The sequence below is a fragment of the Nyctibius grandis genome, chromosome 7 (genome assembly GCF_013368605.1).
Source record: "Nyctibius grandis isolate bNycGra1 chromosome 7, bNycGra1.pri, whole genome shotgun sequence".
NCBI classification, from domain to species: domain Eukaryota; kingdom Metazoa; phylum Chordata; class Aves; order Nyctibiiformes; family Nyctibiidae; genus Nyctibius; species Nyctibius grandis.
The window spans coordinates 55,380,160-55,432,813 of NC_090664.1; the positions used below are offsets into that span (position 1 = coordinate 55,380,160).

At 41.0% G+C, this 52,654-nt stretch overlaps 1 protein-coding gene across 1 annotated transcript; it reads left to right on the plus strand.

Annotated features, from left to right (window-relative positions):
* The first annotated feature begins 2,611 nt into the window (after positions 1–2,611).
* On the plus strand, positions 2,612–23,787 carry AQP1 (aquaporin 1 (Colton blood group)). The gene is made up of 4 exons (XM_068404615.1): positions 2,612–3,076; positions 19,732–19,896; positions 20,309–20,389; positions 21,939–23,787. The coding sequence occupies exons 1-4, from the start codon at positions 2,687–2,689 to the stop codon at positions 22,116–22,118; spliced, it is 816 nt and encodes a 271-aa protein (XP_068260716.1). The 5' UTR covers positions 2,612–2,686; the 3' UTR covers positions 22,119–23,787.
* The last annotated feature ends 28,867 nt before the right edge of the window (positions 23,788–52,654 follow it).

Here is a 52,654-nt window from a genome sequence, read left to right on the forward strand (position 1 = left end):
ACATCTCTTTTAAATGTGCATTTTCCCTGTTTATATGTAATAGTTTTTCTTTAATTTATTTCAGCTGATTTTTATTTTTTTTTCTCTCTGCATGATAATTTTATTGATTTATTGCCTTCTGGTGGCATCTAGTTCCAAAATATGAAATGAGAGGTGTGTAGTAGTGATGAAGAGGCAAATGGACAGTCCCAGGATGAAAATATAAGTGTATTAACTAACTCTCAAGGGGAGTGACCAACCTTCTGCTCTCAAGGCACATTTAATTCACTTGTTGTTCACATATGCCAAGGCTATTCCACTGGTCAGACTAAAGGTCTTGCTTGCCTGGTACCCTGTCTCTGGCACAGGCCAGTCAGGGATACCTATGGGAGACTGTAGAAATCGAGGAACCATTTTGCAATACTTTTCCAGCCTATTTTCCCTTTGAGGGATTCCTTCTTACTTTATCAGTACTGGTACAGAGGTTGTTTGGTCATCCAGATCCTAATTGTAGGAAGAAGTGAGTAAAGAGGGAATTTCCTGTGGGCACAGCTAAATATCTAAGCAACTCCATCCCACAGGTGCCAATTTGGGACACATGGAAACTCTTGTAAGCTATTCATAGAGCTCTGCTTTCCCTAGTTCCCTGAGGTGTGTGTGTGCCCTGTGTTTTGGGCATCTCCTTGGTAGGACCAGAGAAGCTGGGCACTTACGATCTTCAAGTCTCAAAGACTGTTTGCAGTAAATAAAAAGTTTCACTGAACAGAGTACAACTAGCATCGACTGTATCTTATATTAAAATTGCACCATGTACCATGTTTGGCTAAATTTGATTTTTGATTTGTCTGTCACATGGTTCCTCATTGAAGCCTCACTCTAACTAGAAGAGTAAACCCAATAATTAATTTGTTCCCATTTCTTTTCTTTTTCCTTTTTTTCACTGGTACAATTTGTTGTGTAAGTGTATTATAAAACAGAAGGAAATAAAATTGGTTATACAGAAAATCAAGAACATCTGATGTCTAGAAAGAGTAAGAACTTGGGGATGACAGGCTGCAGACATCTGGATTTTTATTTAAACTGTCTTCAGCTTTGTATTTAAATTATCTTTTGAAAGCCGAATATATTTTAAAAATCCTTCTTGACGGTGTAATGCTATCCAGGAGTGTAATGGATTTTATCTTTGTACTGAAATATTGTCCAAGTGAAAAAACCTTGAATTAATTTAAGCACAATTTAGAAGTTGACACCAGTGCATTAAAGTAAAAAGAGGGAGAAAAAAAGAGGAGGCAGAGAAGTATGCTGATTTTAAACACCCTTCTTTCAAGGCTTGTGCCTGGGGAGTTACTTTCTGACTCTGGATCACATTTTGCATAGTTTGAAGTCAGAGTTGACTGATTTAAAGATGAAGGTATTACCAGACATTAAAGCACACAGAGATCTGATAACACAGGGGTTAATCTGAGGCATGTATGCAAATCCTGTTGTGATAAAACCAGAGACAGTTAGACCTTTTGCTCCAAAAGACATTCTGGCACTTGCTGGAACATTCATTTTGTCTGCAAAATCAAGCATGTAATTTCCCTTCTCCCTCGCTCTCCCCTTCTGTCTCCGTCTCCGGCCAGTCCTGTGGCTCAGCACCAGCAGCCAGTCTCCCTGGTGACAGCCAGGACAGCTGACCTTCAGCAGGGCGGTGTGAGATACAATTTCACTGCAGGACGTGGGCTAGGAAGCCCCCAAATTGGCTTTTTTCCTGCTGGTCAGAAGGAGTGTGGGAGAGCAAGCCTGGGGAAACCCTGAGACACCTCCGTGCTTGAAAGAAAAAAAGTGAAGAAATGAAGTAAATCAAAAAAAAAAATAAATAAACCCCCCAGCCCCCCCAAATCATCTGCCCCTTAGTGTCCAAATTGCATCCATGTAAAGTTTCCAGCTTCCTCGCAGTGTTATGTCAGATTTACACAGTGGTCACAGAGGTTAGAACTGATCCCTACTATTCATCAGCTCACACGAGCTCGTGTGAGCCTGTGTAAATACGTGTGTTTGTCCGTACAGCCGTCAGGCTCAGCATCAGAAACAAATCCAAGTCTCCACAGAGCCAGCAGAAGAGACAATTCTACCTGTTTTCAGATGAAACAGAGGCACTTAAGTCTCTAGAGTGTGGATTTAGTCGTCAGTTTTATTTACTACTTTCGGATGTCATCTGCCACTGGTGAAGCTAAGCATGAATAACTTACCAGCCAGCACCAAATAACTTTGCTTTTTGTTTCAGTCCAGCTCAAGACAGAAATCCCGTAAAAGCTTTCGCTCCAATCCGTGTGCTGAATGATGATACAGGAGTTAAAGAAGTGAGGGTAAAATTCCTGAGGCTCTCCTAAAGACTTTTCAAAGGATTTTAAAAAAGCCTCTTAAAAACGGCAGCAGAGATCGAACGCTGTTAAGGGAGTGGAAAAAAAAAAAAAGGAAGAAAAAACTTTGGCAGGCATACAGTGTCTTACATCAATCTAGCAGTCAGCATCTATGTAGATGTTCTTTCCTCCTTTTGTGCAACACCCCTTCCCTCCTACAGACCACCCAAAGCCCTATAAATAATCCAAGGACTGTATTTTTTCTCCAGATTTCTCTACAGACCTCAAAGGAAAAATATCAGGCAAAGGAAGGGAGAGAGGGAGAAGGGACAGTGAGGAGGGGAGAGAGAGAGAGAAGAAAGATGGCTAGTGAATTCAAAAAGAAAATGTTCTGGAGGGCAGTGGTGGCTGAGTTCCTTGCCATGAGCCTTTTTATTTTTATCAGCATTGGCTCGGCTCTGGGTTTTAGTTTCCCAGTGGTGGGCAACAAAACATCAACAAGGTCTCAGGACAACGTGAAGGTTTCGCTGGCTTTTGGGTTATCCATCGCTACCATGGCACAAAGCGTGGGCCACATCAGCGGTGCACACCTGAACCCAGCTGTGACCCTGGGCCTCCTGCTGAGCTGCCAGATCAGCATCTTCAAGGCGCTCATGTACATCATTGCCCAGTGCCTGGGGGCAGTGGTGGCCACAGCTATTCTGTCAGGAGTCACCTCCTCTCTCCCAAACAACCTCCTGGGGCTCAACGCGGTAAGTAGAAACTTTTAATTCCTCCTTTTTTTTTTTTTTGAGTAGAAATGTAACACCTGTAATCTACTAAAGTTGTGGCGGGGGGGGGGGAAAGGGGGGTGGTGGTGGTGGTGATGGTGACCTCAGGCAGCTAACTGCTTATTGTAGCAAGGGATCCAGTCCTGACTGATACCAGGATGCATCTATGTCATAAGGATGGTCCTTCCTCCCCACCCCCATTGCAGACCTTTAGGACATTATGGTGATGATGAGTTTTGCTTATGTTCAGTTTTGTACACCCAAGTTGCTGAAAGGTGCCTTTTGACACCAAATTAACATTGAAATCACTGGCAGTTGCATGATCCCTTTCGTGGTTCTGAAGCTCTCAGGTAACATGCTGATTAATGTGCATACACAGACGTTTTTGCTTCTGTGATTGTGACTCTTTTTCAATACCTAATTAATGGTTTGTGTAACCTGATGATGACTGCAGTGAAAACCTATGGGAACAGCGAGAGAGATGTGTAGCAAGAGAATCTCTGTCACCAAAGGCGTGAGCATTACCTGTTGCATTAGGCAGAGTGCTCAGATCCTGCCTCACACAGAATCCCAGCTGCATTTTCTGTGTGTTTCTCCTTTTGCTGTGCAAAAATGGAAAAAAGCCCCTATGAATTCTCAGGTGTAGACTGGAGAAAGATGTGAGGCAGCTACATTTAACAGGGGTGCAGGTTTCAGCCCTCTCCCAGCCAGATGCTTACAGCTATTGACCATCATGCTGCATAAAAACTGCCTGGCCACAACTCCTCCTCCTCAATATGTTGTCATTTTACTATTGTTGTACTATACCAGGAGAAAAGGATAGATACACTCTTAAACCTGAAATCATCCCACTGTCAGTGGCAGTGCTACAGCTATTACAGTACACAGGGCACTATAAATGGAAATTGCCTTCTAGTCACTTATTTCACCTGATTCTGTTAAGAACAATTATTTTACATCTTTTCTATAGCCCCTTTCTTACAGAATATTCCTGACTGCAGTTTGAAACTTGAGCTAATTTGAAATCTTATGCCTATTTGAAGTCACAGAGATATTTTGGACTTAAAGCTGAAAATGCAACACCCTTTCAGAAATCGTTTAGGCAAAAGGAGAAGAAAGGATCCAAAAATTTAAATTAACAAGTAATATGTGTTTTGCATGCTGTGGCATTACAGTTAATTCAGTAAATGAGGCAGTTTTTGAAAACATAATAAAATCTGATATTAAGAAGGTGTTTCCTGAGCAGCTTAGTATCATCCACCCTTATGTTACTCTGTGGGTTGGTTGCTTACCTCCCTCGAGCCTGGTGCCCGCAGGTATTCCATCATGCCACCGTTTCGGAAATTTTGATGGGTTAATCCAAAATATTTTGGGGAAGAAGAGTGAATCATTTTATTAACTCCAGAAGGCTCTGGCTGTGTGTGTGATATGTGATCTTTTCCTCTGAAACCACTGGCAAAGGGAACTGCTCAACCGCATGGGACAGGGTATCCGCCCAAGTGGTTTCCTCGAGAGGTCCAACTGCCATTAAACATGGGAGGTCTGGTTTCAGTAGCACTTACATTTGGTCTTCCCCTTTTGTTTGCCACAAAATGCTGGTGGCTGGCTCCTTCCTCTATCCAAAAGCCCTGAAACTGTCCATTTGTAAAGGGAGGGGGTAGATAATCACCCCAAACTCTTTTTGCTCCTCAGTCAGTAACACTCCAAGCTACAAAGATATAATTCAGAGCTCTGCACAAGGGCATCTCAGAAGAGAAGAGCCTATGGGGACAGAAGAAAAGATCAGGAAAGATCAGGAAAAATCAGTGGAGTCACTGATTTTGGTAAGCTTAGGAGACTACTACGTGAATCTCAAAAATTGAATCTTAGGGTAGAAGCCTTGTTCCCCCCTCCAGGAACACCTCTGGAATACAATCAAATATATTGTTTTCAAGACCATAAAATACACAATAGGCAAAACCAGATAGTGTAAGTCTCCATCATGCCAATTTTACAAATCTGGCAACTCTTTCTGTGTATTAATTAATGTATAAAATGGTTCCTAAACACTGTAAAAACCCCTGGTCTCAGTGCTTGCCATTGCAAAATACTCAAAATTTTCATTTTTTATTTTCTCTTTCACATCCAGTTATAAATGTTCTGGCTAGAGGAGCAGTGAGGAGACCTCCCAAGGGATGAGGAAGGCAGCAGCTGTTCTTCTCCCTTGCAAGAAAGAACTAGCGGGGAAAGCAAATCCATTCATTTCCCACTGACAAGCTGGGACTGTCTGGGGAGGGGAGGTGAGGGCTGAGGGGGGAACTGGGTCTGAGCCCAGCACAGGGGAGAACGGCAGAACGGCTGTCCTTGTGCAGAGCCGATCACAATGCGGCATATCCTGAAACCACAGCCCAGCACCAAGAGCACGCTGCCTCCTTCAGCAAATAGACGATAAGGAGAAACCACAGAAGTTGCTTTTATGTCATGTTCTTTAACCTGAGAACAAGGAGGGAAGGGACAGAGCTGGCATCCCTGCCAGCTGCTTTGTCTTCCTGCCCTTTCTGTGGAAAATGAGGTATAGATTCACTATTGAGAAAAGAACAGAAAGAAAGGGAGTGCTGTTTGCTTGACAAGGTTGGGAAGAGGGCTTGGATGTGCATGACTGTGTCCTCTGTTCTGACCCTCTCGTGCTCTTGGAGGGATGTCTTTTACAGGAAAAATGTGGTGGAAGCAGTTTAATTTAGTCAGTGGCCGTACAGTGTCCCCAGTGGATACTGGGTGGGATTGAACTTAGATTTATCCTGCCCAGCTGTAGGTCCTTCACTGATGGGCCAAGTGAGGAACCCATTTTCCTAGGTTCCTCTCTAGTCCACAGAGAAGGAGAGACAAAGAGAGGTACTTCATCCCTTAGATCCTTTGAATTGTCCTCCAAAGACAGCAAGTACTTCCTTGGCATGATGAGGCTCCAGGCTTGGGAATCTCTGTTAAGTACCCAAAATAAAGGGGGATGAATCTGTGCCTCTCTCATTGCCCAAAGGGAAAAAGGGAAACACAAGCAAATGAAGTACAAAAAACAGTCCTGGAAGGTGCAAGGTTGAAGAGAAGGAAGGGAGAATGAAAAAGCAGGATGCTCCTTTAACATGTTCGCTATTAAGGTCTGTCAGTCACATATGAAGAGTTTGATCCAAACTTTACTGAAGTCAGTGGAAATATTTTTAGTTACTTTGGCTGGTTCCAAATAAGACATTCTGGACAATATTCAGAGAGGTATTTAGATTACTGAATCCTTTTAAGACACTTAACTTCCCATATATCTTAGTAGTGGTGTGGGTGCCAAAGTAAAAACTCCGAGAACAGTAAAAGCTGAGAGTATGCAGTGTGTTTGTTGTTCTAAAAATTCAAATATTTTTCCTTACATCATCTTGTATCTTTTTTTGGCAATTGGATCACTACATATTACAGATTTCCATTAGGTAAAACCATAAGAATAGAGAATACCTAATCCAAAATGCACTCATCTGCCAGCATAGCTGGCTGTTGTCTAGTGAGGACAGATCTGTAGTTTGGGTAATGGAAGAAACTATTCATCATGGGCAGTTAATGACCAACAAAGAGCTCCAGCAGGAAAGGCGGGTGAGAGGTGACTTCTGTACTGTAAGGCAACACAATATTTGCCGTTCAGCAATGATTACCTTGAGAATTTTTATCAAGCTTTTATAAACATGCTGAGAAAAGATCTTTAGCTCAGGGTTTTTTTAATATTTTTTTTTTTGTGAAAATAATAAAAGTTTGTGAGAATGCAGACACTGCTTTACAATTTCATTATTTCTGTATTTTGGCATACTGATTAGAGTGCCAGGAAATGTGAACCCTAAGTCTCGGGGTTATAATTTGAAAACTATTTGAAAACTCTACCTTGAAGTTTATAAAAAAAAATTTTTTTAAAGTTACAAATGGATCAAAAACTGTAGGCAAGGAAAACAGACCTGAATGTTGTGTTGCTCAGGGTAGATAAAAAGAAAAGAAAAACAACCAAGAATAACAAATAGAAGGACCTGATGTTAAAAAACACTCAGTGGACTGATAAATGTTGTTTGTGTAACTGAAGAACTTTCTGGAAAAGCCAGAAGAGAGCTGTAGTCAGTGGATTCAGAGGTCTGGAGCATTTTCTTAAGACAGGCTGTGTCCCCAAAATGGATCAGCTGTGGGAGAAGAATTGGTGCACATAAAGGTGCAATGCCCTTTGGTGATAAACACCCAGTGGCCAACTCCAAATTCTTTCTCAAAGACGAGGAGAAAGGAATCCTTTGCTGTCCTTGTTTCTTCTTCCCAAGGCAGTATCTGCTACTTTGAGACACCTTCCACCCTCTCCAACGTCACACTGAAGAATGAGTCCCCTTTCCATAAGTTATCCCACTTAGCTGGATCATGGTCCAGCAGCACCAGAGAAGCTTTGAACCCCTGTGTTGGAGCTAGGTTTTTGTTTCTCTGCTGCACACATGTCTCCCAGCTTCAGCCTTATTCTGCTACTTGGGAAAGCTGAAGGCTGGACAATCTCTTGTCTCCATGAGACTGGAGCATAGGATGGGGCATACGATGTGTGGATACTTAACCTCTGCAGTTGTATCATCTTATCTGTAGGACACCAATGCTGGTGATATGTCTCCCAACAAATTTCCAAGGCACAAAGACCTCTAGTGCAAACATGAAATTGTCCCTGCACCAGGAGTTCCCTTTCATAAAGTTGAGACCTGCAACACCTTTTAATGGTGCGTGTGGCTCAGTACTGATGTTTTTATCCTGATATGTCTCACCGAATACTTCCCATCCTTTAGAAAGTTGCCTCAGAGTGGATCATGGACAGGAATCACAAGACTCCCCTCATTTGGTCCAAACCAGTGCACCAGTGGTGGCTCTCTGACCATGGGGAGCGGGAGTTGCTTGGTTGGCCTTGATGACTCAGTGTTTATCTTGTGATTTCCCTCTCTGTGCCTGCAAGCTATGAGTCTGCTCTCCTCCAACCTCAAATTAAACAAAGTCGGGTTGAGTTGGAAGAACTTCCAAAATAAACTGAGAGCTTGACAGTGTAAGTGGACAATTGAGTAAGTGGTGCTGCTTTTCCTCTGAGTCAGTATGGAAAATTGCTGTTCCAGAGGTGCCGCTGGATGGACGAGACATGCAGCTGAGTTCCTGACCTCTAGCGCTTGCTGAAAATCCTTGGATGCCTTTTCTCAACGCAGTTTATATACTGCACTTTTCTCAAGTTTGAATACAGTCAGCTGCATTCTCCTTGTCACTGCCCTCTGCCCTCCCTGTTCTCAGTCCAATGTAGGCTTCTTCTGCCGACCTTGCCTGTGCTGGGACATCTGCGTGCTTAAGCACTCGAGCTTTTACAAGGGACCAGAAATCGCTGCATTTTTAGAGTGAGCAAAATGGTTCCTGTACATGAGATTAGTCCATGATTTTTATTTCTTAACAAAGAGTGCCACAACAATAGCTCATTATTCAATTTCAATCTTGCAGCAGCGGTCTTTTATGCCATGCCAGCATTGTATTGAATTGCACCAAGCCGGGGAGGTGGAACACAGGAAAGGCACCTGCTCAAAACTGGCCATAGTCTTGGCTGTTTTCTAAGGTGTTCACACAGTGGCAGCAGAAACATCTGGGCTGAGATGTAAACCTGATGGTTATCGCCCATCCTCCAGAACATTTGGGGATAACAGGGCTTGTAGCTCTAACCCTTATCTCAGGTCTCAGAAGTTATTTCTTATTTCCATTTCTATGAAGATTTGCTTAGTGCTTCTGCTCCATAATCATATAGCCACACCCTGAGCCTTTGATGGAGAGCACTCAAGCGTGCAGCAGCGTGGCCATTTCTGGCACAAGACAAGGCCCTCAGTGATCACCCAGCTGTGGGCCAGTCTTTTGGTGCTACAACAGAGTGGTTCAAGTGGGTTTTATACCATGAACTGGGTTCACATCCAGAGGATCCAAGGATGACTGGTGCATCGTCTGACAAATGCTCTGCAAGCCTCAGGTTAAAGGTCCTCTTTAAATAGAAATGATAGAAATTGATGAAAGGAGTGCACAGAGGGCTGTAAAAAAATAAGTTGCAATAGACCTATAAAAAAAATTATTAATTTTGTAGGTTGGTTAATATTGCAATTCAAATGGAATCATGCTGGGATTTTTTCAAGAACAATTTTTTTCTGTTTGACCAGCAGTCAAACTAAATAGGGTTAAGTAAGAAATATAAGGAAATTCATGTTGCTGCCGCCCTTCCTGACTGATGAATAAACAGTTAAAATTGTTTTCCTTTCCTTAGCATTCTATGTACTATGCCATATGTATTTGGATATTTTGTGCGTATGTGTATACACACCTCCACACACACTCATACACCAGAGACAGATTGATAGATAGAAAGACTCTTCAGATGAGGTAGCCCCAAATTTCATTTCCAAATTTAAATTAACTATAAATTTTAAACAAAAAAATCTATTAGTTGTCAAGTTTAAATCAAGATCTGATATGGCAAGAACAACAGTCTTGAGAACAAATGGAAATTTCCACAGCAGACATGAGAATGAATATTATGGATCTCTTATGGTTAAATTGATGCAATGGTAAAAATAACACATAATTTATTGTAACAGGGCTTGTGTACTTCAGCAGATAATTTGAACCTTGAGGTGAATTGAGAATAGCATTTCTTTAATCAGAGAATCCTAAAAAAATGTCACTATCTGGACTGTATATAGCTACCTTCAAAAGAAGCATTTTTAAAGCAAGGATACTAAACCACATCACAAGTACTAAAGGAAGAAAAAATAGCCCTTAAAAAATTTCCTGTTTGTCTCAAGAGGAAATTGCCTGTTTTCTTTAGAGCAGTAGTACATTTTTGCTTATTTATCCATTCTCTAGTTTAATTGAGAGAATTCAATAACAGAGAGGTCTTTACCTGGTATCACAATTGAAAATATCAAAGAAATATTCATTCTTAGAAAAATTGCCATTCCGGAGTTAGGGAAACCAGTCCAAACTATTATGCTTGTGCTCAACTTCATAGACAGCAAACTGTCTGTATGTTATGTGTCTGCATTTCTCAGTTTCTGTATTTCCCTGTCTTTAAACTGTTGTCTCTTTTATTACAAATACGCAGAGACAGAGGCACCCTTTTCACGTGGGCTGATACGGTACCTGGCACAATGAGATGTCATGGTCTGTGGCTGTGCTCCTAGGTACCTCCAGAGTAATGTTAATACCAATGTCATAGAGCAAGTGAATGCCTCCTGGAGTTTTTTCTGGCCTGGCTAGGAGTGATATGTGGTCCTGTGTATATATTAACGTGCAACCTGATGGGAAAGTACTCCTCTTTCTGGCATCCAGAGCCAAAGCTAGTGCTAGTGCTTAACTGCTGCAGCTCCACTGAAGTCAATGAAATCTGAGGCCAAGGCACAACCTTAATCTGTTAAATCAAATATACAGGGCCTGACAGGCATCCTGGAGGAAACTCTATAAACAGCAGGAGGGCAAAAATGCATCCTGAAATCTCTGCAAGGGGTTTCTCTTTTGGCATTCATGGACCAGAAAGGAGCAAAGAAATCTGCTGTGTACTTTCCTGGTAGAGCCCCGTGCATCCTGGAGAGGGAATCCAGGTACCACAGAAAACCAAACCTTTCCTGTTCTTGACACTAATTCTGTGCCAAGTGAAGTCAATGAATGCTTTCAAAGCAGAACTGTGGCACATGTTTCCTTACACATATACACACAACTTCTCCTGAAGTTAATGGTGACTGTATTTCAACTGGGGAATGAATAAAGTCAGGTTTAGCCCCTTTTCCTTCCTTTGCTATGACTTCTTGCTTGCTGAACAAGGTGGAGAAATGAAGGAGCTGGAATTGTTCCCATAATTCCTGAAATCCATTGCACGTGTTCAGAGCTGGTTTTTAACTCCACGGAAATGCCAAATCTTCAATGCTTTGGACAAGACTGTATGAACTACCTCAGACTTGGAAAGTTTGAAAACTTCACAGGTTTGCTGGAGTGTTTGTCTAGAAGTATAAAATGAATATCGCTTTGGTGCAATTGCCAACAACCATACTGTGATGTTTGTGCAAATCCAGCTAGTTATTCCAGTAACAACACAGAAAGGAAGATTTTATTAGGCTCAAAACTCATATATGCCCAAAATTCCCCATTGAAGTACCATCTCCTTCTGGGCTGACAATACAGGAGATCATAAATAGCTCCGTGGTATAAATGAGTGCTTCAAAAGTGTTACAGAAAATGAACTATTTCTTGGTTTTTGATGGGTAAAAAAAAAAACAAAACCCCAACAAATCACCATTCCTCATCCTCTGAATAGAAGTTGTTTATTTCTCAGCAGCAAGACTTGTTTCCCCAAAGCAACTTTCCCAGAGGCACATCAGAAAGTAAAAGTGTAAATGATCTCTCTCTAACTAGCTGTGCTGAATGGAAATCCTATAGAGAAATTGATTTTTGCTGTCTGTCACTGGCCTCACATGTAAACTTTATGTGCTCTGGTTTAATATAAATTAAACAACCACTCTTCTCTTTATGTCATACCGGGCTGCTGCAACACAAAGCTCTGGCTAGTTTCTCATCAGCCTGAAGACAGGGTGGGAGGAGGGAGGTTAGTCTTGTTCCTGGAGGGTGTCTGCTGTCCAAAGAATGGAAAATATGATTTCTGCTTTGGGAATAGAATGAGTCCCCTTCAGAGCTCTTAAGGCTGTATTTATAGGAAGGGTAATCTAGCAGAGGACAATATGTTTTGTCCCTAGGTTCTGCTGAACGCTTCTATTGTTGATCTAGGATACAATCCAAAGCTAATTCTTAGCCTCATAAGCAGCTTCTTCTGAGTGCTCCTGTTGTATAATTTTAAGTGAAACTCTTTAGATCTTTGCCTGTCTCTACTTACTAAAGAAATGAGACTTTTGTACTCTCTGAATCTGTAACACTTGAATAATGGGTATAGAAACATCCATTTTGGAGTGATACTGTTCAATAGCAAGGACAGAAGAGAATAACTGTAGTTCAATAACTGGGGATAAAGTCTCTGAATACATTTTGGCTGTGAATTAAAGGAAGGTTTATAGCTATGGAGAACTGGGACAGATTTGCAGCAGAAGAAAGGTAGTTATCAAGTTATTTTCATGACAGAGTTGGAGCTGAAAGAATGAGAAGAGTCAGACAAAATGACAGGCCAGACAGTGTAAGATGGTTTTGAGGGAAGTAGGAAGATTAATTTCTAAGATTACATTTGAAGAACGTTACTTTAAAGAACTTTGCCTAGCTAAACATTTAAATGATAGCTAGTTGGTATAAAGCAGCATAATTAATATTTCCAGCGTGAGGATGAAGAAGAGAGCATGAACAATTTAAACTGCTGTGAAGAGTTTTCCTTATTAAGAAAAATAAGGAAAATCAAAGAAGGGAAAGTTTAAGCTGCAGGAAGAAAATGCAGCAAGACAGTGAGAATTTGCTTGAATAAAATGCTAAAAGTCTTCCTTTAAGAGAAAGGTCTGCCATGGCAGACATAAGCTGATAATTTGGAATGCTGAAAACAGCAGGTCTGGTGCAAGTTACTAGCTGTTTATTTGAATTCAACACACAAGAAAAGAGGTCTGTCTGGTACAAAGATATCATTTATTGCAGCACAGCTCCCTAAAATGCTAGATTTTGTGTGGACAGGAGAACATAGTTCTCCCAACATGAATATTAAAAACACTTTATTAAAAGGTAATACATCTGTAGTCAGCCCACAACATGTTTCTTTTTATGTGCCAGCCAGGCTATTGCTGGGGTTCTGCAAAGCTGCCTTCCCTAGGGGATGGCTGGGATATGCAAAGAGAAGTCCCAGCCATCAGCAATGTTATATGTGTCACTAAATTGCTGTGGCTCAACTTTTCTCTCTCTAAAATACATCAGCCAGCGTGGCTTGCAGTGAAGTGTTTCATAAGAATGGAGAAAGCTGACATTCCCCTACTGAAAAATAGACTTGTACATTTCCAGAGGCCTATAATTTTTCAGGAAAAATGAGAAACTAATCCCCATTATATGAAAGTAAGCTGGACCCTAGGAGATTCAGTCCATGGTTACAGGTTTGTCGGATGAGATGGAGCATAGTACACGTGATGAAACCACCTTACATAACAAACTGTCTTATCCATATAACGGGAAACAGGTTTGAGTTTGATATAGTTTTACTCCTAATGAGAAAAATATGAAGCCACTAGAAAAGTACACAGTCGGGTTTACCTTGGGCCAGTTTAATTTCCTGTCCCCATTTCTCTTCTGAAGGCAGACAACTAATAAATATCCTGCTCCTAAAAAAAAAAAAAAAAACCAAAAAAAAAAAACCCAAAGGAAAGAAAACATACCATTAATTTGCCCAAATTATTGCTTGAAACTGTGGAAGTCAGTCAGCTAAACATGGCAGTTAAGGGCACTTCTGAGAAAAAAGCTGCTTTAGTTCCCGTCTCCTGTCTGATGTTGTGGAGAAATGGAAGCAATGCAACCGCTACCCATTTCCTAAGACCAAAAAGGGAGAGTTCATCTCAAATAGCTACTTTCACAGTCATGACTAGATAATGATTTTCCATTAATTTTGCCTTCAGGTTTAACAGTCCTCATCTGTTTATTTTACACGTCTCTTGACTTACTCACCAATATGGAATATATCTATGCAGAGCCTTCACAGTGATTGATCCACCAGCTATGGCTCCACTATCTGCATATGTCACCAGCTGTTTCTAGACATTAACTCAGCCGAGCCAGACCAGCATCGAGGCAATTCTGTCCCAGACCTTCCCACAGGAAGAACCTTTCCAAAGAACCAAGGTCCCTTATATGAATATGATAATTCAGCTTGGAAGGGAGCTTAGGAGGTCACTAGTCCAATCTCTTGTCAAAGCAGAGTCAGCACTGAATTCAAGCCAGGTTGCTCAGGAGCAGCAGTAGCATTACCAGATAAAGCCAATCGTTGAATGGGGAACTGGTATTGTACCTCATCCCATGTCTGGTAATGCAAAGCAGAGAGCTCCAACATGCCATAAGTGCTTCCTTAGGTTCCAACCAGTTGCAGCTCAGGAGATTTCTGAATGAGATGTGATTTCTATAAATTTACTGAATTCCAGGGGATTTTTCTTCCACGAACTTGTTCAGATTCACAGTGAAAATATTAATGGTGGAATTCAACTCACAGAAGGATGCACTTCACTTGGGGTGTCTACATGTAAGCTTCTGCTTGTCGTCTGGGTGCTATTACAGTCAAGGGGGAATTACTCAGTGCAAGCTAATGCAGCTAAGGTTGATTCAGCTGATCAGATGTATGTGTCTACATATAACTCTCAGATCTTGCCAATGATGTAACCCATTTCTTGGGTGTGTTTCTGCTGCCTTTCCTGTTAAAATAGTGACTTAGAAATGAACTTTAGTGGAACAGTTCATGTGAACAAAAAAGGAGGAGCAGTCTGGATTGATTTCTATGGTGTGGGAAACTGCTGGAGATGAATGTGGGCTTGTGTGTTTCATTTTAATCCCTTAGAGCATATTTGATTCCTTAAACCAGTGAATCCACTCTTCAAGTCTCACAAGTCTGAAGCATGAAAAGCTTAGGGAGTTACCGTGCTATTCCCTGCCCCCTGACATTTCTTCTGTTGCCTTAATGAGCATCACCTAAAATGCAGATCATGTGAGAGCTATTGGATTGAGATGAGAAGAGGTCAGAGTTTTCCCAGCAGATACATCAAGGGCAAATGCAGTGTCAGCCCACATACACTGCACACACACCTTGTTGTGACTGCAGGTAAGCAGCCTACAAATGCAGGGACAGAAAGTCATTGCAGTGTGGGCACAGGTCACTGGAAAAGGACCCCTTCACCCCAACACTACAGCAGAGGTGACTGTGTCTTATGTTTCAAGGCATTATTCTATCTATTTAAGAACCAGAGATATGGTCATCTTATATTCTGGATATTTTCAGTAGCAGCATGCTGGATGTTAAGACCAGTGGTTGATTTTTGCCTTTGTTTTCCTAGAATCATAGAATGGTTTGGGTTGGAAGGGACCTTAAAGATCATCTAGTTCCAACCCCCCTGCCATGGGCAGGGACACCTTCCACTAGACCAGGTTGCTCACAGCCCCATCCAACCTAGCCTTGAACACTGCCAGGGAGGGGACAGCAACAGCTTCTCTGGGCAACCTGGGCCAGTGTCTCACCACCCTCACAGTAAAGAATTTCTTCCTAATATCTAATCTAAATCTACCCTCTTTCAGTCTAAAACCATTCCCCCTCATCCTATCACTCCATGCCCTTGTAAAAAGCCCCTCTCCCGCTTTCCTGTAGCCCCTTCAGGTACTGGAAGGCTGCTAGAAGGTCTCCCCGGGGCCTTCTCTTCTCCAGGCTGAAGACCCCCAACTCTCTCAGCCTGTCTTCATAGCAGAGGTGCTCCAGCCCTCTGATCATCTTTGTGGCCTCCTCTGGACTCGCTCCAACAGCTCCATGTCCTTCTTATGTTGAGGGCCTCAGAGCTGGATGCAGTACTCCAGGTGGGGTCTCACGAGAGCGGGGCAGAGGGGCAGAATCGCCTCCCTCGACCTGCTGGCCATGCTGCTGGGGATACAGCCCAGGATATGGTTGGCTTTCTGGGCTGCAAGCGCACATTACCGGCTCATGGTGAGCTCCTCATCAACCATCACCTCCAAGTCCTTCTCCTCAGGGCTGCTCTCAATCCATCTCAAGGTCCAAGGGACCTTGCACTTGGCCTTGTTGAACTTCATGCGGTTTGCACAAGCCCAGCTCTCAAGCCTGTCAGGGTCCCTCTGGATGGCATCCCTTCCCTCCAGCGTGTCGGCCACACCGCACAGCTTGGTGTCGTCGGCAAACTTGCTGAGGGCGCACTCAATCCCACTGTCCGTGTCGCCGACAAAGATGTTAAACAGGACCGGTCCCAATCCCGACCCCTGAGGAATGCCGCAGCCTCATTTATTGGCAGCCTCAGGTAGTCAGGTCTTTATAAGGTGTAGTACTACTTCCTACCAGATTCAGATTAAGCTTTAGACAGCCCTGAAGCTTCTGGAGTCATGTGTCCTACAAAAATTCAATCTTTAATTAAAAATACTTAATAACATATGGAAACTAGAACGAAAGGGTGACAAACTCATGTTGGTTACACCTACCTACTTCTGTCAAGAACGTAAAACAGTACATTCAAAAGGTGCAAAATGTTTCATATTGCATTGCTAGCTGGGTAACGCTTGCAAATCCACTGTGACCAAGGGTTATATAAATATAAACACACACACATATATATACATACATTTTAACCTGATACTAGGAAATGCACCTTCCTACTACCCATGTTATGCTTTGGCTGGGATGTGGTTAGGGCGGTGAAGATTCATGTTGTTTCATGTGTTGCTGTACCTTGGATGGTCCAGACTGCTGCCGTAGTGACACTATAGCTCTGACGAGTAGGTAAATAATGAACGTCTGTGATACTACACTTATATGCTGCGGCTCCACAGACCACAGCAAAGCAGAACATCCAAGGTTTGCCTTGGTTTGCCTCATTTTGGAACATGGCCCAGAGTCCCTGCTCTCACAGTGGAATCTTACGCCCCTGGCAGGCTGCGTAAAATTACATGCTAGAGGAAAGCAAAAGGTTTCCTATGATATTTCCAGGTTTTCTTTGATTCCACACAGCCCATCAATAAGTGTTGATTAACAGAGAGAATGACCTCAAGTCACGTCAGCTGTAGGATGTGTTTTCCTGGAGGGAAAGGAAGAATATAATTTCCGCCTCTCAAAGATAAGAATTATCACAGGTTTTAAAAGCATAATTTTGCTCTTATTTTCTTTTTTCTTTCCCTTCAAACGAAGGGAAAGACTAATGGTAGGTCAGTGTTTAATCGTTTGAAATGCCAAGGCTTTGTCAAATACTAACATCAATGAGTCAGATCTCAGATCTGGATTATCTGGGGTTTAACAGTTGTATTATGATAGAAGAGAATTTCATTTCTTATCCACTTTTGGGCATATGCATATCACTCACTTATTTGCCGATACACTTGCCATTTGGCAAGTTTGACCATTTGGCCTTCCAAATGTGAGATAGGTTTTTCCAGAGAGTCCATAGTCCACATTCGTAAAGTGATACTATTACTGCTGATATCAATGGGATGCATTTGAAGCCTAATTTGTTGAGAGCCACAAATCCCACTGTCTCTGCAGCAAAAAGAAGTGATTATTTTTAAAAGGGGATGACAAAAGTAATTGAATATTAATTTAGTGATATATCAGGCATTCAGTATGAATTTATGGTCATGTCATTTTCACTGCCAGCTCATCTGTATATATTTATGTCAGACTTGTATTTCTCACACGTAAGTCCTATTAATGCTGAAGGTTTCACTAACTCATTTTAGTTTCTACTCTATGGATGCTGAAGAAACCAAAATGACCACCATTTCAACCAGAATTCCCTTCTATCTGTGGATAAAATTCTTCTAACTCAAAGGATATCAGTCCTATATATTAAAGAACAAGATATAAAAATATATTATTAATGTTTCAGATCGACGTGTCTTAGAAATCAATATATTTTCACTGTTTCTAATGTAGCTAATCAGATTCATGCTGGCTGAAGACTCAGATGATTTTTTTTCAGTGCTTAGGAATTTGATATTATGCTGCTTTGTTACAGAGGAGAAACAAGAAAAGTGAATAGCAAAGGTGGAAAGTGAAAGAGTTCAGCTAAACAGCTTTAAGTTTTAAGGTTGTTCAAATATTAGCTTTGGGGAAATTAAGGCATAAAACCACAAAAAAGGTTTAAAGCATGATTTCTCATAGTTCATTGTTCTGGACAGGTCACAATAACATTTAATTACGTTTTTGCCATGTATGACCTAGCAATTTTTAATGCGGAGTCTATGACAGATGGGATAACCTACTAATAGAACTATTCTTGAGCTTAAGTTTTGCAGAGTTTTCTTCCTACTCTGAGTCACTCGCATTCTCGGTTTCTCTGGCCTGTGTCCAAGCTCATGTTTCATCCTATCTGCGCAATGTAGTTATTTCTGATTAACACCAAGTTATTCAGCTCAGATACAGGCTTGTCTTGTCTTAACTAAGATACCACTGAATATAGTAATTAGAATCAGAATTCAAAACTTATTATAACACTGAACAGTTTAGCTCCATGGTTTCTTGTTAAGCACAAGTTTCTAACAGTAATCCTGAAATATGACAGCATTTCTACTGTATAATCATAGAATCATAGAATGGTTTGGGTTGGAAGGGACCTTAAAGATAATCTAGTTCCAACCCCCTTGCCATTGGCAGGGACACCTTCCACTAGACCAGGTTTCTCAGAGCCACATCGTACCTAAATTACTGTGGTTTCAATATTTTCTACAGCATTTACATTAATAAGAAACTCTACTGATTTCATGATGAATAATACCGTTGGAATATCTACATCTGCCAGTGTGAGTTTTTCTAGAGAATCTGCTTTATTTCAGAAGGAAATTGAAATACTTCCCCCACCAGCCCCTTAGGATTCCTGAATTGTGAATGGTTTTTTATGTCTCCCAAAGAAGTTGAATGAGATTCAGTTTGAGTCTAAGACACCTAAAATTAGTCAACATGTGAGTTAAGTGTCTAAGCTTTTGTTGTAGTCAAATGAGGTCTAGTGAATACAAAATAAAAGACAGAACTATTCAGTTGACTCTCAAATGATCACCTACATTTCATCAGCTGAATGGATCTCATCTCCATTAACCACATTCATTACCTATCCAAGTTAGAGATACATTGCCTAAACATTGACATCTAGAGACATTTTAGATACCTTTGGTCTTCTGTAGGGCTTGTGTCACATCTACCAGTCCCCCATGAATACCGTGGATATCTCAGGGTATTTCAAGTGTCATTAGAGGCATATTTTCAGGCAATTGAAACACAGTATAGGTGTCAATATTAATGTGGAAATCTGCCCATGGGGCCAGCATTTTGCAGGACTTTGTCCACATGAAGTCCTAGTTTTGAAGAGTTCATATTGAATTACAGAAAACAAGTAGTAGTGGGAGAAGAGAAGATTCATGAGACTTGTCAGTAGCAGAGACAGGTACTTTCAAGCTACCCAGAGCTATACACCTTTCTTACTGTCTATTTGTCCATTCCTCCTCCTGCCCCTGTTTGCTTAGCAATTGTTGCTGAAGGCAAACTGAGCAATGTTTAACATGACCACAGCATCCTCATTCTCAGAAGCAATTAATAAATGTCTCAAGGCACCCCCGTTCACTTCTATGGGTAAACTCTATTGAAGGCAAATCTCTGGCTCATTTGTTTCTCATACATAGACCCGTTACCTTCTCATTGTTTCTAGTGGTTGATCGTTCATTTTGGCTGGATGCAGCAAGCATGCAACCATGTTATATCACCAACAAAAGCTGGTTGCACCTAGACTTGAGTACAGCAGTGAGTGTTTCAAAATGGATTTCTGTTCCCTGAGGAGATAAATAGCTGTGCAGGTCTGCATTTTCCATTTGAGACACCAGATCCTGTGAAACTTTGTTGTACTGGTTGAAGTCAGGTAGGAATATCAAGTGACATTTTCCTTCTTGTCTCCATGCAGCTTTCAGAGGGAATCAATGCAGGTCAAGGACTAGGTATCGAAATCATTGCTACCTTCCAGCTGGTGTTGTGTGTCCTTGCCACCACAGACCGGAGAAGGAATGATGTCTCGGGATCAGCACCTTTGGCCATTGGTCTCTCCGTTGCCTTGGGACATCTTCTTGCTGTAAGTTTTACCTCTTGCAGTTGATATCTGCAATGTCCCACCTCCAGATTGGCCAGTGAAGGTGGGAAGATGATGGACAGATGATAGTTTCTTCCTTCTCCTTCCTATTCAGAGATTGACCTTGTCTCTGCAACATGCATGGTGCTTCTTTCTTGGGCCATGTGGCTGTGGCAATAAGTGATGGGGTCGCATATCTGGGAGGAGTCGCTGCAGTAGGACCTCTTTCCCTGGTGGGTCAGGACTGGCACATGGTGAACAGTCTTTCCCCCTTTTTCTGAGGAAAAGTGGGTGGGATGAATGAAGCTATTGTGAGCATCTGAACAATGCCGCAGGCTGTCACTTGCCCTCCTGTGTAATGAAGATGCCACATGCACATCAATGCCTCACCATTGGTTTTCTTTCCATCTCCTAGATTGATTACACTGGTTGTGGAATTAACCCAGCCAGATCTTTTGGCTCAGCGCTGATTGCCAACAACTTTGAAAATCACTGGGTAAGTTGAATAAATTTGTTTAGCTTACAAGAGGCTCTGCATATTCATAATCTACGAGATCAGAAACACATGAACACATATTATTAGCACCAAGTCAGTGAGTTACCATTTCTATTTCATTTAACAAAAACAATCTCCTTTTGCTCTTGACCCGCCTCAGGAGATCACGAACTTCTCAAGCTGAGTGTGTATGTTCAAAGTAATATAGCAGATTTTCTTTCATTATTTCCCTTTATGTTTATTTATTTCAAATATTTTAAACTTCAAAGCCTCCTTGCACAGAATCCTGTATTGGGTATTAATTGTTTAAACTGAGTTTGTAAAATGCTACTGCTTAATCTGGTAAAATCTAATTTAGGGAGGTTCTTAAGCAGGTTTATAAACTGAAATGGATCATCCAATATTTGGAAGCTAATGAAATGTTCATCTTGTTAAAGTTAAGCATCTGCTTATCCATTGCTTATCCATTATGGGCTTTCATGGATAAGTGCTCTGAAAACACTAAATTTTAGATTATTCCCTGTGGTTAAATGTGGTTAAAATGAAGAACTTCACCAAAATTTACTTATTTCACTACAGCTCAATAAAAAAGGCTAATATAAAAACCCTAAATGAGCATGTGTTCTTGAATATTTAAAAATGTAGCTTGTTCCAAATCTCCTACTCATGATTTTGGCAGCCAGTTGCATAGGCAGCCATGGAAATTTTGTGGTAGTACAATAGTTTGTGAAAAATTTGGATATGGATGTCATTTTAATCTAAACAGTAAAACACAAAAGGAAGACACTGGGGAAATTTTGCCATTCTCTCCCACTTAAACACTGCTGTTGGGATACTAAGGTAATGTAATTAAGCTTGTACCTAGTATTTTCAGAATTGCATAGAAAAATTATTTTCCTCTGTGTAGAGAGAAGGAGATAGACGTAATAATTCGTATTAAACCACTGCTATTGCTGAATAAAAGAAAACGTGTTTTCAGGCTTATGAACTCTTTGGCTCTGCAAATCCCTCAAAATCATCTGTTATTTCTAATAAAATCAACCTATCTACTAAAATACTTTTATTACCTCTCCTTCCAAACTTTACTTGTTTTAAGTGATTAGACTAGTACAATTACAGCAAATCACTAGCTAAATAGCAGCTAGTAACAAATTAAGCCTCTAATTAGGTCCTCTCTAAGTATTACTATCTAGTTCACCTACCACTGAAAGTTAGTGGGAGGATGGAATTTAATGCCCTTGTTGCTTTTAGAGACTGTACCCCCCTGCCAAATTCATCTGGAGTAACAGAGATGTTTTACCAGTAGGTGCCAATTTTAAATATCAGAACTTGACAACATAGTCAGAGTCATTAATCTCTGGGTCTCTTGCCAATTCATGGTGAGAAATTCCTGTTTTTTTGACATGCAGTTAAGTAAATATTCAGGTGACAGACTGTAATTTTAATGTTTTCACTGTAAATTTTGTGGTGAAAATCCTCAGAGATTTTCAGAACAGCTTCAAATGCAGTAATACCTGATGTATTAACTGGGCTTGGCTCTGTGTTTCAGATCTTCTGGGTTGGCCCAATCATTGGAGGAGCAAGCGCTGCTCTCATTTATGACTTCATCCTGGCTCCCAGAAGCAGCGACCTGACTGACCGCATGAAGGTGTGGACCAGCGGCCAAGTAGAAGAGTATGATCTGGAAGGAGATGATATGAACTCCCGGGTTGAAATGAAGCCAAAATAAAGAAGGACAAGGAAAAAAAAAAAAAGCACATTGGTTTCCGAAGATTTTATCAGTGTTATAGACTCTTTGCAAACCAGCAAGCAGTACTTTGTTTTTTAATTCCGTATGGTTTTCCAATTTTTGCCCCCAATCTTAATAGCATTTTTATACCTGGGGTTTTTCAATTACAAAGTCTTCAGGCCAAGAAGTCATAGGATGAATAATAAATTAGGATGAAATTTAACCCCTCCCTCGCCACTACCAAATTTTCTGGTGTATTTAGCATGGGTGGTTCTCCCAGCACATCACTCAGTAACGATAAGTAGTTCAAATGACCAGTCTGTTTGCTGAAAGAATAGATATCGAGGACAGAGAACTATCATCTGTACCAATTATGGGGGGCTTATACCGGAAAAACTATTTATACAAGTACAGAAGGCTGGTATCTAATGCCAGCAGTGCACGTGAAAAACTATCTATCTTAAATCATTGCCCAAAAACATCTTTTGGAAGGAAAGGACACTAAAAATCACTTGTGTAGAATTAACCATAATTTTCTAAATGACTGATAATCTCTGAGAAAGAGGACCAGAAAGGTTAAGCAGAACAAGAATCTCCAGAGTCCCAGGATCCATATAGGTTTTCTAGTGTTTCATTCTCCCTGAACCTGCATCCAGCTCATTGTGAGTGGAGAGAATATATGATAAAAAAATATATAGATATATTAATTCCTGGGAAGTAATAACTAGAAGTCAAATTGGAGAGCAGTAATAACAACAGCAACAAGAACAACACGGTGCCAACATGTAAACTGTATCTTATTGTTCCTGTGGCTGCTCTGCTTTTGTCCATCTTATGTAATTTAACTGTATGTTTTAAAACAAACCAGGAAAAAAAAAAGGCTCCTTTCTTCCTGACCCCATTCTAATAGCCAGTGCTGTGACATTCAGGGACAATGAATAGATATACACATAGTATATTTTCTAATGAGGGACAAATACATACCTGTGTGTAAGTCCGTTTTGGGGGTCGTTGCTTTGTTATTTTATATATATATATAAATGTTATATATATGTTTTATACAGAAAGCCTAGTATACTGTTTTGTAAGAAAATAAGAGCATAAGACAAGTGGAAAGAATTGCAGCAGTGCTTAGCAAAATAAATGACACTGGAAACGTAAAGAAAATTAACACTTTAAACGATGTGGAAGACTATTCTCTGTTTTCGTTTTTGTGTGTGTGCTACTTATGATTTCCTGAGTAACCCAAAGCATTAGCTGGTCTTACCTACTAACTATAGAATATAGTTAAAGCAGATACATGCTGATTTACTTGTTCTGCACTAAACGGTTTTACATAAGAAATGAGGCCCAGAGGAACCTACATAAAAAGCTGCACACTTTATCATTCAGACAAACACCCCAGAGGTAATATGATGGATGTCTTCTGTTAAGAGAGACAGTGTGGACATGGGAGTTGAGAGAGGGTTGACATGGGAATCCATATAGGTTGGATCATTTCATCACATTGAGCAAATGTACAATGAAAAAAAAATGAGAAGGACAATCACCAGCAAAATAAAACAGAATACATTTTATCTTTCTTGTCTACATTTGATGTGCTATCCCCTGTATAGTCTATGTACATACAGCATGATTGGATTTTGGGGTGGTTTAAAAATAAACAAAATCTGTTGTGTTAACACATGAAATGTTCATGATTCTTGATTTTTAATTTACCTTGTAACACTATACAATTTCATTTTCTATACCATTCTTCAGGTGCTCACCTGTAAGACTGAGATAATTTCTACTTTTCCACTCCTGACTGCTCCTTTGATTTGATGCTAGCTGTTGGGGAAAGGAAGCTGCTTTCTTTGTATGGCAGGCAAGGCAGGCCCTCACCTGGAAGCAAGCTCTATCTAAATTATACTTAGAAACAAAGCAGGATACCAGGACCTTGTGCCCACTTCCCAGAATCTTTTTTCAACCTTATTTTCTGGTATCCTAGTGCACCCATTGACTCCAAATTAACCCTTTTTTTTTTGTGTTGCAGAATCTATAAACCAGAACAGTTGCAGAAGTCACCCACAATAAATTGTTTTGACAAGTGTGAGGAAACTTAACACATATAGTAATGGAGACAATGTGAGACTCACAATTTATTCTTTAGTCTACACCCTGAGAAGAGCAATATCTTGGCCTATTTTCTACTCTTCAAAGTCCAAAACTTTGAAGACAAACAATACTGCCTTCTATTTGGTGTGTGACAGGACTACATCATGTTAGCTCCTCTAGCTGCTGCTTGTGATCACCACAGTAATAAATAAAACAGGTGAAAAATGTACAATAGCTGTTTCACTAGTGCAGAAACAAAAACAGGTCAAAGTAAATGAAGTGTGATTTGTCAGTGTATTTATTCACAGTGATATTGTTTAAATGATTTACAGTAAAGCTCTTGGAAATTAAGTGAAAACATATTTCAGCAGAATTCCAAGCTTAAATCCCCTTCTTCTTCTTAAAGGCGAAAAAGCTTAATGACACATTCAAAGTGCTTTTGTCGTACTCAGATCCTGAAATGAGAACAGGGGTTTCTAAACAATTCAAGGCCATAGCTGTTAATTGTCTCCCCACTCCTGGCACAAATGGTTTTGCTTTGTGCTGGACAAGCACGCTTAAAAGTTATCATCATCTCATTAAAATATTTGGAATATACCCAGGAAAGGAATTAAAAGCATGAAGCAGCAAGTATCAAAACCCACTAACAATGGTCCAGTCTTGTTCAACTTATTCATCAGTGACCTAGATGAAGGGACAGAGTGTACCCTCAGCACGTTTGCTGATGACACAAAACTGTGAGGAGTGGCTGATGCACCAGAAGGCTGTGCTGCCATTCAGCGAGACCTGGACAGGCTGGAGAGCTGGGCAGAGAGGAACCTAATGAAGTTCGACAAAGGCAAGTGTAGGGTTTTGCACCTAGGGAGGAATAACCCCATGCACCAGTACAGGTTGGGGGTTGACCTGCTGGAAAGTAGCTCTGCAGAGGAGGACCTGAGTGTTCTGGTGGACAACAAGTTCACCATGAGCCAACAATGTGTCCTTGTGGCCAAGAAGGCCAATGGTATCCTGGGATATGTTAGGAAGAGTGTGACCAGCAGGTCAAGGGAGGTTCTCCTCCCCCTCTACACTGCCCTAGTGAGGCCACACTAGAGTAGCCCACAGCATACCAAATACTCACAGAGAGTGGCTACACAGATGCTAGTAAATGAAAAAGCACAGGGGAATATTCCCAAGTACAGGAGCACAGTTGTCAGTGCCTGTATGGGGCATCCCACCTAATGTTCTCCCAAACTTTTCCTGGGCAAAGCTGAGCAATGCAAAGATGATCCACTTTGTTTCATCCGAGGGCCAGCTGTCGTCCCAGGCATAGACAGCACCAGCAGTGCAGATGTACTCATTCTGTGGTTTAGACAGCTGACAAAGTACCATCTGGATTTTGCATGCACCAGCACAAGACAACTTAGAAGAAGCCTGAGCAAGGTGCTTTGAATTCATCCCTGGAGAAACCCCTGCTATAGACAATCTGATATGGGTCCTAACTTTAGTCATCTACCTTTAGAACTAAATACACGCTCTGCCTCCTCATTGTAACTGTGGCAATTTAATTTTAGATTTCGTGTTGCTCCACTCTACATAGACTTCTAACACGTGCAAGGAAAGAAAAGCGATTGAAACATAACATAATGACAGCCAATAAACCAGGAAGCTTCCATTGTCTTTCCATATCCACCAGCTGCACCAGTCACAATTCACAGCTTAATGTTTTTAAAAATTAAAATAGCACAAGAATACTAATAAAGAGTTTCTCATAGTATTTCAAAGTTTTCCCTCCTTTTACCCAGCTGAAGTCTGGACGTGCCAAGGGTCACACAATAAAATTAGATTAAGAATATGGATGTTATGATTCATTGGAAGCCTGGACTCTAGTAAACATCCGTGTCAAGAATGGTTCTGGGTTTCGTTTTACTCAAGCCTGATGTCCTTGAAAGAGCCGTATTTTTTGTATATGAGTTGTCTGATATTACACAAATCACTTAACCCAGAATTCCTCCTGGGGACAAATGCATCATTTTATAGACTTTCCAAAGCTGACCTGTGAAATCAAACCTCTGTTTAAATAGGTTCATTGATAATTAGACTTTAGCCACCTATCAGATCACATTGCTTTAGGTTCTTGAAATCATATGTCACATAGAGCTACGAATGATGTTCCTGAGAAGGCACAATTCCTGTTAACTTCAAGATTCCTTGTGCTGTTGGACAAATCTAGTATGTTCAGATCTACAAAGGGAGTTAACCACTAAATTCTGATTTGACAGCAGTGGGACTTCGCATAAAGCCTCTCAGTGAAATCCTGTTCTTGCTGAAGCCACAGTCATTGTCTGTTATTTATTTTGGGAAAGCAAAATTTGACCCCAACTATTTATGACCAGATAAAAACCCAATTTACCATAAGAGCAGTTATTTTTTGCTGTGTGTCTTTGCTTCTGAGTAAAAGTTTCTAGGCACCTGTTCTCCCACCACTTCCATGTAACCATGGACGCCTGCCCATGGCCATTCCTGTTCTTCTATACCCTGTCTAATCTGTGACTGGCAGAACAAGTTAGCTACCTCAGCTATAACGGTCCTCAAATGTGGACGTCAGCCCTATTGCCTGTAAAGCTGTGATAAAGTACTGCATACCTCAGAATCTGGTAAAGAGGCTGAGCACAAAATAAACAGAATAAACACAGGAATGAAGAATGGATGGAGGCAAGTGAAACACCACATAAAAGGCAACTGATTTGTGGATTCTATTATCATTCAAAAGGATTATTTCTCCTTTTACCTTGGTTGAACTACGTACCCTACTGCCCTTGAGCCGTGCCTGTTTGAATGAAAGGTCTCCAGCCTTTCCAATCATTGTGTTATGAGATTTATACATTTTGATAAAAAAGAACCCCAGAAAATCAAAACACTCCCCTTTTCATGATTTTCTGAACTTCCTGATCTGTCATGCTCTAAAATTTGCCGTGAATTGCCCTCATTGTGCCATTTCCTCTGTTTTGTTTCTATTTTTGTCTTAGAGCAGGAATCAAGAAGCTTGTGGAAAATGATCAACCTAGTGATACTATTTGCCCATTTTTGTAGCATTGCTAGAAATTTCTTTCCCGTTTCTCTTCTTTTTCTTTACACTTCATTTTCAAGGTCCTGAGAAGGACTACTAACAGTTAAAGGTGATCCCTCCAGTTAATCTCTTCTCCCTGTAGCTTGTGGTTAATTCCTTTTTCTAAAGGGTGTATCCTTATTCCTAGACAAAAACCTGGAGGGACCGTCTATTAATTCTTTTTTTTTTTTTCCTTTGAAAACAAACAAAACAATGTTCCCTGGAAGCATGGGAGCCAAACAGAAACTCTTGGCAAAAAGTGACTGTTAAGTGCAATTGCTGGAAACAGTCATACTTTTTTTTTTTCCTGAAAAGTAAATGGAGCACTTGCAGGTAGCAATCTATCCAAAAGACGGATGTGACTATAAAAACAACAAGCTGCAACACACACTTGGTTTCCCTTGGGGATCTCCAGCTTTGTCTTGTTTCACCATTTAACGTTATTACTTAATCAAGAAGAACCTGGCATGAATTAAAGGGGAGAGGGGGAAATGATGGGTCTGCCCAATTTTATATCCTATCGGTGGTCTGTGGGAAGAGAGGTCACTTGTACTGTGACTGTATTTTCTGTCTTGGACCCAGATTTGATTTACTCAAAAATGTTTTAACATTGTTCAAGGAGTGAAAGAAGAGCTAAATTAAATTCCTATCTGGCTTTACAGTGTTTTACATTGTCATGGTAGTGTAAAACGTTTTTTGTGATACTAGGGAATGGACACGAGCACTTTCAAGTCTGCTATAAGAGATCTGATCTCAGCTCTGGCTGGTCATTAGCCAAGCATGGGAATGAATCTCAAACACTTATTTAAACCTGTGAGAGCCAGAAAGATCTGTGATGTGCCAATTTGACACACTACCTTTGTGTCCAAGCAGCCTGGAAAGTTCTGCCAGAAGTGCGCATTACTCAGTGAGACTCTGGTTTTTGTAGGTCTTATTCCTTGCTGAACCATGTTAGTCCATTTCTGTTAATCTTTAAAGTGTACTGCAATGAGTCTTTCTTTGTATAGGTTATTGATGAAGGACACATGAACTGACAGACTGAGATTTATTTGGCACAGGTGGGTATTTTGGCTCTAGGGTAAATTTTGCTTTCATTCTTGTCATTGTTGAGGCTGACAGATTTACATTTTTTTGCATTAGCCTTTGTCTATTGAATGCAGAGAAAATGCTTTATGAATCCTAGGTTCACATTTCCATTCCCATGTCTTGCAGGTAAAAGACTGGAAAGAAAGTGAAAGTTGTACTTCACTACAGAAAAAAAATTTAAAAAACACCTGCTCTTGTGATTGTCAAGAAAACTCTTGCCATGTGCTGCTGGAGGTGTTAGCCAAAGATGACCGTAGTGCATTGTACTTGGAAGAAAAACTTTTTATCATCTAAGCTGTTCCTTAAAACAAAACAAAACAATCCCAAAACACACTACTCCAGATGTGGCACTCAGAGCCCTGAGTTAGGCCCTTCTCTCCTCCTTCACCAGCCCGACAGGATGTGCCAGAACTCAGGCTGGAACCACATGCATCACAAGTGATGTTCTAGACCCAGACAGCCCCTGAAACTCTGCCCATCACCGGTGCGTTGTTACCCAACGCAGGACTGCCCCAGGTGCTCCCTTCCTCCTAGAGGTCTACACCTATTCTTTTAGACTACATCTACACTAACAATCCAAGACCAATGCACACTTTCTAGCATTGTCCTGCTACTGCCCAGACTCTTAATTACTAGCAGGCACAACTCAGCTCTGTACCGTACAGAAGGCAGGACGTGCCTATGTTGTTCCAAACATGCAGTTTGAATGAAGTCACCTCGGACTGGGAGGAGAGTTTAGCTGTATTGATGCAAATCATATCATACTAATTGCTCTTGGGCCTTGCAGACAGGCACTGGACAATTTTATTTACTTATACAAACATATCCTGAAATAACTGAATATGTCTTGGTGACATTTTTAGGATGGAATGACTTACTCGCAGTTGTCATCTGTCTCTGTCCAGTGGGTACACGGAAAGGAGCTTTTAGAAAACTGAAATCAAACAAGGTGAATGACACCTTTGGTAAGAGTCTTGGTCCTCTTGGTATGGATTAAGTGCAATCTGGGAATGCCTATTTTCAGAGAACTTAGAGAAATTACTGATTTCTGACTCCTGGCTGAGCTTCAGCAGGAGTGAAGCTGTGGATCTGTTTGGAACTTGAACTTTAGGTTTTGAGGGACCTTAAAGACAACCTAGTCTCTGTGTAGACATTTAAGTGATTCAGGCACTTCAGATTTACATGTTTGAATTCTGTTGATGTCCTCTTTGAAGTACTTTGGCTTGTCACATAAGGACTTTTCAAGCACTTTGTGCTTCTGTTTTGTCTGACCTTTTGTCAAAACATTCAGAGTGGTTAATTATTATGCTAGGGTTTTCACTGTATGAACAATAACCTCTTTCTTTCCTTAAAAGATTGTTTGTCCAATTAGTCAGTTTTGTCCAATATTGTTAAATAATAGCTGTTTCCTGAGCCCATTCAAACATTGAAATCATTGTTAAATTTTAATAATAGTCTCAGAAAAACTGTAGGGTTTCGCCAATACACATTTATTCCAAATATAAATCAGCGTAAATGGTTTAAATGGTGCCCAGTCCTATGAGCTTAGCTTGGTAAATTCACTTGAATATTTTGCATGCATAAAGAAAATGGAATAGAAATGGAAGAGCTACAAGGTCTGCAGATATAATTAATTGGCAACGTATAGGATTTAGTGATAGCTGAGGTGTGGAAAACAGTGGGATCACACACTCTGTTGTGGTAGGTGCACTGTGCCAAGCTAGATTCTCAGACTAGTGTATGACTTTCACAGGACTCAGTAAAAAGCGTGCATGTGTAGGTGTATAAAATTTTGTGCATGTAGTCTTACATATGGAAAAGCATGTATGTGGGCCAGAGTTATATAAAATTACTAATGATTCTGTATGGAACACACTTTTCCAACTCCTGTTGTCCTAGTGAAGATTTAACACAGTTCTTGGGTGAGTTTTGATGAAGACTCAGATTGCAGTTGATATTATATTCATAGGCATGATTCGGACAGATCTGTTTTACAGTTTTGTTTTGTTTTGTGTTTTTTTTAATTCTTGTGCTTTTATGGGGGAGTGAGACATTAGGTGTTCGGAAGGTAGGGGTCCATGTGTGAGGTAATTTTCTAAACACCCATTAAAGTCACTGCAGGTCTACTGAATTCAGTTAGTGAAACATGAAGAGATATTCAGTTGAAAAAATTAGGGTTAGCTGTATAACTGGGAACTTCCCTGACAATATTGATGAGGCCTTGATCAACTCTTAATAGAGACTGGTCTTCCTTGTATATGCCCATACATACACATGCAAACAGAACACCAAACAGAACCTGTAGTTTTAAATAAAATATAACAAAATCATAAAATTTGCAACAAAAATAAAAGCATTTGCAATACTTGACATAGATCTTTACACTCCAGTTTTGAACTTGTAGCTCAGTTTAGCATTTAAAGGGCAAATATATATATAATAAAAAAAAATATATAATTCCTTGTCAGCATGAATGTCTAGCACCAGAGAAGACACTCAATGTAGTCTTGTCAAGAAAGCTTGTCTGGTGAGAAAGAAGGATTTTCTTTTCAAATGTGTCAACTGCCTCCCAATCACATCTAGATTTAGATAGAAATTATTTGCCTATACTGTAATAGAAATCCAGAACACTAATGTTTTAGTACATAGTTGTCTGATTAATCTGTCCCTTAGGCTGGTGGAAGCAGTTTGACTGTTCTGTAAAGACTTTCAAGATCTGAGTCTTTCATGAGACATGGGACAGGACAGCCAAGGCAAACTTGAGACATTCCCTGGGAATGCCTGGAGCCAAAATCCTCTCTAATGGAGATGTAAGTCGGAAGGGCAGCCTATGGCCTGCTAGGCTATAAGACAGATATTGAACTTGGGTATATGAAGTAATGTTTCTAACAGGACGGCGAGTGAACTTTCTGAATAGACAACTTTCTCTGTCCATGTCTATGGTCTTGTTGTGGATGGAGTGATGCACTTCACTCATAAGAGAGAAGTAGCAATGTTTTTGATATAAACCAGCAACTTAACAATGTTTGATAGCAAATGCGACAGTGGTTTAACAAGATTCGGTGGCAAGGTGCACTTGATTATTTACTGCATAGAGCACAGGGTTAGACAAAACCATCAGGGAGACCCTCCCATTGAGTCATGAGGTTCAGAAAGATCCCCTTGCTTTCTAAACTCCTTCTCAGAGAGGTGTCTAGGTGCGACTGGATCCAGTCCTCGTCCCAGATTTGGTCAATGGTTTGTGTCTAAAGGATTACATACGTGCAATCAATTCTTTATATCACTTAGCTAAGATTTTCAAAGTTTAGCATGCTATTAATCACTTACCGAGAATCTCTTGCAGCAAGGAATCTCTCTACCTCGAGGAGTAGCCTTCAGAGGCGTCCCTACTCAAGGGGACATCTGGCTTTCAGCCCACGGCTGTGCAGGAGAGCTCAAAGGGCTCTTGGGCTGCTCACTATTTATGGGGGCAAGACGATTGACTCAGTCATATTTGGATACTGACCACAGGTGTTAGTTTCTTCCAAATTTGGCTTGAGTCAGACATTTATCAGCACCGTGGTTAGGTGGGTGAATTGCTCAAATTAGCCCTTGGCTATTCTGTTGTTATCTGTCTCCCCTGAATCCACTTCGAGTCGGATGCAGCCATCATGACCAGATGTATCCATTACAACCACCACTGGTGCAGGTGGCGGGGGAGCACACCATCACAGGCCTTCACCACCCACCTAAAGCCAAGAAATCTTTCTCTGAAGGTGACACAAAAGTTCCATTTTTTCGACGTATTCCTTGCCCAAATTCATCTGGCAGTTCACTCAGTTGGCCCAGCTGCTGCCTGGTGGCTATGTATTGAAGCGTGAAGCCTCCCAGCCCCTCTGGAGCAGAGATTTCATAGGAATGGATCCTCCATTAAACATCCTCATTTGCACAAGATCAGTCTTGCATCCTTTTCTGCTGCATTTCAATCCCTCAAGGTCCCAGGGATGCTAACAGGGGGCCTTCCTACTTTGTGCAGCTCTGTTTAAGGCAATCCCCAGAGGAATGGTAGCTAAAGAAAACTGTCTGCAACCTGGGGTTTTAAAAATAGAAGCAGATGGCTGGAATGTTGCAACCAGCTGGGCTGCAGTTAGTAAAAGCTTGTGAAAGATTTTAAGGTCAGCCCTGCACTGTGGGAACAAACAGGCCGTGGTGTGTTTGAACTGGAGCCTGAAAAATGAGCCACAGCAGGAACTGTTCTCTGATTCTTTTCAGACAGTTTTAGAAAGGTTGTTCTGCTTTGTTCCCTTCAACCAAGCAGACTGGAGATGGGACCGAGTTTGCTGCACTACAAAGAACATCCCTTGTCAAAATGCTGCATCCCTTTTGCATCTCTTCTTTTTCCCACACCTCATAATATTTCCATCCTTTTTTATTTCTTATCTTCTTCGTTAACATTTACCCCAATATGATTTGCCACTCCTCTGCTTCATACCGGCGTATGTCATTGATCCAGTCCCATTTTTACATAGTATCTGGCCCTGAGGATGATGTATTTCACACCTTTGTCACTGCCTTAATGGGAAGTTGTTCTTCCAACTCTGCAGCATCTTTCCTCGTTGACTTTCAGAGCAGATGTTCTTCATCCATCAGCACGCTATACAAACAGGAACTGTGCTGCTCAGCTCCCACCCTTCTCACAGGGCTTCTGGCACCTCTTGTATTTCAGGATATAGTATCTCCTTTGCACACTCTGTATGCTCTGTGGACTTACTCCATCCTGCATCAAACACCTTTCTGATATTGAAGTATCTTCTCCCTCTTGCTGCTCTTTTTTTGACCCAAATCAAAATCAAAAATCAAATCTCAGATCATCACCGAAACCAGTAATTCCAGCATACTCAGCAAAGGACTTGAGCATAGAGTCGGATTTAAACCTGGACTGCTGAAAGGTGACATTTGGGAGTAGGGAAAATTAGGAGTCAAACATCGGTGTACAAACCAAAGGGAAGGATAAGGGTGATTAGCACTTCAAGAGACTTGACATGAAATACAGCCAGCCTTCATGCAGCAGCCTAGTTAACATAATAATTTCTAGGCAGCTGGTGAACAACATGACTTGGAGAGACATACAATTTTTTTGCCCTTCTTCCAAGCTCTTTCTTCTAATGTTTCTTCATTTGCTGGATATAATGCACCTCCAGGTTCCTGACTGCAAGTTCTCACTAATTACACCCACAAGTGATACAAGTAGTAATATCAGGGCCTGAGGAGTCATGGGAAACTAAAGGGTGGACTCAACAGGGGAGACAAGCAGCAGATGGAAAAGGCAGAGTTTAAATTTGGATTCTGTTGAGGTGTGAAAGAGCAGCATCTGGGACTAATTGGGGTGTAAGACAGTGCAAAAAGTTGTCCTGAATCCAGTCTGGTCCCGTTAGGCTAATTTATGCTTTGATACAAGTAATACATGCTGTCCTTTGAGGAACACCAGTTATTGCCATATAAATGGAAGATGCTTTCACCTTATATTTTCCCTTGCTGATTTCTTGGGAACATGGTATACCCATGTACTACAATGTGGATATTTCAGTAAGAAAAATTCCCTCCACTCCCTCCCTCCTGAAAAATAAAATAATAAGAATTAGGCTTATAAGTGCTATCTAATTACTAAAGGTACAAGATGCAGGGGAGATGGGGGGAAGAGATGACTAAGAGCAGGAAGGTGGACAGGACTCCCCACTGCAGGAGGCCCCGGGTGCTCGGAGGTTTGCACGTGGCCGATAAAGAAGTGGACAAAGTCATGGAAGAAAAATCCATGGAAGTCTGTTAGATACAAAAGCTCCGACGTCCCTGTGCTGCCAGTGGCCAGATGCTGGAGGAGCTGAACTGCTCCTGAAGCTGGTTTGTGAACGGGCTCGGCTCGCCCAGCATGAGGAGCACGACGGGCAACGCTCGATTTCAGGCAGTGGCATAAATCAGCCCGTGGCTGGTGTCGGCTCTGCCAGACGTTCCCCTGGGGAAGCGGAGGCAGCTGCAGGGGATGTTTCTTCAAGCCCCAGTTTGCAGCTCGGGGCCCCAGTACAAATCCACGGCCACGTTCAGGTTCAAAAAAAAAGGATCGGGGACAGCCGAGGGACACGCAGGGCCCTCCGGCAGCGCAGGAGAGGAGCCAGCTGGACGCTGGGATGTCTCAGCTCAGCGCTGCCAGCTCTGCTGGGGCTGGTTTGCCCAAGCAGGGGCACAAAGCGGCTCGGGGATGGTCGGGAGGACGCGCGGCTCCCTCTGAGGAGGGGCCCGAGCGAGATGGGGTGTGCGCGGAGGGCTGGGAGGTGGTGGGGCTCGAGGGAAGGAGCCATACGAGACAAAAAGCACTCGGAAGAGTCCTCAGCAGCCAAACTCCCCAGCCCAGACGTGCTGCAAAGCACCTCCCTGGGTGCCGCGGCCGGAAAAGAGCCTGTGAGGAAAAGCCGGGGAGCACAAAGGCATTTCTCCTCCTTCCCCTGGGGGGAAAGGTCCCGCTCCCCGGCAGGGTGCTGCACCCCACGTGGAGGAGGACACTCGTGGGGGGCTTGTCACAGCATCTTTGGTTGGGAATGGGGGTCTGGGGGTGAGCAAGAGGGGGCTCAGTGGGATCCAGCCTCCCCAAGCGGTTGCTGCGGTGGAGGGAGGGGGGGGCTCTGCTTCTTTGCCCACCATCCTGTTGTAAAGGGGCTGCTGGGAAGGTGGCGAGGGGTTTTGGGGCGGCGGGGGGGGGTACCCCCCTCCCCGCCGCCCCAAAACCGCTCGCCCGGCTCCCAGGTGCCACGCTGAGACGCATCAGAGGGCGCCGGGCTCCGCGCTTGCGAGCGGCAGCGGGGCGGGGGTGAGGCGGCCCCTTCCCAAAGCCCCGAGCAAAGCCCATCGGCTCCCGAAACAGGGACCCTGGCCGGGCCTCAGCCCCTGCTCCGCGGAGGGCAAGGTAGTTTGCAGCCTGCAGCTCTGCATCCTTCCATCCCTGCAGCCCTGCGTCCCTGCCCCACCGAGGGGGGGGGCGGTTTGCTGCCTGCATCCTTGTTTCCCTGCATCCCTGCATCCTTGCATCCCTGCATCCTTGCATCCCTGCTCCGTGGAGGGCAAGGTGGTTTGCAGCCTTCATTTCTGCATCCCTGCATCCTTTGACACCTGCATACCTGCCCCACAGAGGGTGAGGTGGTTTGCAGCCTGCATCCCTGCATCCTTGCATCCCTGCCCCGTGAAGGGTGAGGTGATTTGCAGCCTGCATCCTTGCATCCCTACCCCACAGAGGGTGAGGTGGTTTGCAGCCTGCATCCCTGCATCCTTGCATCCCTACCCCACAGAGGGTGAGGTGGTTTGCAGCCTGCATCCCTGCCCATGGCAGGTCTTGCCCCTGCCACTCTGGTCCTCCTGTTTCCTAAGGATTCCCTAGAGATCTTTTGCCACAGAAGAAAGCATTTTTTCTTAAATATATCAGGTTTGAAAAAGATGCCCTAAAGCATTTGATATACCTGGTTTTCCTTCTTAATTTTTATCTAGGACTTTTCCATAGCACACTGTAGAAGTCACTACCTGCCTCACAGCTGGCTGAAAATATCTGGATATCCTGCTTCATTTCTTGCTTTTACCCAGCCATCTCATTAGAAATTGAAGTGTCTATGAAAATTAGGCTGATAAACAAATGGGGACATAGCACAAGCTTAAATACCTGAAGACAAAGCTCGCATCTTGTCCAGTGAGTCACAAACATTCAATGAAATTGCAGTGGTCAAGGATCTGCAAGCGATCCTTTTGATGATGGAGGTCTGCAGAACATTTGTGTTGAACAAGCACAAAGAGAAAACCACATCCCCAATCTGTCAGGGCAGGACTCGAAGCCTGTGAGCCTTCTGCAAATTGCTACTGATGCAATCTGAGCAGCAGAAAGGCACACTGTAAGGGAGATATGTTAGTCAGTCTGTTGCTTGCTGGCATTATGTCACTGGGGAACACACCTCCTCGTCTGAGCTAAAAGAGGGGCAGTAAATCTAAAACCAGTATTTACCCCAGCAAATGTAATCTGCAAACATTTTTGCCTTGGATTAAGTAATTTCAAGGCCTTGTGAACCTGGTACAGCTTTGTCAGATAGTTTTCAAACAGTCTTTGTCTGAAATGGGGCCAAAAGAAATGACTGCTAGACTAGGATGCAGTTGTGACTGAAAGATTGACAATGGTTGAGGTGGGAGAGGGAGGCTGGAAGAATGAGACCAACAGGGAAGTATTGCTGTCCACGCAGATAAATCATTTGATGGAAAAGCTTTGCCAAGCAAAGGCTTACTGCAGCAGAATATGCATTGTATTCAGACTTCACGGCTGCTGCGTGTCAGAGCCCTGTGAGACAATTGCTCTCCTGTATCATGGGGATTTATTACATTTAATTCCTTTGGGTGCTCCTTGCAAAGCATCCTTTTTACTCTCTGGGAAAGAGGAACAAATGAAACATACTGTGATTTAGCAGAGAAGAAATGCCCTTTGAAGACAATCAAAAAGTGGCCTGAAGATACTGGGAGGGGATAAGATCAGTAGGGCTTGCCAAGGTAAATTGCCATGATGTTGGCCTAAGCGTGTTGGACACAGTGAGGTTTCTCCGATGAGTCGTCTCTCCCCTCCCTGACTTTTACCAAGGGCAAAGGCTAATTCTTAATCTCCTAGTGTGACAGAGACAGTCTTGGGATGGAGATTTCCCTACTCCCTCTCCCAAGGTCGGCTCCAACGAGGTGCAGAGACCCTTTGACAACTCGACAAAGCCCTTTCAGTGCCATCCAAGTGCATTTCTCAGGCCCTTCTCCCTCTGAGCAGGGAGGACAGCCAATCTACTTCTTTACAAAGTGGCTCTGTGTTGTCCCTTTGGCATCCGGAGACAGAGCTTGTTACTAACTTGTTTGAAGAGCTCTGTTCTTTAAAAAAAAATAGGTCCTGCAAACAAGTAGAATAAGGAGACAGTGAGACCCAAGTGGCTTGCCAGGATATTTAGATGGGTGGGATGCCCAGTGTGTTTTCTCCACCCCTACTTGCAAAGACTTGGAACGTGGGGCTGCCTGACTTTAGTAAATATAGCCAGCAAAGAAAAGAGCTGGGGAAGGAAGGGGTACCACCAGGGTTGTGGTCAAATAAAAAAAAAAAAAAAATTTAAAAAATTTTATTTGAAGATTTGGAGCAACTCTCTCATGTGGACACATTTAATGCTGGTCTCTGACAGGCTTCAGTTGCCTCACAGCCTCCAAGAGTGGGGACTGGTGTTTCAAACTGGATCAAGGTGTTTTTTACACCTCAGATAAATTTGCAGCTTCTATATGTCTTCTGGTGATTTTCTAGTGTCCTCTGTCACTGTCATATCTTAGTATGTGGATGTGTGTGTATGAGGGTGGGCGTGCATGTGTATACAGTAGTGTTTGTGTGTGTACATATCTACAGATATAATTTCATAGCCAAAGTCTAGGGTGCAGAGTGCCAGCTTGGTGTTAAGCCAATATTGTTGTGTTCTGGGAAAACACACAACGCCAACTTGTATTTGGGTTATGATAAGAGTTCAATTTAATCACAACAGAAGCCTAGTCATCCAAAATTAAAGCTTAGTGCGGGCCATGATAGCAATGAAGTTGCAGCATGTAGTTTTCAAAGAACATGAGCTAATGTCTAGAAACTGAGAGCAGAGGAAGGGCCCTGGATTTTAGTGACCGATTCCGTTTCTGGTCTCAGACAAATCATGTTAGACAATATTTGCTGTCCTGAAGAAAAAAGAAGCAATGTCTAAGAAAAAAAAAATGGTAAAAAAATAGAGGATGTTTGCAGAACTTCAGAGTAATCTAGTGTTAAACCATAACATGCACATAAATATGGATGTAGGAGACCAAAACACAAGTTTGATTTTTCTTTCTTTTAGATGAGATTTTCAAAAAGACTTTGATTGGACTGAATTAGGAACTCAAATCTCAACATTATTTTCTGGGGACTTCTCTCCTAATTCAGTCATATTTCTGAAGACCTTGCCTGTGAAATGTCATTGTCTCAGTTTCCCTCCCTTTGACATGGACAGAACCTCTATGCCAAAGCAGAGGAATGTGTGTGGAAGTTAATTGCCTGTATTTATACAGTAATTACAACACTAGCAGCAAGATCTCTCTGAATATTTTAATATTAAAACTGCAAAAGTAACTTTTTATTACCTCACAAAGGTGCTGTGAAGTTTAATTACTTACTGACTTGCAAATACACTGAGGTATAGTTTTCAGATCATGTTTATTGCCATTATTCTATTGACATAATTACCTAGGATGAAGTTAGAGCCAGTATTTCTGGCTTATTAATGATCTCTTTGATTTTGAGAGTTTAAATATGGTCCTTGTTGCAATGTAGTTCTGAGGGTGGTTGTAACGTTATAAAAAGGTATGGCAAAGGTCAGGGTAATGCCTTAGCAAGATCTACATCATACAATATAATGTGTAACTCATTAAAAGGATACTCTGGTGCCCCACTTGATCTGAGATTTCTTCTTTCCTCTTCACATTGTGCAGAACTCATTTTTTTAAAAAAAATCAGATATTCTATCTATTATTTTTCTGTTTCATTACTCAAAAAGTGTCCTGTGTAGTGGCTGTAGACAAAAGACCACAAGATGTTACTTGCTGAATGCTGTATCAACTCTTCTCTTGAGAGCTATTATAAAGGAAGAAAAAGAAGAAACAATAAAATGTTGCTTTGAAGAAGTATGTAGCTGAGTTACTCTAATTTCCTTGTCCAAGCTGGAAGGATATAAAAGAAATAAACACCAATAAATATAATATATTAGAGTATTTAAGATGCCTGACTTTCTCTGATAGCACTGTGATCAGGTACTTCCACCCTCTTTGAACCTTTTGAAGATTTTTTTTAACAACTCTCTCACTTTCATAATGTTACAAGTGCTTCAGAGCAGATGAAGATAATACTTGTTTTGTTCTTTTTAAATACAGTTTTCAACTCACTTGTGCCCTTTTACAACTATGCTGGCACTGCTCTGATCTCACGGATGGTTTACAATAAACCATGTTGTATAAACAGCTCGCTCTCATCCTTCACAGAGGTTCCTCTTCACCTTCCTGAGAATTATTGCTCAAACTCTTGTCTGCTTTTTTTGCCTGAGTCAAGTGGAATGAACTTCTAACCTTTTCAAACATCTAGAAGATAGATCCAGTAGTAGGGGACTTATTCACAGACAGACAAATTCTTGTGAAACTGGCAGGGCTACAAATTTGTCACCCAGCAACTAGTAATTGCCCATATATATACTGTTAGTGCGAATAAGACAAACACATCGAGGGGTGAGCTACTTCGCACTCATAGCTGGTGAGAAACACTCTACCAGATTGGATCTTGCACAAAAGTCAATGAGCACAAGAAGCTTTTACCCCATGGACTAGATTGAAAACTGTTGGACTCCAGTTGATTAGTGAGAATTCACAAAACACTATGACTGGGGTATTCTGAGATATTCTCACTCAGGTAAGAAATGCTTTATGATAGAGCTGAGCATCAGTGGTATGGTCAAAGAGTAAATTTCTGCTTTTTTCTATCAATGAAGTGATGTGAAAGCAAGAGGTGTAGTTCAACCCTTGCTTTCTTCTTGGTCAAATAAGATTCTGAAAGACAGAAAAAAAGAGAAAGAAAAAAAAAGCTGTTTATTCTATAGCAAGTGGAAAATAGACTTGAAAAAAAAATTGAGACATATTATTCACACAGTCTTTTGAAAAAGGTTTATAAAGGATTATGGCCAATGCATACTATGGTAACACCCACGGGAAAAAAAATATTATTTCCTCAAAAAAACCCCCCAAACTCAAAAAAACAACCGCCCCTCTGCCCCAAGTTAAAACTGATTATATGTGTATTGTGGTGGGGAGGCAACCCAGCAGCAAAATAAAAAGCTAAACCCTTCATCTAGAAGGTTTTCAAAATTTATATTGCACATTTTACCATCTGGAGACAACTTCTTTCTCTGCTGATACTCACTCAGAATTTCAGTAACACCATGTGAATGTGTGTGTCCAGAGGCAAGCAGTGATCTAATAACCATGGTGAGATGCCTGCTGTCAACACCAAGGTCTACAGTTCTGGAGGCACTCATTCCAGTTGAGACATTCAAGCGTCCTATGTCACACAAATCAAGCTGTTCCTGACACTTCCCCCTCTTACCCTCATCCAGACTTCAGATCATGTAGTCACTTTGGTGTGAAAATTACACACAGTTCTTGTGTAGGGGCAAAGTGTCAAGAATGATTTCACTACTTGGAACTTCCCAGGAAATTAGATGCGCAGTGTCATTAACAGCAATGGTGAATCAGTCTGGAAGGCAGATTTCTGCTTTTTCTTTTCTGTTCACATAAGGGGGAAATGGGTGTTTCTTTGCACTCATCAGGGCAAAGCCATACATCTCACTGTAGCTGTCAGCCATTTGAAATGCTGTTTGTTGTTATTACACAATGAATGCTGAATCTTAAATTACTGCATGTTCAGGCTGATTACTGCACCTCATTGCTATGCGTTGTGCAAGACACGGGTAAATAAGGAAATTTTTGAGCCTCCTTGCGCATCCTCCAAGAACATGTCAGAGGAGAATCGCTGTTGCCACAAATTCTGCCATCCCTATATACTAGAACACCAACTTCCCAGAAGTGGACTAGATTTATAAATGGTTTCCTGCTTCTGACAAGAACACTTCGATAAGTTTACAACTCTGCTTTGTTTGCAGTTTATTTCTTCCTGTACAAGACTCTGCCCCCACCCTGGTATGGAAGTTGTGTTGTGCTAGCATGTGGGTGTCCTGACATAGTGAGAGGGGAATGAGAAAGGGAAATTACTACACTTCCCCCTTTCTGATCACAGAACAAACGGGAAGTTTGATGACTTTTGCTATTTCAGAGGTCAGCTGGTCATACTGTCCATTCCCAGTACTATGTTTCAGTCATTCTCTACCATCTCCTTTTGTCTTTATGAGGAACAAAGCTCGGAAAACCACAAAATCAAGATAATGCCCACAGTTTAACCTCCTGCAGACTTTTGATTAGACAGGAGAAAATAATGGTAGAGTCACTTTCTTTACAACAAAAGACAACTCATTTATCTGGAAATCCCATAGTTCTGCAAAACCTGATCATTTCAGTGAGCAGGAGGAATCAGGGAGCTGCAGAAAAGCAGCAGGCTCTAGTCAGCTGATGGCCATGATGCTACAGGTATGGCCAGCTGATCTGCAGATCTGTTGGCTGCAAACCTCAGATGTGTTAGGGAATGAAATGAGCTAAATTCTTGTGGAAGATAGAAGCTGACTGATTCTTCCCAGGCAGGATCTCTTCATCCATGCCTTGTGTGGAGGAGTTAAACTACATCCCAAGTCCCTGCTGGCATAGCTACTGTGGAGAACATGACATTAAAAGAAATAAAAACACGGAGGCTGTATCTCACTTCCTCTTTTTAGAGCATATGTTTGTCTGACAGGTTTTAAGACACCTCAGCTACTGCAGATTCAAGTTCAGTGATTTTGCATGAAGTCGCTGATGTGTAGTACACCTTGAATCCTTGCATGAACCCCTCTATGCCTGTTGGGCAGAGCCGTAGCTGCAGTTTGCATTCTGATATAATGTGTAAAATTCTCCAAGTTGTTTTTAGCCCGTCTTTGGACGAAGTGTCATGGCCCTTTTGGTTACATCAAGGTCTTAATGGAAGAGAAGCATTTGACATGGCATTGGCTTTTACATGGCATTCCAAAGAATTTTTTAAATTCTGTTATATTTTATTTTTGTCACAATATACTTATAAACACTGCAAGTTTGCTATTAAATAAGACAGAGGGACCAGAGAGAGCTCAGAGATAGCTGCTAGAATGAAGAAGCTGGGCAAGTAAGGTCTCAGAGAGAAACCTTAAAGAACTGTGTATGTGATTCCAGAGAGAAAGGGAGACTGGTGATTAACTGAGGATGTCTAAAAAATATGTTACATAAGAGACAAGCATCAGTTATTCCTTCTCATTATTATGGGCAGAAGAAATGGGTTTACAAGACAGCAGGGAGGAATCAGATCAAATATTAGGAAAAATTTCATAACTACAAGAAAAACTAGGCTGTGGAGTTGGTTACCAAGGGAGGATGTGAATCACTACCAGTGCAGATCTTTGTAGTTAAACAGCCATCTGTCATAGAATTAATTCGTATTGCCATAGTGTTAGATTAGGAGTAAAATAATTAATTACCTCAGTTATTGTAGCTAGATGAGTCTTGCATAACTGGTATTTGTAGTTACAGATAATCCAAGAGAAACCTGCTTTTTTTTTGTTTGTTTGCAATTTTTTTTTTTGTTTTTTTTCTTTTTATGCCCTAGTTTTCGATAACGGGGAAAGTAAAGAGGGGCAAGAGCAGAACTTCTGTCTTAGATTTCTCGCGGGCAGACTTTAGCCTGTTTAAGAGGTTGATGGACAGAGTCCCTTGGGAGTCGGTCCTGAAGGGCAAAGGAGTCCAGGAAGGTTGGACGTGCTTTAAAAAGGAATTGCTAAATATTCAGCAGCAGGCTGTCCCGGTGTGTCGGAAGACAAGCCGTTGGGGAAAAAGATCAGCCTGGTTAAACAGAGAACTTAGGCTAGATGGACTAGAGGACATAGCCTCAAGCTTCACCAGGGGAGGTTCAGGTTGGACATTAGGAAGAATTTCTTCTCAGCAAGGGTCATTAGACATTGGAACGGGCTACCCAGGGACGTGGTGGAGTCACCATCTCTGGATGTATTTAAGAAAAGACTGGAGATGGCACTTAGTGCCATGGTCTAGTTGCCATGGTGGTGTCAGGACAATGGTTGGACTCGATGTTCCCAGAGGTCTCTTCCAACCTGATTGATTCTGTGATTCTGTGATTCTGTCTATGAGGGACTGTGTAATAAAACAACTGATATTTTTTGGTTTTCCTCCTATTTATCCATCACTGAAAGCCATCAAAATACGCAAATATAATGGGGTAGGTGGAGAATATGTCTTGTGGTGATTTCAGTAAACCTCCAAAATCTATTTGTACCTCAGTAAACTAAGTAAGCTGATACTCCCCTGTAAAGAAAAGAGGTGCAGATATGCCCTGTTAGTCTAAATGACAGTGGAAAGAAATGTCATGGTGAGATGTCCCTTCTCTGTTTTCAGTGGTTACCATCCAGTATTGTCCAAATGGTCACAGTTTGGCACCATCTTAAGAGAGTAGACATATGTGTAAGATGATAAAAAACAAGGATCTGTCAGACTAATATAGCAATGTGCTAAAAGATGCTTCAAAGAGATTCATCAGATTCAGGACAACTTCTTTTTGAGGAGATTCACTTAGATGTGGACAGTTCAATTTTGTGGGAAAGACACAAGGCTCGAAACTTGTCCATGGGTAAATTTCTTGACCTAGTTTCACAAGTATTGCTATTTTGACAGATGTCTCTTCCTTTCTTCTGTATTGCAAGTATGGATGTTTTTTTCCGTACTTAGGGCTTTAGTCCAGGAAGATACATACTTCTGGAAGGTATTGGAAGCTTTGTGGAGTAAGTAAAAATAACAACGTTGACCAGTTCTGATTTTGTGCTAAAGAGTGAGAAAATAAAGAATTTGTAGAAAAAAAAAAATTTCTCACAGAGAAAACCCATGAGTCCGTGTAAGGTCCTGGTTAAATGATGGAGCTAGTCAGGGATCAGACTCAGTATAACAATTAGATCATAGATATCCTGAACTCTCTGAAGAGGCTGGAATGGCTAAAACAGAGGTTTTATTTATTAGGTTATTCTCATCTTTGGTCTTTCTACTGAGACCTGAAGATGGTTTCAGGATTCTAAATACGTAGTATTCAAAAGTAAAATAACCCTCTGAACTTTCTAGAAAGGTAGTTCAAACCTGTACATGAAAAGACATTGAACTGATGGCTAGTTAGAATACAGTCAGCCAGAATTTATTCTCCCCCAAAAATTTGAAAATGCATCATAATCGTCATAGTTTAGCCCATTTACACATTCATGTATACTTTCATATGTATATTTTTCTTGTTGCTTTCCTTCAAAAGTTGTTATGTCAGTACTTCCCTAAGGTGAACAAATTGTCTGAGCTGAGAACTATTTCTATAATACTTACATTTGTACGGAGAGATTACTTCCATGTTATTATGTCATTTCCTCAAATAAGGGACTATGTTGCAAGATAGAGTAGTTAATTATGGTTCCCTTTTCTCTTTAGTCATTCCTGAATTACCACGTTGTGTAATTACGCAGTTACTACTGTGTAATCAAAATAATAATATGTTTCTTACTTTTCTCATTACTACTGTAACCGATGCAACCAGAACCCCTACTTTTTGGCCCAGCATTTTACAGTGTTAAACCATCTGCAGAATAACCACAGGCACAGGCTTATCAGTGGTCCATGGGCCACCAAGAGTGAACACTTGACTTAAGTCATCCTGTGCTACTGCTAACACTGCGTAGTCAACACCATGACCACCACTTGGGTATCACTGAATTAACTTTTTGACTGTGCTCAGGGCTAGCTCTCCTTCCATTTCAAGCTTCTATTCTGCTAGGCACTGTATAAAAGTGACTAATAATTTCTAAGTCTGTAGAGATTAAGATCTCAGAGCAAGCAGAATAGGTCATTGAACTCACCCAAGGTTTGACCCTTCTTCTGGAGGTGAATTGCTTTCCATTTATTCTAGAAGCAGTATATTGTAAGTAGACTTTTAAGCTAAGGACAAGATCCAGACTGAGATTTGGACACCTTGTCTTCAGCATCTAAATATATGTATGCAGGGGAAGGAATTTCTGGCCTAGGTGCTTAATTTACTTGTCCTAACATGATGTCTATTGACATTTGAGAAACCCCAGGGTGCTGAAGACACCCACATTGATAGATCTAGGGAACACCTGTACTATTCCTGATGAGCTGGGAGTTAAGTAGGATGAACCAGAACACCTCGGATATCAATAGCCGCATATGTTGAAGTAACTGAATCCTGTCCCAGATGCCTGAACTCACATTAAAGCTCATAGAGATCTTTTCAATATGTCAGGAGGCAATTTTCCACTAGAAAGGAAAAAAAAGTCACTGTCAAAAGAAAGATATTCATCCATCCCTTATAAGCAAGAGTCCAATCACACTGCTGTTCAGTCCAGATCATGAGACAGCAGTATTCTGTGTGCTTGCAGTAAAAAGAATAAGATTTGTTAATGGGCAGCACAGAGAGTAAAGCAGAACCACAGAGTCTTGCCTTTCCCGGCATCCATGGTTAACTAAATCCCTTTTTGTATGCATAGTACTCAGGCTCTGCCATTTGTCAGAAACAAAAAAAAGAGCCCCTCCCAGGTGCTGGTCATTGGTCTACCTTTTCTCAACTTCTCCCATGATTAGGGTGATCAGGGATTTACTTATTGTCTTAACCTTTGGCCAACAATACAATCAAAAGAACAGTCAATGACCTTCCCAAGGCAAAAATAGACTGTGCAGTGGCTCAAAAGAAATAAACGTGATTTTGTAAAAGAATGGGTTATCCTTAAGGTTATATTTTCAATGTAGCTTTAATTGCCAAAACTTCTTCCTGGACAAGAGTAATAACAATCTTTAATAGTGATTAGAGTCTGGTAATGAAATAACTATCCATCTGCTTAATTAAATGCAAATGCTCCTTCATTAATGATTTTTGTTCAGTGCCTGGTCAGGACAGCAGCAGTTTATTAGAGCATAGTTAGGCTAATAATACCTCACTACTAGCCTATTCAATGACAATATAAAGGCAACTAATAATTGTTTCTGTGGGGCTTTTTAGTTTATTATTAACTGCCTACTGCTATACAAGATTCTCTGTACCCTATGTGACTATACTAATAATTGTCCTATTCTTTAGGCTTTAGCATTCAATACCCAGGACGTCTTTTGTTGCATGCTCTTCTGCCATTATTTGGTATTAACATTAGTCCAAAAAGCCTAATGTAATTACATTTTTCCTAAATCTGTCTAAATCTATGGAAAATTGTCTTCTTATTTTCCATATTTTCTATTAACATTGTATATAAAGAATCAATAAGCCACTTACATTAACACAGAAATTTCTGCATCATAATGTGACATCGTATCTCTGCTACATTTTTCATGTTCACTGTTATTCTCATCATTAAAAGGGAGAACAGAGGCACAGATATTTGTGATAGCTGCCTGAGTCCACGGTGTAAGGGTTTAGGAGCAAGCTCAGTCAGTACATTGACCTGAGCTTCGACAACTTAGAATAAAGAAAAGTCATGTGTTCATGGCCAAAAAGCAGAATTCCCCCAGAACAGCACCGTTTTCTGTGTCCGTTAGCAATATTGTCCCATTGAACATTTCCAGTCAAGGTCCCCTTATAGACACTCACTACACCAAAGAGATTAGATAAATCCATATGAGAGGAGAACAACTCTGGGAGAAGGAACAGCTAAGGACAGGATATTGCTCTTCAGATTACTGTTTATCAATTATACATGGGTTTGCTACTTACTAAGAGCATGACTGACATTCTTGTTCCCACTGACTAGCACTTTTTTTACCAGGAACTGTTCCATTAATATAGAAGAGTGGTATCATGTTTATATATTACTCTTATTCCTTTCTTCTGTGAAGACATTCTGTGATTTTACAAGGTTCGTAACATTTGTAAAACGAAGTTCATACTGAAGTTCATCTCAAAGGCATGGGAGGTAGTGGCAGCTTTTAATCCATTTACTAGAAAAAAATGGGAAGAAAATTTGCTCTTTTCTCCCATTAGCTACTGAACTTCTTAAAAAAAAATAAAAGAATTAAATCCATTGTTCTTGCCAGTTTGACCAGGAAATGAGCTATTAGTATGGAAAAGAAAATACTACAGTTTTATAAACTGTCTGTTTTCTCTCCTCAAGTTCTTGTTTGTTTCAAAGGCTGTTTACTTTGCCCACCCTTGAAGACAACTCTGTTGGCAGTGCATTTCAAGGATCAGTCTCCTGTGACTGATGGAAGTCCATCAAAGTACAGAGGAACAGGACTTGAAGAGGCTTCAAGACATCAACTGATCCACTGTCCAGCCCCAAGGCAGTCTCAGTCATCACTCTCATGGATGCTTGTCTGATCTTTTTCAAAAACCCTCCAAAGATGGAGACTCCACATTTTCTTCATTTGATTTATCAAAGGCTTTACCAATTTTACTGCCAGAAAGATTTTTCCTGACATCCCATCCACAATTTTCCTCTAGCAGCTTTAGCCAGTGTCTTTTTGTCCTATCTGACATGGGCAAAATTATTCCTGTCTCCTTTCCAAAGATCTTTTTATAATACAAGACATGTCATGTATCCCCGTCATCTTCTCTTCTGGCAAAACCATTGTTTTCCTTCTGACCTTTCCGCTTATGCTGCAGTTTCCTGGCCTCTCCTCAAACCCTCTGCATGCCTCTAGATTATTTCCAGCAGATCCAAAGCTTTCTTGAAAAAACACTTCAAAAATAGTCCTCGTGATAAACTGGTCAAATTGTTTGGCAATTTGACTGCTTACAATCATAAAGTATTGCTTCATGTAGGAAATAAATAATACCCATATTTATACACTCAATAATTTTGCCTTTCTCCTGTACTATAGCATCACTGACATCATTCACTCACCTTGTTAGCTACCTTGACCCTCAGATGCTTTCCTGAAGGCCTGCTCTGTAAACAGCAGCTTCACAGATTATGTTTGTGTGCTTGATTTTTGCAGTATTGCTTTTTACAGCTGTTTCTCTTATACCATATCCTGAAATTATTAATGTAGGCAGTGGATTACTTTCCTTCTCTGATATAAAGCACTGGTGGAGTATGACCTGCAGATAATGATGGATGATGAATGTATGGACCATTTTTAGATCTTGCAAGATCTTAACAATTTAATGAGAACCAAAAGAGAGAGCCATTTTGCACCACACAGTAATCATGTTTCTGTACAGCTGGGAAAAGTAATTGATATATTTTGCGCAAGAAATGCATGTTCTGTTTGGCTGAGACAACCTTTCACTTAAAAAGGAAATAAAATTCCCTCAACTGAAAAATTTCAGAACCTGTTATACTGATTCCATATGACAACTAGCTTTGGAAATGAGTGTTTATTGCATTCACCTGTCAAGCCCCAAAAACAGAAATCAAGAGAAACAAGTGAACAATTAAAGACAGAAGATATCTCATGGACTATACCAGAAAGTCGAAATTATATTCTGTAGAAAACCTAAGATACAAAGAGATGCTTCAAAGAACATTTTTGTTGACATTTTTGATTAAAAATTAATTTTTATTAAAATTTAAATTAACCTTTTTGGCAATTTTTGTGGTATGGTGGACACCAATGGTGAACATTAGACAATAGTTAATCAATGGACAAGTCAATCAAATGATCATTCAAAACTGTTTCAGAGGAGAATGGTGTTCCCACTTCAAAACACAAGATAAGCCTATTAAAGCTAAAAAATGTGTTAATTTTTCTTACTTATCATTACAAGAAAACCTGAAATTTTGTTTGATGTTTATGTTCAGGGATTTTTTTATTTAAAAAAAGGTATTTTCATTTTATGTTCTGCTTGGCTTTTGTTTTTTTGGTTTGGTTTGGGTTTATTTTGTTTGGTTTCTATTTCTTTCCATTTTGCTTTTTCTCTGAAATAGAAAAACACTATCCCCCAAAATTTCTGCTGTCCCTATTAAAAAATATAGAAAACTTTGTCCAGTTCTGGTTTATTATAGAAATGTCTGATATGTAAATTTTATTAAATGTACTTGTATCAGTGAGGACTTTTGCAGACTACCTGACAGAATAAAAAAAGTTCTTGTTATGTTACTATATACTAACAGCCCTTCCGTCGAATTCCAGCCTCAAATTTTCATAACAAGCAGATGGAAGGGAGAACTTTTTACCTGTAAATAAGGAAATCAAGTCAAATATCACTGATTAAACACTTGATCATACCAAAGATGAAAGCAATAAGTGTGCTCGAGGTTCCTGTTCAGTCTAGAGCTTTCCAGTAACAGGCTGCCGTTAAAAAAAGCCGAGCAGCCGCTTTCAACTATTTGTACAGATCACGTGTAGGAGTTTATGTTTTCCTATTTCTTCATGCAAAAACTTTTGGTTTTTTTCCCTCTTAAGAGACGTTTTAAATACAGCACTCAAATGACAAGACGCATGTCTGAAAACATCACCTGATGTTCCCTAGGTAGCCGCAAGACATGGTTTCAGGTTTGTTTCAGTGGCGCCTGCCCTGTCCTGAAACTGGCCCAAGCTGCTCTACCAGGGGCTGCCTTCTCCGTTACGCTGACAGCATTTACAAGACATGGTGAGGTGGGCAGGGGAACTGATTCTCCTGGGGGAAAAAAATGTTTATTTCTAGCCTGGATCAGGTCCCTGCTCCAGTTGCCCGCTATGCCCACAAATATCTCTGGCAGGGAGTAAGCAGCCCAAAGAACGTTGAAAGGGAAAAGGAAAGAAGTGCTGATGCCTGCACTGTGGTTAAGTAACTGTGCCATAGCCTTACTGCCAAGCTAGAAAATTCATCCCAGTAGAAACAAAATCAATAAAGCACACTGCTGCAAATCCCTAGTGTACAAGTGGTTAAACAGATTTAACTTAATTTAACGTCATCAGGAGTTAATGCTCTACATTTTGCGCTACGTTTAAACAGCTTTAATTAAAATCCATCTGTTCATTTCATACATGGTGCGAGCAAAATGATCACCCTTTTACACTGTGTTGCAAAGAAAAGTTATTTCCACTGCATAATTATGACTCTGCATATTTTCGATATTCAGTATTTAAATGATAATTCAAGGCCCCATTTATAAAACTTTTTGAAGCTCTGGATTGTCTAAAGTTGCCCTTTTTCAAACATTCCCTTTTTCCTCAGAAACTAAACATTTATCTGTCACGTCTGCACAACAAAATTGCCTATTCCTGGAGCTGTGGTTAAATGACTTAGACCCAGCCTTCCTCCCCCTCTTCCCTCCCACACCTTTCCTCTAAATTTCAATAGTTTTAAAGAATTTTCAAGGCAATAAGAGCCTCTGGCAGGCAAAGGTAGAGACTGAAATTTCCCTTTATTTCACAGTATATTTGCCTTCAGCATTACAAACTTCATCATGACCGTGTGTGCCCATGAGTCTGACCTTAGTAAACCATAGGAGCAGTCCTGACTTAATTTTCACTTTTGACCCTGCTGATTGGATTATCAAGTTCAAGACAAAATGCTAACTGTAACCCTTTTCTCCATGCTGAATTCTAATACCTTTTTCTGGGCATGATCCTTGGGAAATACAAAGCTGTAGCAATGTCATCTCAGAAGCCTTGACTATTTAACTCGAATTGTTTACTTTTAACTTTAGAAGCTCCTAGGTTTTTTTTATGTCAATAAAATAAGTTATTGATACTGTCTTTTTTAGGTAAATGTTAAAATTGTGAAATATTCGTTTATAGTACTAAGGTTTCCTCCAGCTTTCCATCATCATAAGACAACTAGATATTATTAATTGCTGTGGAAAAGTTCTTAATAAATTTTGGACTATATTGTGCTGGTTAATGTTTCATACCAGTGCCTTGTGCTCTAGAAGTCAGACAGTGTCCAGTCGTGCATGTTGGTGGAAGAGACAATTTACTCTCATCTGTTTACATGTAAGTGCAGTAGTATAGTGGTTCAGGTAAAAGGAAATATGAACCTGAGTCTTGCTTAAGGCAAATCAGGTGTATATAAGCACTGAGTTCTCAAGGCTATGAAGAGGAATAAGGGCAGTCTAAAATAATTATGCTCTTGCTCTTGTTGTCTGGGGAAATCCAGCTGCTCTGTTCAGTGAGGCCATCTAGCTTTGGTAGCTTACTTTTATTCTTTTTTGTGCTTATTCACTGTATCATAAGCTCCAGCAACCAAATCAGATTAATTGGGTGCAAACAATGCAGATTTCCATAGACATTTTCAAAAATAGTTTAAATAAAATAAATAGCCACATTTCTCCTGTATAAGATTAATCTCTGTGTAAATGTCTTTGTAGCTACAATAATGGAGGGGATGTTGCAGAGAGAGGAAAAGCAACAGAGGAAATACAAGAGTTTTAGATAAGTTTGGGGATGCTGTTCTATGTGTAGGGAAAAGAAACAGGCTGGAAAGGCTGGGCGGAGGCAACAAGCTGTTGTGAAATCAGCCAGTATCTTACAAACTACGCGAGTTTCTGCAAACCATTCTGCAAAGATTTGCAATAGAATCCTTGAAAGAGCTGTGAAAATGTCAGACTTTCGCTTTTGGAGAGCCCATGGGGAGAAGAACATTTCCTCCGCTGCGTATTCAATCTCTCCTCTGCAGCTCTGCCGTCCTAAAGGCAAGCTGCCACCGCTAGAAACAACTTGGCAGAGGAGCTGCATGTAATAGGGAGCGTGTTGATCATGGAGGTGATGAGTGGAAAGAAGATGTAGTAATTGCTGATCTATCAAATGTTTGCCTCTGCTCAGAAGTGTGGGAGCAGACTTGCAGGGGTGGTGAGATTCAAGACTGAAAAAGTTGGATAGAACTGGTAGGAAGTGATAACTTTGTGCTTGTGGTATACTGGTCCTTCAGATGTGCTTTTATGGTGAAGCTAAGCAGCTCGAAGTTCTGTAAGTTATTGAGGAAACTTTTTTGTTTTAATGAAAAAGTCATTTTAAAGAAAAAAAACAAAACATAAGCCCATTACTTTCTTTTAGACATGTCCTTCTCCTTAATCACAAACAGCTGGAAATTTGCACAGAACAGCGACAGTAGGAAGGAACTCATTTTAATGGAATGTCTGTGCTGCAGATTGGCAGAATAAGGCTGAAAATACAGAAAAAACAGGTTTTCCAAAATGACTGATGGTCATTAGAGTTCCTGTGTGGTGGATTTAAGCGTAAGATCCCTCTATACCAATGCTCACTCTCCTTGACAAATGAAAGCCTTTTCAAATGTCTTACATAGGGCTCTCTATGTGTATATTGAAAAGCAGCAGGCAATGTCTTCTGTGGTTTTTATAGGCGTGACTTCAACAACACTGAATAAATACTTATAATGGTTCAGATGTGGTGGCTAAAATGGAAAATTCTAATATGTACACCAAAAGCTTACTCAGAGGCAACATCTTTTTCTAATACATGGACCAAAAAAGCGCATCCCTGTGAAATGTGATGTGTTACTCATTTGAAACAGGACTGTTTATGAGTCTTTTTCGAACACTAGTTGAAATGGCTGTAGGGTGCATGACTTGTAGACCATTGT

Excerpts from the sequence above, each read along its gene's own strand:
- AQP1 (XM_068404615.1), top strand. The coding sequence starts at position 2,687 with ATGGCTAGTGAATTCAAAAAGAAAATGTTCTGGAGGGCAGTGGTGGCT. Across the intron at positions 3,077-19,731 it reads ACCTCCTGGGGCTCAACGCG|CTTTCAGAGGGAATCAATGC; the intron begins GTAAGTAGAAAC and ends GTCTCCATGCAG. Across the intron at positions 19,897-20,308 it reads CCTTGGGACATCTTCTTGCT|ATTGATTACACTGGTTGTGG; the intron begins GTAAGTTTTACC and ends TCCATCTCCTAG.